Genomic DNA, 72089 nt, shown 5'->3' on the forward strand with positions numbered 1-72089 from the left:
AATTTTGATCTATATACTCCGCTTGCCAGGGGCGTACCCAGAGAGCCTTTCTGGCAGCTGAGGCTGTGGCTAGTGTTCTAGCTGCATATGACATGTTATCTAAGGAGGAATCAGCTAGAAAGAATACCACTCTCGAAAACATGGATGACATGGTATCTAAGGTAGAATCAGCTGGAAGGATACCACTCTCAAAAAAACATGGATGCCCTTCTGGCATCTGATGCTGCGGCTAGTGTCCTAGCTGCATATGGCATGGTATCGAAGTTCGAATCAGTTAGAAAGAATACCACTCTCAAAAAACATGGGTACTCCTGTAAAGGCGTTTCTTTCTTCCTGTGGAAAAAGTTGATATAACTTCCTAGTCCAAATTATTGCCGCTCTGTATACTAGGGCAGATGTGATAGAAGCGCTTGATAGTGAGTGCCAAGGCCTCTGAGCATTTATGCCTGCTAACTCTGCCTTCCTATCTGTAGGGTCCCTAATCATGGCAAGGCCATGTAACAAGGTTGAAGGAGTGAAGGCAGTGACAGGTGATTCTACTGAAGGCACTTTTAGAATTTTAGAAGCACCGATAAACCAACTATAAAGGCTTCCTAGAGGCTGTGGAGCATTGTATGGGTGCCATTGGTTTCTCCCGCTCTGCTTTCAACAGAGTTAGAAATAATCAAGCGCTGGCACAAACCTATCTGGAGTCTTTTCTCCCACTCTGAGTCCTCTGAGAGATCAAGAGTAGCTAGGTTTTTATGCCAATGCAGAAGGAAATCTTCTGCGTTAAATACTATAGACAGTCTGGGTACCAATTGGCAATTTTGTAACCGTGAATTAGCTTTCAGCGCTGCTTAGGCTGGCCAGCACGTACTCTCTTGGTACTACTTGGACTGGTGATTGGCTCACCAGGATCTCAGGCAGAGGTCTTCCACATCACCTACTACCAGAATTGGCCCTCTGCATGCCAATCCGACGCTCTGCCACTGAGCCACAGTCGTTCCCCTGCTTTGGCTGATATTCTGCCCTTTTAGCAATCAGATTACTGTTTGTGGTGCTGGAGGGTGTGATCCCTACGATCCCTGTATGGATGGGGCAGGATAAGGAGGTTGTACTGCCCTTAAGCCATCTGAGAAGGCGTTTTTAATCAGGGCGGAGAGCTCTGCTCTTACAGGAGTAAAACAGGCTGCATCTATGAGGGGGGGGGCGAAGTCACCTTACCGGCAGTCGATGTCTCCGTTGATGCTTCCCGTCCTTGAATAATAATAGGCGAGCCGCCTGAGGACGGAGCATTGCGAGGCAAAAAGGCGAGCCGCCAGCCTCCTTCATTTTCCCCGTTTGTGCAGTGTGGGAGAAGTGGCTATAGCCGCTGTGTTCTCCTGGCTGCTTCCCGCTGCTTCCCGTCCTTGAATAACAATAGGCGAGCCGCCTAAGGACGGAGCACGGCGGGCGAGGCAAAAAGGCGAGCCGCCAACCTCCTTCATTTCCCCCGTTCATGCTGTGTGGGAGGAGCGGCTACCGCCGCTGTTTTCTCCCGGCCGCTTTCTGTTGCGATCTGGCAGTCGCGTCTTTCAGGCGCGGCAGAGCAGCGTGCGTTTTGCAGCAGGCATTTGGCGCGCTTGTTAGCGGTCGAGCCAAGCCGTTTGTACTTGCCTGCGCCGTTCTTGCCGCTTTTGCCTTTCCCTTTTGAGTTTTGGTCCTCAGGTCACCAGAGTGACTGTCCAAGGGTTCATCTAATTGTAGTGGTAAGGCCACTAGCAGGCTAGGGTCTAAATTGGCAGGCGCTATATAGCTGTCCTGATGCCGATCCGCCATTTTATATTTTTATTTTTTGGCGGGAAAAGACCCTTCTGAGGAGAATAGGCAGAAAATTAAGACAGTAAATAGAATTGAGTAGTAGATTAGTTAGGTTAAGTTTAGGTTTGTTAAAATAAGAATATTTTTAGGTCTAATAAGTAAGGTTAAGGTTTCTCTATTATTTCTGTAGCAGAGAGCTGCTAGAAGGCTGCTCTCCCGTTCAAGGCAGGAAATAGAACTGGTCACAAGGGGGCGTTTACCCTCAGAGGTCAGAAAAATTTAAATATTTGGTTCCTGCCTCCCGAGATAAGAGGAAAAGGAAACACCCATAATGAAGATGCCCTTCTCCCTCTGAGCGAGAAGTACTGCCATTCAAACTGCTGTTCCCCAGAATAATAAGAATAACGTCGAGGTTTTTAAATATCTTGCATACTGGCCTTAATGTTAAGCAGGGAGATGGTGAATGATAAAATTCAGTGCCCTTAAGATATCTGGTCATGGTCATCATATGGCTATTGCTGGTGAAGGTACAGACTTACTTGAACTGTTATCAATGTAGGCACATTCAAAATAAGAAACTTTCCCACTGAAGCTTGGAACAATCATGCCAGACTACATTTTCAGCTTACAGGCATTACAAATGGAATAGGAGCAAAACATTTACACATTATTTTATTCTTGCCACTTCAGAGTATGAGATTATGTCAACAGTGTTCAGCCAAAGCAAGGAGAAGGCATTCAAGCTCTTGCATAAAGACTCACAACTACCTGATAAAACTGCTCTATTTACAGAGCCCCATGGCAAAGAGTGGTAAACTGCAGTACTGCAGTCAAAACTCTGCTCACGACCTGAGTTCGATCCTGACGGAAGTCAGTTTCAGGCAGCTGGCTCAAGGTTGACTCAGCCTTCCACCCTTCCGAGGTCGGTAAAATGAGTACCCAGCTTGCTGCTGGGGGTAAAGTGTAGACGTCTGGGGAAGGCAATGGCAAACCACCCCGTAAACACAGTCTGCCTAGTAAACGTTGGAATGTGACATCACCCTGTGGGTCAGGAATGACCTGGTGCTTGCACAGGGGACTACATTTACCTTTATTTACAGTGAATTCTTATGCTAAGCTACTCTTATCTGAGATCATTGATTTCAATAGGATTTCCCTGCATAGGATTGCACTGTTATTCACCCACACATAAAATAAGATGCTATAGGAGCTGCAGGGGAGTCTTTTATACTTCCTGTGTATGATGAGCCTTGGAGCCAGTGTGGTGTAGTGATTAAGAATGGTGGACTCTAATCTGGAGAACCGGGTTCAATTTCCCCTCTTCCACATGAAGCCTGCTGGATGATCTTGGGCCAATTGCAGTTCTCTAAGAACTCTCTCTGTGACTTGACAGCACACACACACGCACACACACACACGTATGATGAGCCTTAGGATGAAGCAAGAAAGTATGTATATGATCTTTTCAACCAGTAACAGTTACAAATGACACTACAATGTTATTGCCAACCATTTCTGCAACCATATACTTCATCAGTGTTTTTCTGCAAATGCATAGTGTGTGGTTCATCTACAACCTACCAAGTAGGGATGGAAGCTAACAAATGAGGACTTGACTCCAATATGCCAGTTCTATCAGTGTGGTGTAGTGGTTAAGAGGGGTGGACTCTAATCTGTGGAACCGGGTTTGATTCCCCACTCCTCCACGTGAGAGGCAGACTGTAATCTGGTGAACTGGCTTGGTTTCCCCACTCCTACGCATGAAGCCTGCTGGGTGACCTTGGACTAGAAACAGTTCTCTGAACTCTCTCAGCCCTACCTACTTCATAGGGTGTCTGTTGGGGGGAGAGGAAGGGAAGGAGATTGTAAGCCAGTTTGATTCTCCTTCAAAGGTAGAGAAAGTCGGCATATAAAAACCAACTCTTCTTCTTCATGAAAGACTCCCAAGAACCTTCTCAGTCTAAGTAGCTGTGGTTGGATCTCTGCGGGTACCCTGGTTTTTGGCTGCTAAAAAGCGAGTCCAAAGTACTCACAAATGTGTGTGCATTGCTCTGGGATTTTGTGCATGAATGCAGGAAAGATACTGATAATTTCTTCTTTTTTCTTCCTCCACCTCTTCTTTTGTAACATCCAGCCTGATGAAGAGCAGTGGAAAACTCAAAAGCTTACATTTTGTTGTGTGCCATTTTGGTAGGTCCAAATGAAAGGTATTGTGTGCTGGTTTTGGATTTGGATTTTGGACCAGCACAGCTCCAAACAATTTTTGAGACTTCTAAAATGGCATTGTCAGAATTAACTGTGTAGAGTGCAAACTATGCAGCATGCAGTTTTGCACATTTTGGTAAACTGAGTAGCATATTTTTGTATATTGAAATATTTATCACACTACTTATGTTTTTAATATTTGAAGCAGTAACTCCTTATCAATGTAAATGCTGCCATTTCTGAATGATTGTTTCTTTCTAATTATTTTTATTGGCTTTAAAATTAGAGCAACCTTTACTGTACTATACTTGAACAATTACAGTAATATGAAATTATGGAGTATGTAATAATTATCATGTATACATAATAACATAAAAATATAGGACACCCGTATAAAGTGGTGGCTATATGGCTCAAGGCATTATTGAGATCTAGTGGGCATTTTAGTATAACCTTATTGGTACCTTACTGTACATGTATGCAGATTTTCAGATCCGCATCAATTACTGTTACCCTTGACCCATGATGTGACTGGACTGTTAAAGATCAGGCACAGCAGTTTGTTTACTGAAGGTTCTACTAATAATAACAGGGTGCTAACACAAGCTATCCGGGAAAGGTCCAGGGTCTTGAAGAATTAGTATGGGATGTATTCTTGTTAGATTCCAATTCATTTATTCATGTAGATGCCAATCTGAAAACGGTACACAAATCTATCTGCTTGCATGTCTGATTTTTATCCTACCCTTCTTTCAAGGGGCTCAGGGCAGTGTACATGGTTCTCCTATACCCATTTTATTCTTACCTTTGAGGCTGGTAATGACTGGTTCAGAGTCATGCAGTGATATTTGTGGTAATGTGAGTTTTTAGAACCCAGATGCTCGGACCACTATACCACATGGAGAGCATGAGCCTGGGGCATGCCCACAGCCATATGCATGATTAACAAAACATACCCAGGTCATCCCACAGTCCTCTCCTTCTTTCCCATGAATTTAATTTTGGAGCCCCCTGCCTCGGTCTGATGAATGGCTAAATGCCTTTGCAGCTCTGACTCACACAGCCTCCAGAAGGGATGGCAAGCATGCTAAAGACGGTGTCAAAGGGGAAAGTGAGAACGTTGCAATAGTTAATGGGGCAAATGACATTGCTGGATCATTCCTGCACATGACACTCTTCCCTTCCTCGTGCCGTCTCTCTCATGCAACTTTACTGCCTGTGTTAATCCCAGCTATTCTATAAAAGCACATAACACCTGTGTGTCGAAGACTTAAAGACGTTTGTAATCTGCTGCAGATCTATTTGGAGAATGTGCTAACTGTCAGTTCCTTGATGAATAGTGGGTTGGTGAGGAAAAAAATGACTGACTGCTTCTATAGCAGAAGCCTTCTTTAATTTCCTCTGGGCTTTTTCCTCTTCAATCAAAGGCAGCTCTGACCTCACACTGTTTTGGGTAGTAGAGTCAAAGATTGAAAACTTAATCCTCTCTTTTTTTCTTTTTTGCAAACTTGACAGCCTCTAGGATCCATTTACCTGCCTAAGATTTTGTAGTACCCACCAATCCTGGCAAGTTAAGTATTTTTAAGACATGAGTGTCTAATGCACCAACAAATAATGACAACCAGCACTTTTTCTAAAAAAAAAAAAAAGTTTTGGCATAAGCACAGTAATACATGCCGACATTGTACGAGCAGTGGTTTCTGTCAATCAGCTGAATTCTCTTTAAGCTTCTGACATATAAGTCACATTGAGAGGGTTATGCATTTCACAAGTGGATTTATATATAAATACTTTCCCTGGCTTTGGTTCAGCACAACAAAAGAATTCAAGCATTAGTCTGTATTTGTATTCCTTTGCTGACGTGTTTTGATATAAACTGCATAGCATCCCAGCTCAAAAGTGCCATAGCGTTTGGGAACAAACTGCCACTTAGACTTCTATTCTTCATAAAATGCCAAAGTTTTTGCTTCCTAGAGAATCGGAGGCCTTATCTTCAAAAGCGTAGTGAGCTTGCTGTCTCAGAAGCAATACAAATCTCTGTGAGACCTTTCTGCTGTTCCTACATCCTCCATTTTCTTTATTACCCCAACCCAGCCACAACATCTACACAGCGAAAGGCTTCAATGGGGAGTTATACCGTACAATCCTAAACAGAACTGTACCCTTGTACGTTCACTGAAGTCAACAGGCTTAGAATACAGTAACTCTGCTTAGGAGTGTACTTAGGCTTACTAGGTCCCTCTTCTTCTTCGGCGGGAGGTTTTTGGATTGGAGGTGGGGGGGTCGCGCGCTCCCAGAAGTGCTGCATTGCAAAGGGCCGGTTTCCACTCAAACTCCCAGTTTGAGTGGTAAAGGCCTGTTGCGATGTGGCACTTCCGGGTGTAAAACGCACTACAAGGGGCCGTTTTCCACTCAAATGGCCCCTTGTGATGTGTTTTACACCCGGAAGTGCCGCATCGTAACAGGCCTTTACCACTCAAACTGGGAGTTTGAGTGGAAACCTGCCCTTTGCAATGCAGCACTTCCGGATGTGAACCGGAAGTGACCTGACCCAGCCTGCACAGTTTGCCCGCCGACCCTCAGCTGGTCAGCAGACAGCCAGGTGGATTGGCGGGGGTTTGCCCGCCACCACCTGGCACTTGGCAACCCTAAGTGTACTGGTAGTTTGTCATATACTGAAAATAAAACATGCAATTAAACATTTAGTTACTAGCTCTAGAACGGAAGAAAATATATTGCATCTTTTCTGATAAAATGATTAGTCCTTCATTAGCTCATTTCTGCATTGTATTCAGGGATTTCCAGTTCTTACAACAGTTACGCTATACTAAAACTGTTTTACAAAGGCCATGAATCTCTCTTTTGCCCCCAGGTTTACAACTAGTAGAATCTACAGCACCCAATGGATCACTTGTGTCTGCTCTCCTTCCTTGCAGGGAAAGTCAGTGCATGGATGGGTTGTCTGCTCAGGGCTTGTGACTACAGCATTTGTGAGTTAACGTAAGCTCACCTTCAGCAAGTGAAAGGACCATAACGACACTCTTTTGGAGCCTTGTTTTTACCCTTATTATCGGATGCATCATGGAAAATGTCTATCTAGTTTAGTGTTCTGGTTTTTCACAGTAACCAAGCAGACACTCCTCAGAAGTCTATTCTCTTTCACCTCACTATGCATAGTTTTCCAAACCTCTGTCGTATCTTCTATAAGGGCAAAACTAGATGTTACAGGGTCCACAGGCATGACCCATGGATGCCAAATTTTGGATGAAGTTATATTATGGTGTCAGCAATACTTCCACGTGCCAGGCTCTGACTCCCCAACAGTCCCCAGGGATCACGAGAGCAGGCCTGGCAACCCGGTAGAGGGTAGGGGGAGAAAACACAAGGAAGATGACCAAAGGGAGGATAACACACATACACAGAACCAGCCCAAGGGGAGCTGGGGGAGTATTACAGCACAGTGTTTTATTCCCTGTCCCCCACATCTCTCTCTCTAGGTCCTGTAGCTACATGGGTGCACCACAAGAAAATCAAGCTCTTATGTTCAATGCTGGGAATAAAGCAGAGAAGCACTTGACTTGCTTTCACTGTGCTTGGTCAGCTGCCAGAACAGTGAGAATGAGAGATGCTGAGGCAGGGTGTAAAACGGTGTGCTTTACTCCCTGCCCCAGCCCCTCCCCAGGTCTCTCTCGTCAGAAGCCAACTGGGAGCAGCCAACAATATCCCCCTTCCACTTCCCTGAAACACATGGCAGGCATCAGGGAAGTGCCAGTGGGTGCGATGTTGCCTGCAGGCTCCATGTTGGGGAGCACTGGGCTAGATGGACACAAAACTGGATTCATACATAACTCATTCATTCCAACATTGTTCTCTTTGGGTGTTTGAAGGGCTGCCACTTAGAGGAGGGCAGGGAGCGGTTCCTGTTGGCTGCAGAGGATAGGACTTGCAAAAATGGGTTTAAATTGCAGGCGGAGAGGTCAGGGCCGGATTAAGGTTTGATGAGGCCCTAAGCTATTGAAGGTAATGGGGCCTTTTATATGTCCAGCTGTCCTTTGTCAACAACAAATTGTTGCTGTTTTTTGTGTTGAATATCTTCTATATGGTAATTTATGGACCTAATAGGTATCTAAAGCCATTTTCACATAACAAAATATGTATTTTATCAAAGTAACTGGCCCTGACCCGGATGGCCCAGGCTAGCCTGATCTCGTCAGATCTCAGAAGCTAAGCAGGGTCAGCCCTGGTTAGTATTTGGATGGGAGACCACTAAAGAATACCAGGGTTGCTGTGCAGAGGAAGGCACTGGCAAACCACCTCTGTTAGTCTCTTGCCATGAAAACCCTAAAAAGGGGTTGCCATAAGTCTGCTGCAACTTGATGGCACTTTACACACACAATTGTTGAACTGAAATACAAGAAGAAGTATATTAATAGTGAAATAATTATTATTTCCTTTAAATTTTTTTGGGGGGCCAAGAGAGTGGGGCCCTAGGCTATAGTTTGTTTAGCTTATACGTAAATCCGGCACTGGGAGAGGTACCAGCTGGATATTAGGAAAATGTTTTTTACAGTAAGAGTTGTTTGGCAGTGGAATCAGCTACCTAGGGAAGTGGTGAGCTCCCCCTCACTGGCAGTCTTTAAGCAGAAGCTGGACAATCACTTGTCAGGGATGCTCTAGGCAAAGCCCGCATTGAGCAGGAAGCTGGACTAGATGGCCTGTATGGCCCCTTCCAAATCTATGATTCTAACACCATGCCAGTTAGCACTATACCATTCTCCTTTCATGAAAGCAGAAAAAGAAATGATACAGCAATGTGGGATAAAGATTAAGGGGAAGCGGTTTTTGAATCCTTCAGATTTGGCGATAGTTACAGCCCCAAAAATGTTATATGCCTATTATGCATATTTTAAGTTCAGTGTTTTTGGCCTATGTTGTTCTAATTGATAGTCAGCCATCATTTGTGTAGTATTTTACAACTGAAAGGGCACAAGGAGAAGGCAAGTGGGTGCTGGTATAAAATGATTAATGGCAAACAGTTAAGGCCACCAACTGCCCTTAATAGCCAAATACATAGGAACAACATGGTACTGAGATGTCTAAAACATGTTCCATATAGCAAATGGGTTGTGTTTATTGAATTATGCATCCTGTGAATTACTGAAGATGAAATGTATTCAGTGGCTTAAACCATCTTTCAGTAGCAGTGATGAAAATAGCCTGGCTTTGTTTAACATCCAGTACTGTAGTTCAGGTCAATGAGTTTAATTATGGGAAAGAAAATAAGTAAATTTTATATGAGTCTGCACTAGGGTTTTTTCCCCCCAGACAAAGCATTGGTTTCAATACAAAGCTAGTGGAGTTAGTGAAAAACCTACTGCCTTGAAAGAAAATCTACTCATTTCCATAAGTGTATACAGTCTTGAGTATGCATGGATTGCTTTCCACCGGGGACATATCGGATTCATTGAAAGTGCATTTGTTCAAAGCATCTTTATCCATGCAGTAAAAATGTATAGGTTAGAAGAATTAAAGAGGCATGATGATGGCTGGCTTGAAGTCTGTGATCTGAGCTATAATTCCTATTAAAATTGATTAAATTGACTTAACTATACGTTCCAACTTCTCAAATAAAACTCACTCATACCTTCCTTATGAAAACAACTACTGATAAAACTGTTGAGGAGGCTTCACGTATGATGTGTTTCATCATAGACTTTTACCTTACAGAGACACAACTCCAGGTTCATTCAGTATCCTTTTCTGTATATTATGTGGCTGATTTGTCTCACGTTGAATTACATATGCCCACATGCATAAGGCCCACTGTGTGTCCACACACTATCTCAGTCCCATGGAAGCTCTAGTGTAGGTTTAGATGTTTGGTGCTGCTACCCTCTGAGTACTGACAATTTAGGGTAGTTGAAGCCAAAGATGTAGCGGGGAAAGCTGAATGTCCAAAATAGTCAATAGCCAAAATGGCAGAGGCAGGTAAAAAAGAAAAGAAATATTGGAGTACTGTGTGTTACTTCTCCCTCTAGAGCAGATAGAAAATGGGATAGAGTACATGCCAGAGTTGTAAATGGAGATACACCTGATGTAAGTGTTGGGCAAGAAGGAAGGGCTAGTCAAAGCTATTTGTTTTCACTTGAATATTTTCAGCCTCCTGATAGAATAAGTACAGTTTAAGCACATAAGCTCTGATGGGAGTGAGTTAGAACACAGAGACAGAGAGATGGATAGACCAATACCATTATTTCCCCCTCTAGCGTGATCTAATGAACAGAACACAGGGTAGGGCTATGCCAAAGAAGGGGCATGTCTATGCGGATAATGTATGTGCCTCATGATATTTAGGGTTGCCTTTAACATCCATTTCAGCTGGGGGGAAATGCTGATACCTGTCCTCTGAATCACTGGTAACATATTACACCAATGATCCAAATAAGGTTTGCAAGGCTGCATGAAGACACTTCCTTTGAGACTGCCCCAAATCTTCAGAACTCCCTTCCCCTAGAGACTCAGTGAAGGCCAAACTATACAGCTCACAGAAGCAGCATGAGATGTTTTCAGTCAGACTGGACTTGGGTGGCAGAGATCAGGTAGAATAATGAGTAGTTACATGACCCTTGGAATGCGGTCAAATAAACAGGAATTCACTCTAGCTCTATGGGACCAAATAAAATGGTTGTACTCGGCTGTACTGTTAAGAAAGGGCCTAGAAACGAGGGCAACAAGAGCTACATTAGCCAAACATGTTCTGGAATATCCATCATTTGCTCCTCTGGAAAAGTCTCATTAAATCTTTCACCCATGTGGCTGCTTTTCAGCCCTTTGAGAACAATGAAATGATGCTCCTACCCCATGACACTGCATGGCACAACCTTAGCACAGAAGGATGTATGAGGCAAATGCATGCCCGGACAGAGAAACATCACACAAAGGCACACTGCCTGCATACAAACATACACACTCTCCATGCTGTTGTAATATACAACCCTCTTTCCGCACTCCCTCAGTCTATCACCACTTTGCTGGATCTACTGATAATAGGTATGTGGAAGTTCCAAATTAATGTTATCAAACCAGGAGAGTTATGGTTGTGCCTAGTCTGCTAAGACGGCTGTGGTTTCTATTGCACAGGGTGGTGGAGATTACTTTTGTTTGACTGTGCAGTAAAGTCCATTTTTTAAAAATAATCTACAGCATACTTTCCCTGCAAATATGTTTTTTTCTTTGCAAATGTATATTTAATGGATGGGTGTTTCCCTTGCATCTCACACTGCACAATAGGAGTCCAGCTAAATTGCTGTTCTAACCGCACCATTTTTTGAATACCCTTTTGGAACAATTCTGGCTTCTACAGATGACTCCATTGTGGAGAAGGTCCCTGAGCGATTCTGAAAGTGCCAGCGTTGATTCTGGTTTGCCCATAAAAACGTATCAGTAACTTTATTATTCCGTTTGTCCTGCTGGCTCACATAGCTACCCACGTCTCCTAAAGTATGTGTACAATACAAAGGCTTGCCAAACGCCTACACTATTTTTATAAGCAAAAAATGTTGATAAGCTGCTAGCTTTAAAACCTTGACCATCTATTTTCCAACGTGTCTCTGAAAGATACAGGAACAGAGCAATTTGCTTTTCTCCTGGTTGAATAAAGACCTGTTTCTTATTTTTCACTACTTTCCCCAAGTAAGCATCTTCACTTCACTCAGCCCTTAAGAATACAGAGGCAAGGATAATTTTTAAATTTATGTTGAGCTGAAATCATTGGGAAAATTAATGGGAAGGCACTGAATTAATAGTGTTGCACTGGCCAATGGGCCATCTATAATTGGACCGTTGACATACTGACAAGTATTTCAGCAACCCAGAACCATGGCTGTGATTTTTTTTCTTAATAACAGACACCACTACCAACATTATAGCTAAATCAAGTATAGGAGTGTTTGCTTCTCTGAGGATCCCAACATTTGTATGCCCAAATGAACATATATGTCCCTTTAGATAGTCACACAAGACTTCCTCATAATGTAGCCTTCCTACACTTAGGGACAGGGAGCTATTTTGCTGCCCCTGTCCTGTGGTTTAATCCTGTCCCTTCTCCTTGCTTCTCTGACTGAATAGCTAATATTTTGTCTCCTTCTTACTACAAGAGTTAACACCACTAGGTGAACAGATACTTTGCAAGCATTTGTCAACAGGAAAAAGAGTCAAGAATTGCCACCTTGAATCCCCGAGACTTCAGACTTAGTGGGAAGACTTTAACCAGAATTCTTCTCCAGCAACCAATCAATGTCGAAGGAACTCAAGAGAGGCCCTGGGATCATCTTTGCCTTGTTTGGCCCTATCCCACTCCTCCAGCCTCCACTCATTCCCTGATATCTTTCCTGCAAGCCTGGCAGTGCATTCCCTGTAAGGCTCAACTGTGAAGCCTCATTCCTTACAGCGCATTCCTGAGCTCTAAGGGCTCTGTCATTAGTGGCCTGAACGCTGGCAGGAAGGCCTGGATGCTGGTTGCAGGGCGCTGCCATAGCAGCGCCACCCCAGGACACCGACAGGGCCTTCCGGCGGCATCCAAACGCCGTCAAAGGCGTTCCTGGGACGTTCCGGCACTGGGCTGGAGGAGGCCACCATTAGGTGGCCTCCACAGCCCTTTCGGGCCGGGAACGCCCCTTTTATTTTTTGGCGAGATGCAGTGGCGTATCTCCCATGCAACCCTATGCCCAAAAACCAGGGCAGGCATTCCGTTCAGGAATGCACTGTCAGTCTTTCAGGATGAGATTTTATCTGTAAGTCCTGCAGTAACATTGCAAAGGGTAATAACCAGGCCCAGTGTCCCTACTGGCTGCCTTCAGGTCTATCCTTTCGTGCTCCAACCTGCTTTTTTCATGCAGCCCATTGTGGAAGCATCTCATCATTCCAAACTCTGTTAAGTCCTCTTTCTGCGTAATTGAAAAATGTTACATTAATAATTCAATAATTGCCAACAGTTCAGGCATGGCCATCTGGTTTCCTTAATAGAAAAATACAATAACCATAGAGAATAGTAGGTGAGAGCTCTGATGCTCTTTAAGTATAGAAAGAAGAAGAAATCATTTGCTGGTGCAGTACCATTTTCCCTGGCTGTTATGAAGCAAAGCAAGATAAAATATGCCCTCTGCAGCTGAAGGAATGGAATAGGGGTCTTTGCAGCAAACATGTCTGGGATACTTTAGACAGCATGTCTGGGATTTGTGGCCATAATAAATATCATAATGGCCAAGTTAACAAGAGCAGAAGTAGGATTTGGAAGAAGGAAGTCCATGCCTGATTCCCAATATGAGTCTATCTTCTCTTGGTTTGTACCAAGTTCCCAAGTCAGAAGTGACCATTGCCAAGCAGACCAATCCCAGCAGGAAAACTCCATCTCCTCATAGCGCATTCTGTTTTGTTATAGGATTTCTAGCAAGCAAAATATTTCATGATGAGAGTCATTTATGCATGGTCGCTTTAACCTCCTTTATTCCCCATTTCAGCCAGGATCAAAGTAAGCCGGGTTGGGGGAAACTGTATGCATTGGCTGGAATGATCCCGGACGAAACTGTGTGCTAATGGAGCCATGAATACAGAAAAGCAGTCTCCCAAGTTCAACTCAAGTCCCACCCTTTTAAATGTTGCTCTGTAATTGGCTTACCTTGTGAGAGAAGATTTCCTTCCGCCCCCCCCCCCAACTGCCGCATAAAAAAGCATTTTAAGAACAAAAAAAACAACGGAGCAATCTGAAAGAAGGAAATCCAAGCCTCATTTTTAAAAAGCCTTTCTTTTGCTCAGAAAGACCTCTGTGTAGCAGGAAGCAGGAAGCACTTGAATCCCTGCCTCCTTACACACTGCTTCAAGTTTGGCTGTGAGAGAAGCCAATCTTCTGTGCTTCCAGTTTGGCTATCTGTATGCTGCCTTGAAGAGGGGTTTGGGAAAAGGTGGGGCGAAGCTCCACCCGAGAAAGTTGTACACTCACTCAGTGATTTCGGAATGAGCCAGGATGAACGGTTTAATTTGGGCCAGAAGAGGAATAGAAAAAGGCGGGTTCATTTTGCGTTGAAACAGGGTTGAGCCGACAAGGAATGAGGTAACATGCATACAGAAAAATTTGATCCTGACTGAAGAGGGAATAAAGGACGTTAAAGTGACCATGCATGAATGACCGAGGAGACCTTTTGTAACATGAATTCATGAAAGTGTATACTCATGGAAAACCAAGATCTTCTTCACGGAAGATTCATATATGAAATTTATGATCTAAGAAAAACAGTTGAAAAGATGTAGCACCACAAAGGGATTTTTTTTTAATTTAAAAAACACTTGAATTGAGAGCAATGCTGTCATTTATTTGAGTTTGGCTGAGGCTGAGCAATAATGTCTGTAGAGTATTTCACTATCATCACTATTGGCTTGGATGATGACAAAGTCTTCATGTTTCTTTAATGCACTATCAAGCATCAATGACTGCAAAATCTTTGTGTTTCCATGGCTTCTTGCAACTATAAAAACACCCGGTAGATTTTTTTTTAAAGCCATTTTACAAGACTATACATTTTTTCCCAAGTCTAAATCAGCAAAGTGTATTCCCTCTCTAATTGGCTTTTGTTGGGAGACGTACTTTTTAGTTGAGAAAGATGTGTTCTTTGATGTCTTCATTGAAAAATCTCTTGTTCGCTTTTTTATTTTTGTTATTTTTAAGAACTAGATATTAAAGGTATGGTAAGGTCTGACTTTGACAGTTCTTTAGGGCCAACCATGGCATTTGAAATATTTTTAATAGAGTTTGTGTTGAGTAAAAAGGGGAATATGATTCTTTAGTAAATGGAATGAAGTCAATAGAAGTAAATCAAAATTGCTAAACAGCATTAAGTTTCCTTAAAATCTAAGGGAATATTCCAATATAAAAATATATGCCTACTGTTGAAATACATTTTGGTTATAGCTTTCACTTCAGACCCCTGTTGTCCAATATGTCTTCATTACAAATCAATTCCAATGGGTTTTCCTTTTCCTTCTGAACAAATTAGTTCTGTTTACATGGTACCACTTTCTTTCCTGAATGGGAAGTGTTTGCTAACCATGTACCACCAAGGGTGATCAGCCTTCCAACTGAATTACCTTCTATCACCTGTGTAAATTAGGGCAGCTGAGCCCTGCCGCTTTACATGCAGGCTTGGAGTACAATCGCACAGGCTTCTGCCCTGGACAATTCACAACTTTGTTGACTGATGCTCTGAACAAGCTATATTATGTAAGGTATAGTACCAGTGCACACGAATGACAGCCAGAATGGATTACTGTCAGTTTCTGTCCATGCTGAGTCTTCACTCCGCCTAAAGCTGGGCCGACATATAGCACCTTTGGGGTTGGATTCTCACCTTATCTTTTTCAGTCTACCCTGAGCTAAACTCACCAGCAGCAAAACAGCCAATGATACTTTCTTCATCGTTCATGAGGTTTTTTTTTTTTTTTCCTGCTTCTTATGTTACTGTTTAAGGCATGGCAGCCATGCCAGTAAAAGTTTGTTTGTATAAAACATTTCTTGGATACTTAACCAGCAAAAGTTCAAATTGATTTTAAAAACTCTTTCAATGCTTAAGGGAAAACTCCAGGTTTGGATTTGTCAAGTATCTAAATCTTTACTTTAATTGTGGAAGAGCTTTTAAAGAACATGTTTTATGTACAGAGTTGGGTGAACACATAACACTGTTAACTTATGTAGCACCTTGGGGCTGAATGCTCACACTACTTTTTTTTTTTTTTTTTTGTAGTAGCTGGAGTTTCAAAGGACCTTCTCCTCTACTGACCTTTTTATAGTTGACTATTGTATTTGACCAAGGATGTGGAATGATTCAAGCTTATTCAATTCCCACTTGAGTTAACAGCATGATGTGCATTGGGTTCTGTGGGATTCTATATTAATGTCTTTCTGAATTCTAATCCCATCACACAAGAAAGACAGACTGGCCTAAAATCCAGCCATACTAAAATCTTAGTGTCTCATTTGTCAAGGACAGTTTTCCAACAGAATTGTCATGAGGAGTTCTCACGTGCTGGTTCTTGCCACACAAACCGAGTTTAGGATTGTACCTCATCAACATTTCAAAAATAGGGATATTATTGTTACACCCTTACTCTATTGGAAGCCATATCCCCTTTACTGTTAGACATGATCAACTTATGCTCTGTTCATTTACTCTGCAATAACCTATCCTTGACTGACTTAAAAGCCATAAGGATAGTTTTTCTTTTGGTTAAAGATATACTAAGAAAAAAGTCTCATGAAATATGTTGACAGCATTTCAGAATATATCTGTGAGTGCCAGATATGAAATTGCTTGATGTCTTTGGACCTAACTACTTAATAGACTGGGAGTTCTGTTAAGGAACAAGCTGAGGTTTTTTTAACCACACAACAGGTGTGTAGGGACCTGATTCAAACTGGGATCACAATGTCAAGCCTACACTCACTTGCACACATGCTTTTCCAACCAGGTGTACATGCAGTTTCTCAGCGGGCATACACTCCCCCAGAGTCATTTTTGGTCAGGAAAACAGCACAGGAGAAAACAAAGCCCTGTCCCTTTGAACCATGGTCCAGACCCAAATTAGGCCTTTGCATACTTGCTAAGTGAGCTTCAAAAACGCTGGGCACATGGGTCCATGGAACTCCTAGCATATCAGGCCATTAGGCTCTTAGTGTTCATGTACATTGAATGACATGTCCATTTAGGGTTGCCAACCTCCAGGTATGCTGGGAAGATTCCTAATGCTGAGCGTGTACCTTTGCCTTGTACTGGTTGATATAAGCCACGCAAGTGAGATTAATCACTACTCTGCAAGATACTGCTTGATGGGCAAGCTGAAGAAGGACAGAAACGTGTGAAAGACTGGCTCCACGTAACCTCCAATCTGGGATTTCTTGTCTTTGCCAATTCCAGTCCGGGACTTCTTGTTACTATTTGGGGAGTTGATGCCTTTTGAACGTTGTACTCAGGCACACCCCGCCTCTCTGAATGAACTTATTGCGCTGACTATTATTTGATTCCTTTTGAATTTGTTATAAGCAATTGTTTTCTGTTTGAATGTGTAATAAGCATGTTATAAGCACCCAAGGATTGAGTAGTTATCAACCTGTTGAAGTGTCTAAAGAAAATTATAATAAAAGTATGTAAAAAGTTAGACATAGTTGCATGTGTATTAGAATTTATTGAGCCCCATGCTGGTTGTGGTTTGCAGTTTCTACTATAGCAGCATAGGTTTTCTGTTTGTTAAAGAACCTCCAGGTAATAGCTGGATATCTCCTGCTATTACAACTGATCTCCAGCTGATAGAGATCAGTTTGCCTCGAGAAAATGGCTGCTTTGGCAATTGGACTCTATGGCATTGAAGTCCCTCCCCTCCCCAAACCCTCCCCTTCTCAGGCTCCACCCCAAAAATCTCCCGCTGGTGGCAAAGAGGGACCTGGCAACCCTATTTCCATTGAGATAAGGCGCATGCACCCAGAGCTTTAACTTCTAGAGGCCACAAGGTAGGAGATGATTCCTGAATAATGACAACACAGGCAACTCACTGTGACATTTTAACAACCCCCCTCAAAAAAAAAACCCAGAAAAAAATAAAGGTAAACTAGGGGCAGGTATTATAAATTGAGATAGTTGGAATATGTGGATTGGATCCTGTATCAGAACCTGGAGCAAACTCATAGCAGTGCTCTGCTTCCTGCTAATATAGGTGGCGTACTAAACTGAGGAACATCGTCCTCAGGATGTGGAACATCTTCTGGCACCACAGTGCATTTAATGGCAACCAATTGTACACAAAACTCCATAATTTGCAAAAGATCTCCCAGTCATTAGTGAGAATTAATGAAGCTCTGCCATAACAAAATCTTACTTTAAGACACAGAGTTTCACTCAAGCGTATGGGATTTTAAAAGTAAATGTGCATCTCGCATAATTGTATGCCACATCATGAAGCACTTATTTTAAAAAAGGCAACACTCACTGATCTGAACAAGTTTCTCTTGATGCAGCTTGAGAAGGCACCACCACATGCTCCGTTGTCACTCTTTGTCTCTCTCATAGCACTTGAATGCCCTGGGGGGAAAAGATGTCTCACTTCGCTTTGCCATTCTCACTCTACCTTTGCAAAATATGCTGCTTTGCCATTTGGGGACTGAAGGAGTTTTGGCAGCACATGACGGGTTTTGCTTTGCATTGATCTTCATGTGACTCATGAAAGGAAGTCACGACAAGAGCCATGGAACCCGACCCTCTTTGGCAGCGCAGTGCATTGTAAAACTTATGCCCAACCCTGCACAATTTTTATCACCATAGCCATCATCTTTTTTATGATGTCTTGGATTTGAAAAGTCCTGAAAGCAGATGTAACTCATGATGACCTGACTTCAATGGGAGAATGAACCAGGTGGCTAATTGTCTCTAAAACAAATATACTGATAATTAGAAGGAGTGGAAAATGGAACAGAAGCCTCACCACCAACCTTAAATAAAGTGAAGCAAATGGGTGAACGAATGAGGTAACTGCATTGTACTTTGGACAAAAAAAGTTAATAAGGGAGCCATACTTCATTGCGTCCATTGCACTGGCCAAAGCATGCCCTCAGGACCTGATTATCGACGACTTTGACACTGGGAATGAGGAAAGGACATGGACGGTTACCAGGTTCCAGTTGGGAATGACTGTGTTTGGAAACTCCATTAGAACAGGTTAATGCTTAGTATCACACCCCTGGAGAGTGGGTATGAAGCCCTTCAGGGAAAATGAGCATTAGCCATGTGGCCTCTGGTGCAGTTTGTCCCTATAACAAAACCAAACAGTGCTGACAGTTTTTGTTCAGGAACAACCTAGGAATGCAACAGCAGGGTTGACAGTTGAGATCAAATTGCCTTGGCAAAGCAGTGGCTTGGAGCTGAGGCAGTTCCTGCCCAGTGTTCCTGGCTGTAGCTACTGTTGTCCATTGCCCATCATCTTTCGCAGACTCTCGGCCCCACAAGGGATTTTCAAAATACATATACATTGTCTTTAGCATTACTTTTTAAAATCACCTGAAAAGCCTGTGATTATTACTTTGTGAATTATATAAACACAATGGCACGACACAGTCCAACTATAATCAAATATTTAGAGCAGAGCTGTAGAATAATATGGATGTGTAGATAAATGTAAAATCAACCACTTGAACAAACATTTGAATGCTCTTTTAAAAGAAAAGAGTAATTCTACCACACATAGACTCTGAATCTTAGAATTTTTGTTTGTCACATTTTTGATCACAGCAACATGTCCCCCCCCCAATTGGGGTTGTAAAAAGGCGACTCCAGATACCAACTAGACTTTTATGACAATCGAGAAGTATATTGCAGTGCTGAAAGGAGAGGCTTCCATTTAAATAAACAACTTAATTTTCATCTTTTCCCTTAGTTTTAGGAGCAGAGATTTTTTTAAAAGGCATATTTATTTCACTTACCTAATTTACAATGAATGGTATCTTGAATTTGATATAATGCTATTGAACCAGGTTGCCATGTATCCTGTACTACCACATGACCTTCATATAGTTAACTCAGAAATGGCAACCAGTGGTGCCATTAGGGCCAAATTTTGTGGCAGATATCCACAGTTCCAGGGCACAGACTCAGCAGGGAAGCCCCAAATACAATCTGTAGTTAGCAAGCCCTGCTAAGCACAGTAAGGTTTACTTCAGAGTAAATATGCACAAAACCATATTACACCATGTGTGTTTAGAGATTACTGGGATGGGATGAGACAAGTTCATTGCATCTTCATTCTGTGCTTTGCATTTGACACAGTGTTGCCAGCCTGGCACTCAAAAATCCCAGAAGCTTTTGGGGGTGGAGCTTGAGGAGGAGGGAGCAATTCAAGAGTTATGATGTCACAGCTCCCCTGCATTGCTCTAGGAATCACTTTGCTCAAGATTATGGAATTTGCTAAAGTGTCACAGGGAGCTGTGATGTTGATCACCTGGAGGTGATCTCATAGCATCTGTGGCATCATTCTGCCATTCTTCTTCTGCTCAGCTGACAAAGTGTGAATAATTAAGGGCAGGGATAGGAATTTGCCCACTCTGGGCAGGCACATGGTAAATCTACTGTGACATCACTATCTAAAGGGCGGGTATAAAACCATTAAGGCCAGACTGTAACGTTACCTAATTGCATTATTGTTGGTGAGCCTTTAAGTACAGAAGTCTAGGATCTTCCTATGGTGCAGGCTTCTCCTTAATCCCTTGGCTAATTCCGGATTGCTCAGAATGTTGAGCAGTCCAGGAAATGAAGGCTACAAAGCCTATGACCACATCAGATGATGTTCTTTGTATTGACAGCGCTTGGCTCAAATATCTGGTGGACCTTAGTAACAATTTAGGATTCTGCTGTTTCATGATTCTTTTCTGTTGATTATACCAAAAGTGGGGTGTGAGAGTAAATTAGCTATCTTTCGGTTTTTCATCTTTTTTAATCGAGATATATTCAGACAATTTCTTTCTTGATTTAGAGAGAGAGTAATTAGGAATAAGTTGAAGACCTTCTTTTATGTGTCCTGTGAGATTTCCAATTAATCAATCAATAATTTATTATGGTCATGGATGAGAAGAATAAAACATACATTAGCAGAGTAATGTATGAATAAATAGGAAGCTTTCCAACCAGTGTTGTCCAAGCCTAACCATGCTGTTCATTGTGATATTCACTTGAAATATATCTTTAGGATGAAATGCAACAGCATTCCACTGAGCTGGCAATAGTGAGAAGAATTTCCATCCGTTCTGCAGCTTGATCACAACTAGAATTTTTGTGATCGTTACAAATTTTTTGATCCAATTTTACCTTCTGGAGATGAAGCCTAATAAAAGAAGAGAGAATAAAGGAGAAATGTTGAGGGAATGACAGAACAATAGCTGCTTTAATAGAAGGGAAAAAACACAAGTCTGCCGAAGCTTTACATTTGCTGAGTTTACTTTGGCAAATAGAGAAAGCATTGGGGAAAATGCTCCTGTCTAGTCTTGCTGCCTATTAAAACAATTGACTGTTTGCTAAGCTTTGTGAATTTTCTTTCTAAGTTATAAATAATTAGCTATGATTTACTAGTCTAGGTGCAGAGGCATAAGTTAAACACTGCTCCTTTGCGTTCTTTTGAAGCCGTTAACCAAGGATTAAAGAGCAGGCAAGAACTCAGGGGTTATTTTTCCTTCGCTAGATCATCTATCATTTTATAGACCCATTACGGGATGCAATTAAAAACTTCAGCCCTTCCCCATCGCCACCATGCAACGGCCACAACATTCACTGCCATTTGTTTGCTTGTGCTTAGCAGCTGCCTCTGAATAGCTGTAGACATTGCTGAGACAAATGTTCTGTTTGTTAATTTAGTGTCCCATCACACAAGATGCTTGATCCAGCAAACGACATAACCCAGCTTTAAGCTGGTCAGGATATATTTTGACATAATGGGACTACTGATGAGTTCAAAATTAAACATATGCTTAAGTACCTTGTTTGGGTTTGGCCCAGCACACATCACCTTGTGGGATCATGGCTATGCAGAAGGTAACATTCGACAGTAAAGCGTACTGAAGTGCCCTCCATCCTCATGCTGTTTTGAATCCTGCCCAGAAAAGTTTGGCTAACTCATTTCCAGCTTCAGTTCTATGTTTTGCCCTCCTGTCAGTTAGTTTGCTGAATACCTGGCATTTAGTAATCATCAGGGTCACATTTTGAATAATCTTTACTTCAATGGGCTTCTCACTGCCTCCATCTTCCTGCTTTCATATTCTAGACTTCTGGGGAAATTTCCTTCCCAGAACGAAAGTTTACATGGAGCAACTAGAGAGTGTGGGTTCCAACAGTCTTACACAGATATTCTTAAAATAGATGTCTCCTAGATAAATAAGATTTTGAATTGTTTTGCATAGTTTTCTGCATAGTTTTTTAAGCTTCTGTGCTCAAACCTGTTCCCCCAATATCTGCAGATATTAAAGAAATCCTAACTGATTCCATTCTGGAGTATTCCCTTGGGGAGACAAGGCAGGTAGCATTTGTAACACAGCACAGGCTCTTCTGTTTGAAGCTCTACAGTGTCATCAGAATTAGTGCTGCTTCTGTGGCCAATTATAAGCAATTGAGATTTGGAAAATTAAAATCTAATGGTCAAAATCAATACATTGACTTATTAGTTTTGTTGCAGACTGGTGGGATGTTTCATTTGTCTGAAAAGAATCTTTATGAAGATGGCAAGAAAGAAGGGTTTTTTTGCATTAAAAAGTTGGAGGTTGTGGCTCAATTGTAGAGGACCTGCTTTGCATGCAGAAGTTCTCAGGTTCAGTCCCTGGCATAACCAGTTAAAGAGATAACAGATGTTAGGAAAGGTCATTTCCTGAGACCCCAGAGAGCCACCACTGGTTAGACAATACTGAGACAGATGGACTAGTCACCTGACACTGTAATGGAGCTTTATATCTTCATTCCTACTAATATATATATATAAATGGAAGATCTGCAAAAATAGCTTTCTTCCTGCCAATTCTTTGTTCCTTACAACTCACCTCTGCAGTAACCTGTTTGGATTGCCCAGGCAACCAGACTGTGGTCTGTGGTTTCCTAGGCAATCCAAAATGGGTGCTGAGATCTTGTGAGGTAACAGCATGAAATCCTGGAAGTTTAAAATTCTTTTGATTTATTTTACCCCTTCTTTTTAAAAGATTTATCTACAAGTTTTAGGGGAATTCCCCTAGATTTGCAGAAACATCTTCCTCTTCTGTACCTGGCCCCATTGTGAAGATTTTTTGAACTGTGCTCTAGGCAAAGTTCAACTAGAGAGATAAAGAAAGAGAGATAGTGCATCTAAATATTCCTCTGGTTTCATGAAATTCCTCTGGTTTCACATATGAAACTGTGTGCTCTGTAGCACATTGGCATATTGTTTCCTTTATGGATATGTAATTTAAACGGACACTAGCACCCCCAAAATCTGCATCTAGTTCTCCATCCGCCATTGCTGATTCCCATCCTCCAGCGTTGCTGGAGTAATGTGTTGCTTAAATGAGACTGAGAGAAAGGGATGCTAAAATGATCATACTGTGTGAAAATCAGAGGAAGGCAGAATTGACAACAGCAGGCAGCATAGATGGAATTCTTAGAATTTCGCAAATTATAGGGGCAGAATATTAATATACATTGGATATAAATATTTGCACATTTCTAACACAAGTAAATAACCTCATCCTTTAAACTGTGATTTCAATAGAAAGCCTGATAATTAATAGACATATAACATGTCAAGAGGAGGGCAACAAAGATGGTGAGGGGTCTGGAGACCAAGTCCTATGAGGAAAGGTTGAAGGAGCTGAAGAGGAGAAGACTGAGCGGGGATATGATAACCATCTTCCAGTACTTGAAGGGCTGTCATATAGAGGATGGTGCCGAGTTGTTTTCTGTTGCCCCAGAAGGTCGGAGCAGAACCAACGGGTTGAAATTAAATCAGAAGAGTTTCCATCTAGACATTAGGAAGAATTTTCTAACAGTGTGGTTCCTCAGTGGAACAGGCTTCCTTGGGAGGTGGTAAGCTCTCCTTCCCTGGAGGTTTTTAAGCAGAGGCTAGATGGCCATCTGTCAGCAATGCTGATTTTATGAACTTGGGCAGTTCATGGGAGGGGGGCATCTTGGCCATCTTCTGGGCACTGTGGGGGGGGTAATTGTGAGTTTCCTGCATTGTCCAGGAGGTTGGACTAGATGACCCTGGTGGTCCCTTCCAACTCTATGATTCTATATATGCAAATATCAGTAAATCAAATGGTTGCACATTTAGGCATAGATTCAGTGATCAAATTGTACTTCTACTTTTGTACAGAGAGTGCATATTTTTTGTGCCAACTGCAGACAGTTGATCAACAATACATACTTCTCCAAATGATCCATGGCCCTCTGGAGCAGCTGCTCAGAGAACATGAGGAACTGCACTAGGGAGGGAAAGGTGATTAAATTCCTCAGGCACACATGGGAATGCTTACACAAGCAGATCTTTGGTTTCAAGCAATTTAATATCAATATTTTCCAATGTATACATATAATGTGTACATATCTTTTTATACATAACTAGGAATACTTGAATACCCCCCAGTTTGGCACATGTTCTGCTTGCCCATCAAGAGCAGGGAGCTGGTTTTGCATCAAGCAGTTCAGCTGTTCCGGAGCAGCTTGAGCCAGTTTAGCATGCCTCTTCTGTGTATTCGAATTGTACAATACGAGGCAGTCAGCAATGTTTCAAGTATGTGTGTATTCTTCCCTACAAGACCCGCATGCCCCTTGACAGTAAATCATTTAAATAAAGAGTGAACAAACAGTTAATCAGCTAATCCTGTCTTTTGCAAAAGTTTTACCATTTGGCGGTACAATTGAAAATAGGAATAACTTCTTATAGGCCATTTATGCAGAGTCGATTCTACTCCGCGCACAATGATGATTTTTTAAATCTGACCTTTAAAATGACTATTCATGGTCCTGATGCAAGAGGATAAAGTCAAACAAATTCCACTGCCGCCCCCCCCCCCCCACTCGCCTGCTCCAGTCGTTTGTATAGCTAAGCCGCAGCTGGGATTCTGTATGCTTCTTTCAGAGAATGCTTCAATGTGGGGTGGAGCAAATACAAAAGGTCGCGTTAAAGGGGCTCTGAAGAAATGTGAAGCAGGTATGCGCCGGCTTCACAGTGACATCTGGAATGACAGTTCAGCATGAAGAAATAAAAAAATTCTGCGGGGCACTTCAGCCTGGAATGCGCTGCTAATTACCAAGTATAAATGGCCATAGTATTATATCAATGATAAATGGGGAGGCCCACTGATAACAATTATGAGAACCACTATGAACAAAGAGAAGTAAATGACAAACCCCCAAGAAAGGAGATACTTTACCAAACCAGTACTATAAAATGCTTTGTATTTTCTTTTTCTTTTTTTGTTGCTCTCACTCAGATAAATGAACAAACAAACAAACAAATAAATGAACTTTTATTTATATCCTGTCCTCCTCTGGAGAAACCAGGCTCAGGAGAGCTAACATCATATAAAATACATGGATTGCAATAGTTTATAAATACATTTCGGTTAAACAATATAAAAATTAAAACTGAATTTCAAACCCACCCTGATGGCACTCAATTTCTCCAAATTAGGGTGGATGTTATTTGAGGTGGCCGACCATCCGTGTCCCTTCACCAATGTCTCACAATCCTGAGGGGGTGGGGATGCAGATGGAAAGGACATAACAACAAGGAAAATCACACAAGGAAGAGTTTTTTTTAAGGGCCCAGGGAAGGAAGGGGGGAAAGGGGGGAAAGGGAAAATAACAAAAAAAAAAAAAAAAGGAGGGATATTAAGGGGAAGGAGGCCAGCTAGCTTTTTGTACATGATGATGAAGGGAAATGCAGATTTCCACTAGCAATAAAAATTTGTGTTTGCTCTATGTAGTGCTTCTTGGGTGTGTTTTTTAAATCTCAAAACATGTCAGAGAATCTATCCTGATGGTGGTATTGTTTGAGGAAAGCCAGATTAAGCAGACATGCCCGTAGTCTTCACTTGGAGGCATATGTGGAATTAACATTTTCAATCTCAGCTGGCAGCCCACTCGGGAGCTGGGGGCATAACATATAAATCCTTTGGCTCTCAACATTTTTTCTGGTAGTCCTCTGTAGATAAAAGCTGTGCATTTTGTAAGAATTGGCATTCACATTTTGATATATGAACAATAATGAATGGAAACCTTTCACTAAAAATACAAAAACATGAAATTATGTAATGCTCAAAAAAGACCCACAACAGAATCTTGAAATAGACCTGCCAGACATGGCAACAATCTAAACACAGGAGTGAGATAATTAATTAATGTGTCTGGATTAATATTCAGGCCAACTTAGTTATAGGAACTGAATTTTGCAAAGATACTTACCATGATGGATTTTCAGTGATCGGGCTCAGATGTGACAACACAATAGATAGTTCAGCAAATTTTCAAGGGCTGTGGTTTAGTCCCACATAAAATAGACCTGCCTACCACCTTAAATTCACCCGGTGTTCCCTGTTGCTGGTCTCTCAGGGAAGTTGGTTTGGCCTCCTAAGATCAAAGGCCTTTTCTGTGATAGCACAACATGCCAGAGGAGGCACATACAGCACCTTCTCTGGTTAGGTTCAGGAAATGATATCAAACAGTCTTATTTCAGTGAGCAACTGCTTGGGTTTTTGTTGGCTTTAAATCTCATTATTGATGCATCATTTGCTGACCAGTCATACTGATCATTATATTATTGGCTGTGCTGCTGATTTTGTAAATCCCTGAAGATTTCAGGGTTAGGGTGATATTTACTGATCTAGAAGAGCGACGTTTGATGTAAGCAGCACTGTAGAGAGAAAAATGAGCCAGCGATTCTGGGAGCAAACAAAAGTAACCCTACATACAAGCAGGGGGTGTGTTCAATCCAAGATACACACATACTATGAATGGCCAAAGGAGTGATATCTATATCTCAAAATGGGTCCTGGGGCGGTATGAGGTAACTGGCAAAGGAAGCTTTACCAGGGACAAAGAACTTTGATTGTTCTTTCGGGGTCCAGAAAGAAGAGGGGAGAGGTTTAATGTCTCGCAGGAACCAAAATAATGCCTGTGTGATTGCTTTATTAATTGCCTGGTATAGACATTAGAATGTGAGGGAATGTCTTAGGGGTTTCTCAGGATGGGTGTGAGTGGTTTGCTCAATCTCCATTGAATGTCTGACTGGCTTCAGGCGCATCTGATATACAGGCGAACAGCTGTGTGACTCTCCTGAATAACCTGGATTGTCCACAGTTGATGAGATTTAAAGTTCTCAATGTTTGCCAGGTGGCTGCCAGGAGCACTTAATTTAATATGCGAGGGAAGCTTAGACATTCCCATTGTTTCAGTCATTCACACCCTGGGCCTTGGAGAAAATGTAAAGTGACCAACTCCTCTTCCAACTCCAAGGTATCACACAACCACAAAGATGGCTTCCAGGTTCCCCTGAAAGAGATGGGTCAGTGGAGCAGTGCCCTGCTGTTGTGCTAGCTTTGGTCCTATATGCACTTATGCCACCCCAGGTAGCTGGAGCAGTCTGGCCACTAACACAAGATGTAGTTGCTTTGATGACACTACCCATAGTTTCCTGTGAGATGGTGTACACTCTGCTTTATGCATAGGGAAGATAGTCTCTTAACAGAGAAAAAAAGAAAAGAAAACCAATTTTTTTTGTGTCTCCCCCAAAACAGACTGATTTTACCCAACCTGTGCATTCTCAAATCATAACCCTAAAATTTGGCAAGATATTTTCAGCTATGAATTAGTGTGCTACATTTCTTTTTAATATAACAGCAAGATGCTTTAATAGGGATTGAAAAGATGGTGGCCATTTTAAAAATAATGCCGTCCCAATCATGTATGAAGAGGATGAAATCTGATTTTAACAGCAACAAAAACAATCCTGGGGCAGCTAGAAGGGAGATGCTGAACCTTCCTTTTCCCCCACAGTTTACTTCCCTACAGCTTCTGTCCATGAACTCCTTCCATAAGTCCTGATAATAGAAGGACCTTTGGATGGGTGAAAATGCTCAGGTAGAAGGTTTATGGGGAGATAAGCATGGAGGGTTCAGTGCTCCTTAACCATTTTGCTGTGCATTCTTTTGCTGGTTTCACATGTAAGCTGATCTAACACCTAAGAGCATAATCTAAATTTCTTGAGCTATTGAGGGGAGGGTGTGTGTAAACAAACAGATGCAATTTTGTCCCTGTACTGACATAAGTTTGTGATGATGGAGAAATGTAACGTGTGTACATTTTTATTACACTCAAAATATCCAAGATAACAGGATTTATTCATAGAATGGCAGTCATTGAATTTGGTTTTCTGATACCATTTTCTTCCCACATAAGCCCATAAAAAGTAAGATGGGTGAAACATAAAAAATGCTTAAAGCTGTTGCTGATGTATATCTGCATAGAAAGAAAAGATAGATTGCAAAATGTTTATGCTTTTTTCATTTTTTGCAGTATTAATAAGGGAACTCTGTGATTACCAATCAAAAAGGACTCAGGAGTTTTGCTTGTAAAGTGCCCCATTATAAAGATTTATATGTATATCAGGGGAGTAATACGGAGCATTGATGTTTTAAGGAGCTCAGTTTGAAATCTCTTTATTCAATGAAAGCCCATGAGAGTGAAATATATTTTTTCCTCTGGTACCAGTGTGAGCATCATTGCTTGTTTATGATGTGAGCTGTAGGAAAAAAGTTTTCCCCAATATGCAGATATCTCCCGATATATTTCAGAAATAAAAACAAAGATAGGCTTTCTGCACTTTACTAAAATGCATCATAACACAGCATTAGGGAGCCCAAATGCTCAGTGTACATATTAAGAGGAATATAGGGACCTACGCATGGACCATTTGCATTCCAACCAGGGATTTTGAGTCCTGTGTTCATAGATTAGTTCTTGTGGCCCTTGAAAAGTGATTCTTGAAAACTGGGGAACTTCCATAGTAGCTTCTAATACCATGCCAATAACTGAAATCTGGATAAAAATTCATGCAAACCTTAGTGTCCACATTAAAGCATTTGAGGACACCATGGATGGAATGTGACTGCTCAAAGCTTCTTGCTGCTTTGTGGCTAAAAAATCATCATCATCATCATCATGGGATGTGCACTTCCTTAGCAGGAGGTGCAAGGATGCATACCTGTACCAGTAAAAGACCTCTTTGAGGTTCGAGGAATGGTTTGGAGAGAGATAGAGATACTAAACACAATACAGTGTGGGCAAAAACACACGGTCACTTTAGCCTCCTTTATTCCCTGTTTCAGCCAGGATTCAGCCAGGATCGAACGCGTGTGTTTCGCTGAACATACGTTTGATCCTGGCTGAATCCTGGTTGAAACAGGGAATAAAGGAGGCTAAAGCGACCATGCGTTTTCGCCCTGTGTAGGCCAGTCATGTTCGCTGCTGCATACTGTAAAAATGGCAATGCGGGCTTTGCCTACGAGGGACATACCTGTTGATCTGTGAATCTAAGATGCAGAATGTGCTCTAATGGTACCATTTGCACTTAAACCAGAATCCCACCTGTACTGTGATTAGGACAGAGTGAACATATATGAATCAGGATGCCCTCGTAGTTAAGTGAACTCTCTGGTTGTCTTGAGGAACACAGCTCTATGAGGGTTCATATAGTGTCAGGCTATAAGTGTGTTCTTACTGTATGAGTTAGCACATTGTACCAGACCAGATCTTTTGCTGTAGATGGCAATTACTCTAGCAGGAGTACTACATATATAAATTGTATATCCCATTAACTCTCAGACATGTAATCTAAAGCACAGTGTTGCAGATTTCAAATATTCTCAAGTGTGGCAAAGGATAGGGTTGCCACCTAATGATAAAAACTCCAACATACCTCAGTTGCTCCTGTGTTTTAAACAGTAGCTTGATGTGCAAGGAACAGCTGGTTAGGCTTTTCATGGTGAAGATAAGCAATATCTCTTACTGCTGCCTTTAGCTCCAGTTGCTGTTGAAGGCACAGGAGCAGAATACTGTACTAAACAGATATAGATATTTTGTTTGTTTATTTATTTTTAATGCATGCATTTTCCACCTTTCAGTAAAAGGCTTTCAAGGTGGCTCCAACAATAAACTCAACAGTTTACAAACAATTCAGTGAATAATGAAATGATGACAGCAGCAATAAAAAGCAACTCCTATCTGCTCACAGCACAGGACAACACCTACGTACAACCAACCAGCAAAGCTTAACCAGCTTCTCCCTCTACAGTACCAGAGAGACAGGTCTTTCATAATGCCCCACAAAGAGGCCATGCCTAGAGTTCTGCAGTCTGTGACAGTATAGTGGCCTCTCATGTGGTTACATGGAGCTCCTAGCCAATCAGGAATTGATTTGTTCCTAAACTTTATATCCCACTTTTCTGCCCTCATCAGGGCCCCTGTCAATGCCCCCACTGAGCTGACCCTGGACTCCAACTTGGAAGCCTCTCAGGAGATTGAGGAACCAGAAACATGGCCTGGAGAAGGAAACTTTGCCAGACCCCTGAAGGGCAGATGCCCCTGGCCCATCTGCTCCAGAACTGAGGAACATACAGTAAGAGATCCTCCAGAACTTGCCCCTGAGGAGCCTGCAGAAGGAGCTTCTCTTCCAGAATGTCTCCCTGCCCCTCAGGTAGGGTTGCCAACCTCCAGGTGGTGTGGAGAAACAAAGGTATCAAGCTCACAATAGTAATGCAAAAAGTAATGCAAAAAGTGCTCTATTATTTACAAATGCAAGCGTCAAAACTATCATGAACATATACAAACATAACACAATGACAATGTGTAGCTGAAAGCTACCCGAAGAAGACAAATGTTTGCAAAAGTAAATACAATGACTTGTTTGACAACTTTCTTCTTTTAACAGAAAGCAATAATGGAGCCTAGAATCGGGGGAGGCACGCCTCTGCTGGAGCATTTGCTGGATGATTTAAACGTTTTCGCCGTCCGAGGACAGCTTCATCAGCCAGTAGCCTCAAACAGTTGCTCCTTCAAATCCTTTCTAAATAATTTTTCAATAACAATCTTTCTCTTCCATACACCTTTCTGGATGCCTGAGTGAAGCTGAGTGAAAATGGCCACTTTGGCAATTGGACTCTATGGAATTGAAGTCCCTCCCCTCCCCAAACCCCACCCTCCTCAGGCTCCACTCCAAAAACCTCCCACCGGTGGTGAAGAGGGACCTGGCAACCCTACTCCCAGGTGTGGCGGGAATCTTTGGTGCCCCCCACCTTCTAGTCCGTTGTGTTTGGTCCTTCCTGCCTGCTTCACTTACCAAAAAGCAACCCAGAAAGATTTGGCTAGAAAAAGGACCTTGCATACAGGGAAGCATTCTTCCACAGTCATTCTCAAACAGCATTCAAGCAATATAAGTAGTAAACAGTTTTATTGAACTTACAAAAAGAATATGAAGCAAAGGAGAAAACAATATTTAACATATATGACAGTATTTAACAAATATATTGACAGACAACAGAAACAGAGGCCCCTGGGTCACTTCCAGAGATAGAGACAGAGATGGCAACCATTCAAAGGGTCTGTGGTCTCTCAGTGGAAGGACAAAGAACTGGGGTTTTGGGTTGTTCTTTATAGAGAGGAGAGGGGGTCCCAATGACCCCTCTCTGTCACATTCTTAGGAAATGAGTTTTCTGCAAATCATGACTAAATTGTTTAGAAATATCTTGTTCCATAATAATTCTTTTCACTGTCTGTTTTGATATCTGATTGTGCTTGTCCTTCAGTCAGTGTTCCCATGTTCTGAAAACAACTTTTCCCTTAGTGGACAAGTGATTTGCTGTCTGTTTTTATAACCTTGCCTAAATTTTGGGGCATCTGATGTGCTTTGGGTGGTTAATTGCTGGCGATGCAATTACTTATGACCCTTTTAGGTCAGAGTCCTGCTTGGAGCTGATGTCAGCTAATAGCTGCTTTCTGAAAGTCAGGTCTATAGGTGATAATGTATGTGTCAATTTCAACCCAAACTCTTTTAATATAGTTTACTAATATTTTTAATATAAACTAATGATCAATACTGAAAATTCTCGCGACACCAGGCCCTAGTGCAATTAAGTACCCATTCGAGACTCGGTCCCTGAGTCCACCAGAATCAGCCTTCGTCCAGCAAGAGCAGCAGATGCAGAGGGTTCATGCTGAGCTAACTCAGCAAACATGCAGCACCAGGCTGGCAGCCTGTACTCCACCTCCTGGGCCAGATCATAATAATCTTTTGCAGGATTCTGGCCTAGTTAACCCTGGCTAGATGAGTCCCAGGTGCTTCTTCCAGAGCAGGTGGAGCTGCTGTCCTGTCAGCCTACTTAAGCTGAGAGAGGAGGCTTGCTGAACCAACAGGTCCAATAGACATAAGCCTGTATCCCTGGTCCAGCTCCTTGCCTGAAGCTCCTGTTGACACACAAGCCTCCCCATCCAAGTCTGAGGGCTCTATCATTTGAGGAGAACTGACTGGCCATGTAAATAAATTTTATTTGTGGCTAGTATGCCAGATAAAACTTGTAAAAATTGACTAGCCCTGCTTGCAGAATACAGGACAGCCACCAAGGCAGCTAACAGATTATAAATGTATGCAAGAAAATCATATCTTGAAAACCATTGAACCCACACATCATTAAAACAAAGTCAAGCTAAAATACACATACAAGAACATTGCCTGAAGCGTGCATCCAAGTCATATGTTTTTAATGCATTTTATTCTATGTGTTACATTTTTTAAAGCATGTAGCATGCTAAAAATGTAACATAGGATGCAGACATGAGCCAGTTAAAAGATTTACCACCTGAAGGTCATAGAACCAATGTCATAGGAAGACATTGGTTAAAGAAAGAGCAGGGGGCTATGTATCCAGGGGGGTTTCTGTGATTTACACGTTCACACTGCCACAAGTCACTTATTCATGAACTTCTGGTGTTGGAGATGGGCTTAAATGACTTTTCACACACATGCTGAGCCAGGAAATTACTGACTTTGGGGAGTGATCCTAAACAGGTCGACTCAGGATCTTATTCAGGCCTATTCCGTGGGGCTTCCTCCCAGGAAAGTGTTCTTAGGTTTGCGCTGTTAGGATACTACAACTAAGAAAAGAGTTACCCCTGCTAATGAAGGCATAAGTAATGCTGTTCAAGCTTCCTAGCACAATTGCCTCTTTGGTTTGCTGTAGGAATGTACGAGGCTTGCTTTTCTCTGCTACCTCAAAGAAAAGAAGGAAACAGCTTCTCTTATGCCTCAGTTGCTTCAGTATTAAAAAAGAAGAAGAAGCCAGGCTTGGGGAGAGTTCAAATCTGGCTTGTGAGATAGAAAATGGAGGAATGTGTGTGTGTGTTTGGATGCAGATCATCAAAGATACTTTATTCAGATATTCCCTTCTTCGCATCGTCAGCCATTATTAGGTAATGGCTTAGGAGGTCTTAATCTATGGCACCACTGAGAATTAGTCCAATCATGCATATTCATGTCTCCTTTAGTATGTTTCTGAGCTAACAATATGTTAAATGTACTTATCGTTAAATTGTCAGATACAAATCTACCGTATTGTCCTTAAAGTCAGTGCTTGATGTTTCATCACCGGGGGGGGGGGGGGAGGAATTGGCCCTTCTTCCTTTTATTTGCTGGAAACGTATCTGCTGGCCAGATTGTGTTCTTCGGTGCATGATGTGCAGCAAATCCACATGTGCAGAAATGGTGGGGCTTCTTCTTTCTTTTTTTTTACAAACAACAAAATATTTTGCAGCCACAATGAGACTCCAGCCACGTGTGGCAATAAAAAGTCTTAAAAGCAGACAGTTTAAATCTTGTGTTTATCATAACATTTTCAGATACGTGTGACCAGCTTCCTAAGTTCACGAAAGACATACATTACACATTCAAACATTTTCAGAGCAACTGCCTGTGCTTTAATCTCTCGTTGCAAAGGTTATGTCTAACAAGGGGAGGGGTAGAAGGGAAGGCTGTCTTAGCTCCTCAAGAAGCAAGCCGGAATATCAACATTTCCTAATTCAAAATGATAGTGTTGTCTTAGATTTTTTTTAATCTATTTTTTATTGATATAAAAATTCACAATCTTAAAAAGAGCTATCTTGCTAAGATAAGTAGGAAAGTACAACCCAGCTTTTCTACTTTCATGAAAAGCAAACAGGTAACAGACTTCACTGGATGCTCATGACAGGGCGCTGCGACTTGCCCTTGCTGTTTTTAACTTGGAAAAAATATTTGTCATTTTCACTGATGTGCATTGTTGTTGTTTGTTTGACTTTTATAGGCTAAATCTCATGTTTTGAAAAGAACACCACTATGGCTACATTTAAAAAAATATATATTAAATTGTAAATCTACTGGAGAAAAATTTCCAAAGCAGAGAGTTGAACAAAAAAAAAAAAAACCATTATGGAATTTGATCTCTAGATCCTTTCACCTAACCTCGTCACCATCTCTACAGTGAATCAGATAAGGCATTCTGTCCCTATGCCCAAATAACTCCTGGATTGTACCAAGGTCCCACAAAAATTCCAGGGCCATTTAAATGAGACATAAATGTCTGCATTGTAGAAGAAGATGAAGAAGAGTTGGGGTTTTTTGGCCAACTTTCTCTACCACGTAAGGAATAGGGTAGCCAGGTCCCTCTTCGCCACCGGCGGGAGGTTTTTGGGGCAGAGCCTAAGGAGGACGGGGTTTAGGGAGGGGAGGGACTTCAGTGCCATAGAGTCCAATTGCCAAAGTGGCCATTTTCTCCAGGTGAACTGATCTCTAGCGGCTGGAGATCAGCTGAAATAGCAGGAGATCTCCAGCTACTACCTGGAGGTTCAGTACAGGAATCCAGCCATAAATGATGCCAAATATATTCTGGCTAAACCTTTACAGTATGTGGTAATGTAACCACCAACACCATATATTGCCAACAAACAAGTGTATTTTTTCTTATTTACAGGATATTTCAACAGGTAAGTTCACAATTAATTCCTTTAACAAGTAAGTATTGAAGCAAAGTTCACTTAAAAATGTCCTTTTAAGGTGTATTTCTTTCTTTGCAGCACAGCAGGCTATTGAAGGAGAAAACGATCGTTTCGGAGCACAAAGCCCAATTCTTCCTCAGTTCTTCCTATACAACACAATAAATAAATCTTTTTCATAGTCTCAAGCTTCTTATCATCCATTCTATGTTAAGTAATAATTTACTACAATTAAAAATCCTATGATTTTTAATTGTAGTAAATTATTACTTAACATAGAATGGATGATAAGAAGCTTGAGACTATGAAAAAGATTTATTTATTGTGTTGTATAGGAAGAACTGAGGAAGAATTGGGCTTTGTGCTCCGAAACGATCGTTTTCTCCTTCAATAGCCTGCTGTGCTGCAAAGAAAGAAATACACCTTAAAAGGACATTTTTAAGTGAACTTTGCTTCAATACTTGTTAAAGGAATTGTGAACTTACCTGTTGAAATATCCTGTAAATAAGAAAAAATACACTTGTTTGTTGGCAATATATGGTGTTGGTGGTTACATTACCACATACTGTAAAGGTTTAGCCAGAATATATTTGGCATCATTTATGGCTGGATTCCTGTACTGAATTTCTCATCTTTTGGTAATTGTACAGAGGTGTCTGATTTTTCCTTCACTACCTGGAGGTTGGCAACCCTAGTAAGGAAGAATCAAACTGGCTTACAATCACCTTTCCTTCCCCTTCCCACCACAGACAACCTACCCTGTGAGGTAGTATACCAGTGATCTATGATCTTACTACTAGAATTACAGCCCCAACACACAGAAGCCTTAAGCTTTTAGTAGCATATAGGTGAATGATGAGGCTAATTTTCCCATGACAAACTTGAACTTTCCTGCTTCCTTCCTTCTGCTGCAGCTCATTGAGCTCCACAAAATGCTGCTCCTGGAGGATAGAGGACCCCGAGGACTGGCATCAGTGGGTCTGCAACAGGCAGGAGAAATCAGTGGAAATGGCCAATGTATGTCTGGCTTTAGCCTATTGTCTACTAATTTCTTGAGCTTTCTTGACTCTCGCTATCCTCTTCCCTGCCCCTTCACGTAAGATATCAGAAATAAAAGATGCTTTAGTTTGAAAACTGATTGAATACTTCCTGTTTACTTTAATGGCTGAATGCTTTCTGGTTCTGCAGGAATGATACAAATGCTTCCCCCATGATAACTGGAAAAGAAGTTTCCTAAGTGTTACAGCATCCAATAAATTAAAGAAAAACAAAATCAATTATATTTGTTGCCATTCTTTTTCATTTTATAACAAAAGAAAATAAATGTTTTGCCCATCCCCAGTTTTATATTTGCACTGTGTTCTGTGCACGCCAGTCCTAAGTATACATATAAATGTACAGAAAAGTCTGTACAATATCTTGCAACATTATACACACACTGTGTTAGCTCACCTGTAATCTGTCCTTCATTTTAGAGGCATCTTGTCGATTCCGAGTTACTTAAATATCTGTTTTAGAACGAAATCACCAAGAAAGCATTTTATCGTTACACAATCTTTTTTCCAACCACCACAGTTTAAAATTATCATTCCTGTCCATCATCAATAAAGCCATTTCCCTCTCATTTTAAGTGTTGTGGGAAATCAGTGGATAATTACAAGAAGATGCTTATTAATATATTAATATACAGTAATTACTGTAATGCATATGAATGAAAACGAAGGGCAGCCCTTGTAGATTTCTGCATATTTCTACTTGTTTGTTTTTATTGGCTAGGCTTTCCATTAATAATCTCTCAATTGTGTGCATTTGGTTTGCTGTTATTCCCACCAATATATATACTCCTCTACAAAGGTGTCTTCTATATTTTGCAGTAGATCTTAATACTCCCCACTTGGGGTCTGCCTCCTTCAGTCAGAAAACATGCCTGGGAACAAAAGTACCTGGGAATGCAAACAGTTCCTGAATTATTATATCTATTACTGTTTATCAGTAATAGCGACAACAAAAAGAAGCATGAAACTCTTCAATTTATGCAGAGCACTGCAGCTCTAACATAAATAATAATAAAATGTAAAAAACTGTAAAACTACTTATCCAATACTCATTTAATCCTAATAAAGGCTTGATTTGGGCCTTGCTTCTGACAGAGGATATGAGGTGCCTTATTTATCCCCCTCCCCAAAAAACATTTTGGTTTTAGGAAATTAAATGTGTAATAAAAAATTACAGTCTCCGAATATTGGGCTTTGACTAGTCCCCTGCTGCCCTTTATATTATGTTTCAGTAAAATACAGTACATCTTGCTGTTTTATTTCATTGTTTGTGGCCCATGGAAAATCCTATTGTCCAGCTGCCCAGAGTAAATGAACAACAAATCAGAATCACCGATAAAGTAGCGACTGATTAAGCCTGATTGGTTTGGGGTTTTTTCCCCTTTTTGCTTCGTTGGAGTATTTTTTTTTCTTTGTTTTGTTTGCAAGTGCTGTTAGAAGTGTGACTTTGTCTACTCGTTGTTTTTGTTGAATTTTTACAGCTTGCGATAACCTTAAACGGGCAATGAACTGACTTGACAAAGGGCCATTTAATTCCAAATTGTTTACTGACCAGAAAGCTTTTTCTGTTGCTCTATATTACACATAAATATCCAAGATGCTATTTTAATTTCCCCCCTTTGAGTTGATCTTTTGAATCTCTTTCTTTGATTTTTAGTTAATCTAAATAAAGGAGTTAATCTTTCACAGGACTAATGCAGTACTTCAATGGGTGATTATAGGATGTGATGACACTGGGTAATTATATGACAGAGCAGGTGCTCCGGCAGGCTCCGTTGGCATAACCCATGTCCTCTGCAGCCATATCCTCTATGACTCCAGATTGTCCCACTAGACAAGGGGATGGGCAACCTGTTTAGCTGCAGCACTCTGGATCACAAGACATTTCCAGTGTAGCCCTCTGTGCTCATCTGCATATTTTAGTTACATGTAATTAACAATCTGCATGCCATTTTCATAAACGGGGAGGAATAGAAGCTATAGTTGATGGATATGTTTCAGGGCCATAATACATGTATTGTACCGAAGTCCTGAAATATGGAAAACTTTAATACATCCTTTTAAAATCGGGAGGCATAGTCTATTACTGAGCGGCTATTTTGGTGGCAATAGCAAAGACTGTGACAGTTTTTGTGACTTCTAAAGCACTGAGCTTTTCCTGAGGGGCTGGAGAGAAGCTACTGGAAAACCAAATACTGACTGGCCCACAAAATATTTAGCTGGACCGTTATATTGTACTTTATTGCATATCCATCAAGCACACAGTGATGTTTGTCATCAATCTCAGTAGGGTGCCAATATTGCATTAGAATAAAACGATCGATCCTAGTTCTGTATGTTGCTTTGTCATGGCAGAAGTGGATAATAATAATAGTTGTTGTTGTTTTTATTATTGTAATCTGAGTCAATATGGACTGAAATGCTGTGCTGTATTGTACAACCATCTAGGACACTGTGGTCACTGACTATACTCAGAGCTCAGCAGGATGGAATCATCCTTATCATAACTGGCCTTGTTCTGCTTGACTATATCTTTTCAATCATATCTGATTGTCAACATGGCCTGAGATTTAAATCCTTAAATTCACATAACACAGATCTTTGTACAAACCTGAGAAAATCTGAAATCTTAAAAAAATATATTGGAGGGTTAAAAAACTGAAAATAATAGAAGTAGAAACTGTAGTTTTAAGAAATGAATGTTCTCTGAGATCTCAGCAGCCATTGTGGGGGTTGCTAGGCAACCACAACAATATTCACAGCCTTCAAGCCTTGGCTTTTGTCAGGGAAAATTTTCCAAGGCTGTTTTGGCCTCCCAGTCCACCTTCTCTCCCAACTTCCATGGAAGGAGGATTTACTGGGGCCAGGCCCAGCAGCCACCACCTGGCACCTCATTACAATGTGACAGCAGCCTCCGCATAACTCACCTGGACAACTCTCTACCATGCCAATTTGCATGATTCACCCAGGTTCAGCAGAGGCTACCAGATAACTTGATGCCACATAAGTCACCCGGGTGCAGCAGCAACCATCACACAACTCACCTGAGCAACTTGCTACCATGTGATTTTTACAACTTGGCCAGACTTCTGCTAGGGTGAGGATACCAGAGGAAGGAAAGTAGGAAAAGCTGAGACATAATGTTTGGAGTAGCAAACTAGGACCTGGGAGACCAGATTCAAATCCTCACTTTGCCATGGAAGTGTGCTGGGTGACCTTGGGCCAGTCACTTTCTCTCTCAGCCTAACCTACCTCACAGGGTCATTGTGGGGATAAAATGGAGGAAAGGAGAGTTATATAAGTTGCTTTGGGTCCCCGTTGGGGAGAATGGTGGTGCATAAATGAAGTAAATAGATAATAAAGCTGAGGGGGCAGATAAAATGTAGGTTGGTTAGTGAGTGGGAAGGAGAGAAGGAAGCAGGGAAGGGGACAGGATATGGGGGCTAACAGCAGATGAGAAAGAGGAAATAGTGTGGGCTAGAGATACAGGGGGAAATGAGATGCCTCATATGTCCTGTGGGTTTCCTGCTTGTACATTATTCATTCTAATCACAGCTCCATAATCATGAGCCTTAGATTTATTTTAAAAATTCTAACCATTTCTACATATCAAAATCCCACAGGCCACATAAAAAGCTGCAGAAATATGTGTGGCCTGAAGGGCAAATGTTCATAGACCTTGTGTGCAAATGTTGCAAACAGAAAGTCACCTTAGTAATACAAATACATCCCAGATAGCCCTAACAAATGCCAAAGCTCGTGGTAACAGTTCGAACAGATGGAAGAAGCACCCATGCTGAGTAGGATTCACAGTCCACAAAAGAAATAAAACCACACAAAAATGTTAGGCTTTTCTTTCAATCTTGGGTGAGTGTTAGGGCTTGAACAGGGAATGAGTCATTTTGTTGAAATAGAAGTAAATATTATCCCCAAGTATACATGAACGTGTGAATTAATATAGAGATCTCTTTACTGACCATCCCTTCTCTTATACTTTTCTCCTCGGTTTCAGCGAGGGGTTAGGCTGCCTGTTATCAAAGCAAGGTGGAAAGATCAGTTACTCTCCATCATTGGCCGTTGTTGAATAGCAAAGGTTGTCAAGGAGGCCTTGGCTTCCCAGCATCAGAAGAAGGATGTGCCGGCTACTGCCTCTCTGCACAACAGGAATTAAAATTTCATGTTGAAGTAAAAGTGAAAGTAAGTGAATCTGACACATCAACAGATGCCACTGAAGCCAACCACAAGGGTCCTTTGATGGTGAGAATATTTTTACAATTAATGAATGTTTGCCATTGTCTCCAAGACTGGCATGTGGTTGTCAGCAACAGATGCAAGATACTGGTATATTGACAAGAATAAGAAATATTCTTAACAGCCCTCATTTTATTAACTTCCTTGGCTTCACATGCTCTCTCTGGGCTCCTTTCTTCTACATGGAGGAGCAGCTTGTCCAGCTTTAGCATTTCTCAGTAGATATTGGTAAAATAATTATAACATTGCCTCTATATCAGTGCATTGTTGAGCGCAAATTGGTAGGTGCTTGATTACTTTGCCTCGGCTTTCCATGTTCTCCCTGAATTTATTCAGCTGGCATTTAGCTTGCCCATAGATGACAGGAAAATGTCACTTCCTATAGGTTGTTGCCGCACGAACAGTTGCTTCAGCTTTCTTTGTGGCAAGGTTGGTCTGCCTGAGACTTGCTATGAAGAGACACCAAGAAGGCTTCAAATGCTAATGTAGCATGATACAAAGTTGTGATCGAGGATTCTTTGGCCCAGCTTTGCCTGGGCCTTTAGAGAGCATTTTGTTGGGATGCTCAAGCACCTGCCAGTTCAGCTGACTTCCCGGTCGCCAGTGGTGATCTGGTAGCCAATTAATCATCAGGCTGTTCAGCTGTTCACAGTCAGTCTGTATTTATTTGCAGAAACAGGCTACTTGAAGCCAACAGAAGCTGATTCCCAACTGATGAGGGAGTTGGCTTCTGACCTGCTGGGGAAATTTTGCTGTGTACCTAGCAAATCTCTTTGGGGGGGGGGGGTCAGGAGCCAGCTTCCAGCTGATCATCTATAGGCCAGGTTCTTCTTATCTCCCATCCTGGAAACTTAGTTCCCTCCCAGAATCACTGAGATACAAAAAAAATATAAAAGTGGAGATGATCAGAAGCCCAGCAGATTTTCTTTCACCTCTTCCCCCCCCCCCAGCTGTTGGCTTGGGCTGCAGAGAGAATGAGGAAACCAGCTCATTCCTATGTCCCTTTTTCAGTGCAGAGATGGAAAGCATTGCAACTGTCCCTGCCTGGAAGGCAAGGAGGAGAAATGAGCTCTTTCTATCCTCCCTTTTGCAATGCATAGATCAAAAACATTGTTTTTGTACCTGTCCTGTTTGGATTGAAGGAAAGTGAGCTCCCTTTTTGCAGTTTCACTGTGTAGTTATTTTGCTGAGAGGGCAGGGTGGATAAGAAGTCAACTCCCAGTTCATCTCCTGTCAGGTATGAGTCAACTTCTGACAGACTGGAAGCTGCAAATTTATTTATATCAAGCAATTCAAACAGCTGCCAATCTGAAGATATCCCTGATCAGTTCGCAGTCTAATTGGGAGTGTTGAGCAAGGAAAATCCATCTGCTGAACAGGCTGACTGAGAAATTTATTTATGTTACAGTTGAAACCAGAGATATTATCAAGCAAAAATGTGCAAGGACAATTCCTGTAGCCAAAAGAAATGAAAAGCCTTGATGGATGACTAAAGAAACGCTTAAAATTGACAAAGATAGTAAAAAGTAAAAGGCAACAAAAACAGAATGAAAAGTCTAAACGTAGCATTCCAGTGACTCACACGTAAAGACAAAGAGAACTATTATAATAATGAGTGTAAAGAAATAGAAGAGATCAACAAAAAAGGAAGAACAAGCTCTCTTTCACCGCATCCAAGAAATCCAAAGGAAACTTAAAGCACATTTAGGCATGCTGATAGTTCAACATGGAAATAGATTAACTGAACAGTACAAAATAAAGAAAAGGTGAGAACAATACAGTGAAATGGGGAAAGTGCCTGGGAAATCTCACATGATTAAATTTGACTTCAAAAGAGGGAACTTCTCTAAAATGAGAAACCTGGTAAAAGGGTAGTTGAAAGGAGCAAGAAGGTTAAATCTCTGGAAAAGGCTTGGGGTTACTCAAGTCCTCAATACTTGAGGCTCAGTTAGATTGTATACCTCAGGTCAAGAAAGGTAGTATGAAGTCTAAGAGGTCACCACCATGACTAACGGATAAGGTGAGGGAAACTATTAGAGAGAGAAAAGCTTCCTTCAGAAACTGGAAGGCTTGACCAAATGAGGCAAACAAAAGCAAACACAAACTTGTACAGAGGAAATGCAAGCAAACAATTTCAGATACAAAAAAGATTTTGAGGGATATATTGCTAAACACATCAAGGCAAACAATAAGAAATTATTTAAGTACAATAGGAGCAGAAAACCAGTTAGGGGAGCAGTGGGACCATTGGATGACAATGGGAGTAAAGGAACACTAAGGGGCATTTTTCACGGTAGATTTTGCTTCTGTTTTGCCACGGACTAAAAAAACACACAATTTAAATGTTTTTTTCATGGCCGCGATTTATCCCCGTCAATTATCTGTAGTTTTGGTTTTTCATGGGAACAAAGTACGCTGTATTTGACAATGGTTTGGTCTGTCCCTTTTGCAGGAGGCCTCCCCTTCCAACAGGCTCATTGTTTATGCCTGCCCCCAGCTCTGCCCCAACTCCGCCCAGCAGATTACCTCGTGCGGTTCACCAGCCCCAGTGCAAAAAACAAGCACCAGTCCCTCTGGCCTCCTCCATTTTTCTTCCACCCTCGCTCTGTTCTGCTTTTGGAACAGTCAGATTCCAAATTGGGGGGGGGGGGGCAAGGCAGCGATTTCCTCAAAGCCTCCCTCTATTTTCTATAGGTGTGGAACCCATTGCCCTTTAATGATAGATAGGATTGGGGGGGGGCAGGGAATCCATGTGCCCAGAGAAGTGTTTAGATGAAAGTGGGAATGGGGGGGGAGAGGAAAGAAGGCCCCTGGATTGCGAGCTGGCCATGATCCAGCCACATTGCATCGTGAGAGACAGGAGGGCTCCTACCTTGCACGCCAGCCCCGATCCAGCCAGTGTGCATGGCAGGGGGGGGGAGGAAAGAAGGCCCCTGGATTGCGCGCTGGCCATGATCCGGCCACAGTCCATCAAGAGAGAGGAGAGGGATAAGAGCAGGCTGGCCACCCCTCTTCAGAAGAGTGATGGGAGGGAGTTTCGCCTTGGGTTTTCCATTCTCAGGGTGCACATTTTTCCCATCCGATTTCTCAAAAATCCCCCCTCCCCTCTGGGGAAGAGGGGCCAACAGCCCCTTCCCTTGAACATCCCCCCCACGGGTCCAGCTGCCCTAGACTGAGCTGCCACCACCACCACCCCCAGCGCGTGAGGAGCACATGGCGTGGCCCCGCCGGTCTCCCCCTGGAGCCGTCCGTCCGACATCCCCCTGGGCTTGGAGGTGTAGGCCCAGCTCTAAGGCCCATCCCGGGCGAGGGGCTGGGAAGGCGTGCGGGGACGGAGGGAGAGAAGTGCCAGGATTCTAGGCAGGCAGGCAGGCAGCCAAAGGGGCGGTATTCTTGTCCAAGCGCAGAACTCCCCTAGCCAATCACCATTCTTGGGGGAGGAGAAAGGAGACATCCCGGGGAGCGAAGCAAACATTTTTTCATGGGCATCCGCGCAACAAAACACACTTCCACAGGAAAGATCGTCTCAAAAGTGGTTTGGATTGCCTCTCTTTTAACCCGGCTTATTTTGCTCGGGGGGGGGAACACGGATCTGCAGTGAATAACCAAAATTTGACTCCGACGCAAATCAGCGTCGAAACAGCAGCAAATCTCCGTGAAGAATACCCCTAAGGGAGGATAAAGCGACTGCTGAGAAACTTAATGAATTCTTCTCATCTGTCTTCACTGCTGAAGATATAGGGCAGATACCTTTTCCTGAACCAAAGTTTTGGGGAGAATGATATCTTCAGAGAACATTACAATTTCCACTATCAGGTCTCTTTGAATGAAAACCCTTTTAGAAGGAATTGCTAGTGAATTGTTAAATTGTTATTGGGAAAAATGTTCATGCAACAGGATGCTTCATTTACCTTAAAACAAAAAAAACAAAAATAAAATAAAAAAGGATGCTGCATTTACCTTGACTAAGAGAGGTCCTGGTTCACAGTCTGTGGTTATATGAAGTTGTTGTCTCTCAGAGTTTGTTTCCTGGTGAGTTTGATGACAACAAGGGCAGTACCCGCCTGACCCTGACCCTTCTTTTGGCTTCAGCTTTTTTCTTGGAGATGGGCCCGAAATTCCTTTTCAGAGCCTCCTGTGGCCGGCAGAAAAGAGCTGGTCTTCTGAGCACTGAGATGAAGCAGCAGAGATAAAGCCCATCAAAACTTGATGGCAACAGTCTGACTGAAATCAATGGCTGAAGTCAAGAATTAACTGTGTCTTGGCTGTAAGAGGTATTCTGGGAGACCCTTATTATATAGAAGAAGATGAAGACGAAGAGTTGGTTTTTATATGCTAACTTTCTCTACCACTTAAGGAAGAATCAAACCAGCTTACAATCACCTTCCCCTCCCCTCCCCACAACAGACACCCTGTGAGGTAGGTGGGACTGAGAGAGTGTGACTTGCTCAAGGTCACCCAGCTGGCTTCATATGGAGGAGTGGGGAATCAAACCAGGTTCTCCAGATCAGAGTCCCCTGCTCCAAACCACCACTCTTAACCACTACACCACGCTGGCTCTCAAGTAAATGGGAGATTGTAAGCATGGGAAGGTGTTGCCCATGTCCATCATTTTCCAGAGTGCAGACATTGATGCAGGACCTCTTTCAAGTGGAGCAGGTGTAAATTACTGCTGTACCTTATTGCTCATTGCAATATACACCCCTCCATACTGCCGCACTGTCTTTATTCATGAAGCTGTGGCTGAAGCCTTTCCAGTTGACTGGGAAACTATGTTAAATGTTTGCATTGCAGAAATTCACTCTGAGGCCATAAATGGATTTAGGGCAAACTGAGCTCTATAAACAAAATGAAAAAAGGGAGGCATTTCAACAGAAATATGTAAAAAGATACGGGATAAAAATGCTTCAGAGAAGCAGTCTGCTTAGTTGTAAAATGAGTTTAAATTAGGCTTTTAAAAGGATTGCTAAATCTTGACACATATATGAGCGGCTTATTATCATGCAATTGTGCAGTAGTTGCTTGATCTTGTTACTGATGTGCCACATATGAATAAGTGATTAATTACCACAAAGGCTAAAGCAGAGCAGAGTGAGAGTACTGTAGCTCACCCTGAAAGAGGGGCTTAAACACGTTTATTGCCCTTTAAGTGCATTTCATTAAGGCCAATTAAGGACTTTCATGTCTTATTAGAAAAATGAAGTAGATTTATGAGGTTTTCATAGGCAGTAAATGCTGGGGCTAGCAGATACAAAACGTACAGAAATGTACTTAGGAGCGAAGGAAATACGTAAAGATGCAGCCTGAAACTAGTTAGTTGTGCCGAGAGACTTGATGCAAAGATAAAGATAGCATAGGAGGAGCTGGAGAATTCTATTTAGTCTCCTTGAGCCCTTTGGTGAACTTTATACTATTAGGTGATGTTGCTAGGCTGTGATTCAGTCTATATTTACTTGGGAATAAGCCTGATTTATCACATGGGAACTTGCTTCTGAGTAGCTAAAACACTTCAGATTGCACTTTAGGTCATGGTGGTCTGAATTTCTATTTTTCCCCTTTGTTTTTTCTTTAAGATACACTGTACAAAGCAAAGATACAAACACCTGTGTTGGTATTTAAGGGTCTGTGTTAATTGTGCTGCTTTATTAATCAATGAATCAGAAATAAAGCAGGAGAACATTATTAGGTCACTTTCAGTCCCATCCATAGCAGAGTGACCCCCCCCCTTCTAAGTTCATTGATGGGCACAAAAACATGCTTAGGAAGGCACTGTCAGTGTCCCAAGGAACCAGCATAGCCGCTAGCAGCTTTGGGTCACAGTAGCTAGAGACTCTGGTGGCACTTACATCCTTCCAGTTCTTTGGGTTTTACATTCCTGCTCTACTTATTGTAAATGGAGGAGGAAGAGGACGGGTTGGTTTTTTATATTCCGATTTTATCTACCTTTTTTAAGGAGAATCTAACCAGCTTACAATCTCCTTCCTCTCCTGACAACAGACACCTTGTGAGGTAGGTGAGGCTGAAAGAGCTCTAAGAGATCTGTGACTAGCCCAAGGTCACCCAGCTGGCTTCATGTGTGGGAGTGGGGAAACCAACCCGGTTCACCAGATTTCAGTCCGCTGCTCATGTGGAGGAGTGGGGAATCAAACCCAGTTCTCCAGATGAGAGTCTTCCACTCTTAACCACTACACCACACTGGTTTGTGCAGATATTGCCTTGCCAATATCTAGAATTGCCTAGCAGATATATAGAATGATATACAGTAGTTACCTACAGAAACCCAGTTACAAAAACAGGGGTAAAAAGCCCTTGCCAACATGGATAAAAGCCAGGAACACTTACAGCCCTTTCCTGAGAATGAGACTGAAAGTCTATAGGAGGCGGCATGACCTGGCCGCCAGCGTAAATGTGTGTAATCATGTGATTACACGCATTCACTCTGGCGGCGAGGCCAGTCCCGGCAGCGGCCAATCACTGCTTAACTGTGCCTCCCCCCTTCACCGGCGCGGCCTTTCCGTGGCACCGGCAACGGCATGGATAGGCCACGGCGGCGCAGGGGGGTGGGCTGGGGGCGGGGCGGGGGGATGAGCCACTGGTTAGGCAGCTCCCTATCCCCTTTTGGCCACTTGTGCCGGTGGCTGGAACAGCGTTGCTATTTAGCCGGCGCAGCCTTGCTGTTTTCAATGGGGTGAAAAGCCCCAGTTAAACAACAAAAACGGCGTTGTTGTTGTTGTTGTTGTTGTTGTTTAACGGCGTTGGGGAAACGGCTTAGGAAGAGGCACCGCTGCGCCTCTTCCCCGCCATCCCCGTACGCCTCAGCTCAGGAATGGGCTGTTAGTAAAAGGTTCTGCATCCTTTGACATCAGTGGCCACTGGGCAATCAGTTTCAATATAATATTATGATCCCTATTGTGTCATGATGACCTGAAAGCCATTGAAACAAGAAGCTTGATGCTTCGTAAACAAACAGATCCAGACATCAATATGTCTGATTCCCCCTATACATACAGCAAAACAATCTGTCCTTCTCTGTCTCTTGCCAATCTAATCAAATCCAGGGAGGGACTAGCCCTTAATTATCTAAGGACCTTTTGGAATACTGAATTGGATCAAGGAACTGAGGTACAGGGTTGCCAGGTCCCTCTTTGCAACCGGTGGGAGGTTTTTGAAGCAGAGCCTGAGGAGGGAGGGGTTTGGGGAGGGGAGGGATTTCAATGCCATAGAGTCCAATGGCCAAAGCTGCCATTTTCTCCAGGTGAACTGATCTCTATCGGCTAGAGATCAGTTGTAATAGCAGGAGATCTCCAGCTAGAACCTGGAAGTTGGCAACCCTACTGATGTATCACAACCACTACTCTACCCTGTGATGGGTGCTTTGATGCATGTTGGGGGAATGAAAGGATGCCTGGAGGTTGGCACCCCTACCCACACTAGTTGGAAGTGTTAATGATGTAGATCAGGGGTGGGGAATGTCAGGCCCGGGGGCCATATGTGTGTGTGTGTAAAGTGCCGTCAAGTCACAGCCGACTTATGGCGACCCCTTTTGGGGTTTTCATGGCAAGAGACTAACAGAGGTGGTTTGCCAGTGCCTTCCTCTGCACAGCAACCCTGGTATTCCTTGGTGGTCTCCCATCCAAATACTAACCAGGGCTGACCCTGCTTAGCTTCTGAGATCTGACGAGATCAGGCTAGCCTCGGCCATCCAGGTCAGGCCGGGGGCCATATAAGGCCCGTGAAATCATTTGGTCTGGCCCTTCATGGGTCCTGGCAGATCTCTAGCTCAGAAGAATGCTGCCTTGCCTGAATCTCTTGGGCCCAACTGGGGACAGCAGAGCTCAAAAGTGAGTCACTCTACGTGGCAGACACTCGGAGCCGCCTCCGGTTGTGCCTCTTGGCTAAATGTTTGACCAAATATAGCAGGCTAATTTTTAAGTTGATAATTTTGTGTGGCCCGCGAATGATGTTATAAATATCCAAATGGCCCTTGGCAGAAAAAAGGTTCCCCACCCCTGATGTAGATTAATAAAAATCTTGTTTAACCAAAGTAGTGGTGTTTCATGCCTTCATTACTGGGTACAGGGACAATAGATGAAAAAAACAGTTTACAGGAACCATAAGTATACATAGGATGATACATGCTTTTGCTATACCAGAACACTTGCATATATCATAACTGTAATTCCAAAGCTAAATAAACTTATTTGAAAGTATTATAACTGTTGATCTTTCCAACACAAACTCACAAGAGTCTAAAATTTAAAAATAAAACCAGGCTTCCCTTCTGAAAAAAATTCCCTATATTTTAGCACAAGAAAAATAAGAAGGCCAACAACCTAATCTAATTAGAATAAAAACACAACTTTATTCCCACAACTCCATGTTATGCCACAGTGCTTATGTTCATGCAATTGAGTTTTGTCCATAGAATTAGTTTGATTTATCTATATATTTTATGAAAATCTCCTTCAGAGGTTGTAGAGAATAAAGCGTTATCATCAGGGAGACTGGCTGCTTCACAGCCATTCATACCAGTTAGGTCCAAAATGTACAGAGCCGAGGCAGTTTTTTTACATATTATATGAGTTTATAAATTTTTTAATATGTGCATTATTTACTCAATGGACTGACAATTGGGGGGGGATGTGGATTTAGAAATGTTTTTAAAATGCACATTATTTACCCCACAGACCAAGCTAGTCCAGTCTATCATTTATAGTTTTAACCACCTAATTAAAATCTTATAAAATCTCTCTCCAAAATGTTTACCTTACATCTGCAGCAACTTTTCCCATTTTTTTAATTTTAGCACCTTTATTTTATTTGACTTTTTTCCAAAGTTAAAAAGTAAAATCCCAAATGTCAAACCACATTTAAACTGGATAACGATGGGTAGCCGTGTTAGTCTATCTGTAGCAGTAAAGAAGAGCAAGAGTCCAGCAGCACCTTAAAGACTAACAAAATTTCTGGAAGGGCATGAGCCTTTTTAGAAGAAGAAGAAGAAGAAGAAGAAGAAGAAGAAGAAGAAGAAGAAGAAGAAGAAGAAGAAGAAGAAGAAGAAGAAGAAGAAGAAGAAGAAGAAGAAGAAGAAGAAGAAGAAGAAGAAGAAGAAGTGAGCTGTGACTCACGAAAGCTCATACCCTGCCAGAAATTTTGTTAGTCCTTAAGGTGCTACTGGACTCTTGCTCTTTTCCACATTAAAGCTGTCCTCGTTGGAAAAGCTGATCAGCCACTTGCTTTTGTATCTTTTTTCAGTTTGCTGATATAATTTGAAAATTCACCTTTTTTTTTGTTCAATATACTGAAAAAATCTACCCAACGGATTTTATGCGCAGAAGCTCATACTTTATTTTGAGCAACTTTCTCATAAGGTTTTTTGCCAACTTATTTTAAAATACGTTTCTGCAAGAGAAATCAACTTAATGGCACAGTAGTATGTTTTTCAATTTTAAAAAATGTACAGCCACCCTTTCTCAAAACTTTAAAAGTAAGAACATGGGGACAGCTAGCGGTGCGAAATCGCACTAGTGATCTCGAACTTTCTGTTTCACATACTGACCAATCAGATGTGCCTAGAAGAACTACAAGCAGGGCCCAATGGCCAAAGTCTCTTCTGCTGTTGCTTCCCAGCACTTAGAATTGCTGCTTCTGGCCCGCTTCTGCCTGCAGGACCCCAGAGAGCAGTTGCAGCACACAGCTCGAATATCAGCATCATGCCTGGAATTACTTGCACCAACCTATGTATCGCCCCTGGGCAGCGGATTGCTGTGAAAGGAGACATTCCGGCAGGAGCCAAGAGGTAAACTGAGCCTTGGAGGAGATTCATCTGTGCTGAAAACTTGTAGCAGTTTTATACTATGTTCATTGTCATGATGGTTTCCCCCAAAGAATTGTGGGGATTCTGATAAGCCCCTCCTCATTGAGTTACAATTTTCAAGATTCCCTTGGGATGACTGTTAGACTCGTTTAAGAGCTGGACTCGAGACAGATCAAGGTCTTTTGAACATAAATTACGCCGAGGCTCGGAAGATGTAACACGTTATATTATATTTCCCTTTTCCCTTCTTTTTCCTTTCTGTATCCCTCTTATATACAAAATAAAAAAAATCTTTTGCTTTTAAAAAAAGAAAAGAATTGCTGCTTCTGAACATGGAGGTTCCATTTAGTCATCATGGCTAACAGAAATGGGAAGAGCCAAGAATTTGTCTAATTTTCCTTTAAAGCCAACTAAACTGGTGGCTGCAATCAATTAAATCAGGCAACCCATTTAAATTTAATAAACAGACAGTTAAAAACAATTTCCTATCATCATAATAGCATGGACACCTGGCTCAGAAGCTCCAACAAAGATTTCTCACCAAATGTCCATTCAAATAAAATTGCCTCACATGTTCAGTGGAAGGTTAGCAAAGATGGGACTCTGTACATATTCTTGGGTACATGGGTGGTCTTAGCCAATGGACAGCAAGGAGAGCTACCCTGGGTCCCATGCTGGGTGGGGCCCCACTACCCATGGCTCCCTAAATGAGCAGAGAAAAGAAGAGCAGCCTGCTGCTGCTCAGGCTCACCCCATCTAGGACTCGGGCAGCTGGCTTCCAGAAACAGCTCCTGCCTACCTCACATGAGGCAAGGGCTTGGCCCTGATTGGGGAGGGTGAGGTGGCAGGGATTCTGTAGCCGCAACATGTACCACCCCTGTGTCAGCCCATTCAATGAACATGTGTCAGCCCATTCAATGACATAGGAGATACAGCTGAGAAAGCTTAGGAGTGTACTGAGTGTGTGTGAGCCACCCAAGTGGAGGGCATAGTTAGAAGAGGTGGCTGAAAGGAATCCAACTGCTATATGGGTTCCTAAGCGGATATATTTTTCAGGCATCAGAACACAAATGGCTTTGATGAAGCACCTTGAATTGATCCCAGAAGCAAATAGGTAACCTGTGCAGATTGCTCCCTGCTCACTTTGCACAAGCTGAAACTTCCAAGTAGTCTTTAAAGTCAGCTCCATGGACAGGTAAGTGGAGTCATGAACAGAAGATAGCTGAAGCTGAAGAAGAAGAAGAGTTTGTTTTTATATACCTACTTTCGTTACCACTTAAGGAAGAATCAAACCAGCTTACAATCACCTTCCCTTCCCCTGGGGCTGAGAGCTGTAAGAGAGCTGTGACTAGATAAGGTCACCCAGCTGGCTTCATGTGGAGGAGTGGGGAATCAAACCTGGTTATCCAGATCAGAGGCTACAGCTCTTAACCACTATATAACTCTGGCTTTGAAAAAGAAAGGCACTCCTAGCAATCACTGCAGCCTGTTATTCCAAAAGATAGCTTGGGTTCGGGACCACCTCAGCTGTTACTGGTATATTTTAACACAACCATGGATTCTGTGTGTAGCACAGAATCAGCCAATTTTTTTTCCCTTTTAGGAACCAGATATCAAAAGTACATTGCATTCTGTTGGAGTGGTTTTCTAAACACCTCATGACACAAAAAGAACACCTAGAATACATTTGCTCAAGCATAGTAAAGGCATTTACTGATGTAAAACATAATGAGCTTCTGCCCTTAGTGATTTATGCCATGCACTGAAGAAGTTATAAAATGAATATACTGCAAGCCATGCTTAACAAACACGACCGAGATCCAGGTCAGGGTTAAGCGCCTTCAAATCCCATTAATTTCAATAAGTCATAAAAGCACATAACTCTGTACTGGGCGCAGGCCTAAAACTCCAGCCCTGAACATTTGTAGAAATAAATTGTATTTATTTCTTCCAAGTAAACCTAGTTAGGATTGGTCTGCAAATCTTTTAGTTCTACATACAAACACCCACAAATACTTCTTCCTATAATATCAAGGCTCTTTCTCTGTTCATCGCAACAGGAGTTATCTTGGACCTCTGGTGTTTCTTAGAATGGTTCAGATTATAAAGATGCTGGAGTCTTGGCTACTTCTTTTTATTCCTCAAGGTACAAGGACCACTACTGTCAGCAACACTGCTGTCAACTGCCATTTTGTCAACCTCCTAATTATATATATATATATATATATATATATATATATATATATATATATATATATATAATTTTTCAATAATTGCTATACATCTCATTTGACAATACATCCTATATACCAATCTTTGAATCGATAAAAATTAAAGAATTATTAGGTATATGTCTTCAGTATTAAATAGAATTAGTTATAATTGACTTCCCCACCGACTTCCTCCATCCCTGCAAATATCTGGTATCTCCTTTGTATTAATATTTTCTAATCCTTATAAGTCATTATTTTAATATTATACTTTCCCCTTATTTAATACATTTCGATAAGCAATAATAATATAATATTAATAATAAAGAGAGAGAAAAGAATAAGATCATTTAAAAAATGGAAACAGAGACATAACAAAACACATTAACATTATTTTCTCCAGTCACGCATCTCTGACATATAAAATGGATTAGATCTTTAAAAACTTTATGTACCCCCAAATAAAAAATTAAGTTGATATCATTTTTCCTCTACCCCCCCCCCCATTTCCCATATTAAGAGTCAAATTAGTATTCTTCCGGCTTTCTTAACCCTTCTTTTTAAACTTTTTCTTCTGTCTGGAGTTTCTGTTGCCATCTGCATGCATTCTTGAAGTGGTCTCCTGTCTGTGACAATCTTTACCCATTGCTCCTTGGGCTGTTGATTCTTCCTCTTGTATTCCTGTGGTATGGTCTGACAGCTCATTGTTTCTTGTCAAAAAGTTTTTGATATCTTCCAACGAATTGATGGCATGTTTAACATGTTTATAGGTGAAGGTAAGTCCTTGTGGTAGCAACCAGCTGTATTTTATTCCCTTATTTCTCAGTGTCTCAGCAAAATCTTTATAGATGGCTCTCTTTTCAATCAGGTGATGAGGAATGTCTTTGAGAATTATTAACGGTGTATCATCTACACTTAGATGATTCTCCAAATGAAGTTTCATAATGATATTTTTCATCCTGATGTAAAAGAAGGAGACCAAGATCTATCTAGCTTTTGTTTTCTGTACTCGAGTTAACAAGGGGATTCTGTATATCTTGTTTATTGCATAATTTAATTCTTGTTCATGTAAATGAAATATATCAGCAAGCAATCTTATGATAGTCTCTCTGGTGCCCCCTAGTCTTTCAGACAAATTACGTATACGCAGGTTAGATTCTCTCTGTTGCAGGTCCAAAACAGCTAGTTGGTCCTTCACTCGCTCTCCCTGGAGTCGTATTGCTTCAATTTGTTGTGCTTGAGATTTCATGTCCATTTTAACTCCTTTCAATTCTTCAGTGTTGTTTTTAACTGAAAGTTCCATCTTATTCATGCCATTTTTCATTACTGTAATTTGATCTTTTATTTCCTTGATCTCATTTATTATGCCATCAAATTTTTGAGTAATAATTAAAGTCATTTGTATAGCTGATTGTTCTTGTTGCATGGAAACCTGTTCAAACTTCTTCTTTAATAATTCAGTTTGCGTGGCCAACATTTCCTGTATCTTTTGATGATTACTTTCCATGATTGGCTGTGGCTTTTGTATTTTCCAGACTTAAGTTAAATATAAGCAGGCAGCTTAGTGCAAAAAAGCTACCAAGTTGTTAGAAGGCTCTGGCTTGGCTTTGAAACTTGTTCCAGGAAGTATACAGGGAAATGTGAGGCAGTGGGCTTTCCGTCGCTCCCACTCTATGATTAAAGAAGGTAGGATTTATTTTGCTGCTCACTGAGTGGGGCACATCCGGCCCAGCAGCCCACTATGGTTTCCTGTCTTCCTAGAGAAGCTGCTTCCTGAATAAACATGTGGCTGGAGGACTCTCCTAAGGTAAAGGACTGGAGAATCGAAAGGTAGGGATTTCTCCCCCCCCCCTTCTATGCCGCAGCTGCCGATTGGTAGCTATTTATGCCACTCAATTCTTTCCAATTGTTTTGTTTGCCTGCTAATTCAGTTTTTAGTTTAATTAAATATTCTTTTTAGTTGGAGGGTCACTTAGACTCCTGGGTGGAGGGGTGCAGAGTCTTTAGCCGATTTTAAAAGATTCCAGTCATTTAGAATCAAATTAGTTGACGAAAGGAGTTCATGTAACTTACTCGGATGTTGGAAATCGGGGTTCTCTGTTATTAGCTTGTTCAATGTTCGGTAAAAGATAAAGGAGATCGCAGCCTATTTCCATGAGACGTTCATGGCGGTGGAATTTCTCCTCGGCCGGCGGGACTTCAACCGACCCTCCTCCACATCAAGCAGCTCTTGTGGGAGGGGGGTGGGAGTCAAACCGCTCTTCTTCGGCAGCAGGGGGTTGCCTGCATTCCGATCCACTATTTAGGATCGGAGTCGGGGCTTTTAAGGGGGGGGCGGTTCAGAATGCCTCTTGGTTCCCTCGAGAGATCTCGGGGGACATGGCGCTGGGATCAGCTCTCTACCGTAAGTCCCATTTTGTCAACTTCCTGAGAAGAATCCATCATTACTCCCAGTGATTCCTTTCTGTGCTGTCAAGAGCTCCGGTTAAGAATAGCTGCCCATTCCTGACCTTTCGGCGGCTGGGGACAGCATGGACGAGGTGCCAGGGCAGTGCCTCCAAAGCCATTTCCCAGCCGCCGAAATGCTTTTTTTTTTTTAAATGGGGCATTTTGCCCCATTGATTTCAGTGAGGCTGCACCTGCAAAAAAGCAGGCACAGCAATGCCGTTCTCCCTGCAGCCATGCTGGGCCAAAAGGGGACAGGAAGCTGCTATTGGCAGCTCAGCCCCATCACGCAAAATCACAAAATCACAAATCACAAAATCACAGAAGGTTGGAAGAGACCACAAGGGCCATCCAGTCCAACCCCCTGCCATGCAGGATCCCACAATCAAAGCACTCCTGACAGATGGCCATCCAATCTCTGCTTAAAGACCTCCAAAGATGGGGACTCCACCCCCCCACCCCCCCGAGGCAGTGCATTCCACCGTCGAACCACCCTCACCATCAGAAAGTTCTTCCTAATGTTTAGGTGGAATCGCTTTTCTCTTAGTTTAAATCCATTACTCCGTGTCCTAGTCTCTGAAGCAACAGAGAACAAGCTAGTTCCCTCATTAACATGGCATCTCTTCAAATATTTAAACATGGCTATCATGCCACCCCTTAACCTTCTCTTCTCCAGACAAAACAAACCCAATTCCTTAAGTCTCTCCTCATGGTGCATAGATTCCAGACCCTTGACCATTCTGGTCGCTCTCCTCTGGACACGCTCCAACTTGTCAACATCCTTCTTAAATTGTGGAGCCCAAAACTGGACACAGTATTCCAAGTGAGGTCTGACCAATGCAGAATACTCCCCAGGAATGCCCCCCCCCCCCGGGACGCCGGCACAGGGCTTTGCACCGGTGGGACGCCGGCGGAAGGCCCAGCTGGTGCCCGTGGGTGGCGCTGCCATGGCAGCACCAGGAGAGCAGTGTCTGGGCCTCCCCACCAGCGTTGGCACCACTCTGCATAGCGTAAGTGGCACAGGTGCCAGCGCAGAGGGCCCCAATGCTGGCGCAGCCCCTTTTTTGCCTCCGAAGGACTTTCGTCTTGGAGGTAAAAAATGGGCTGTTAGTTTAAAATTCAGGAGTCTAAGTGAATCTGACAAGGGTTAAGCCTTTAAACATACAGGGACCTCTAATAGATTCGGATCAGTTCTTGAAGATGGAAAGACAACCAAACTATGAGACAGGACAATGTCTTCTATGACTGCCAATCTTTGAGGCTTCTGAAACTAGCAATTGTGTGTACATTACAAACTGTTCAATAAAGGAGGTTGCTTGTATATCTGATGTTGTATATCCTGGAATCGTTGGGTACAATGACAGTAGTCTTCCACTTTAAACTTAGATGGTAATTATTGGCAGGTTAAGACATATGCTAAATCAAAGAAAAATAGCATTTATTGTACACTTTTTAAATTAAGTGTAATGTCTTTTGGATTGTGCAGTTATCCCAACATGTTCCAGTGGGTAATGAAACTAGAACATTGACTTGCAATGGACTCTGTCTTGTTATTCTCTGCATAACATAATTGTATTTGGCCAGGTCTTCCTGGAGCATCCAAACGGACTAGGGAACATTCTCAGGTGGTTACAGAGTTCTGGATTGTCAGTGAAGCCATCAAAATGTAAATTGCATAACCCTCAGGCTCTGTATTTAGAGTGTATTATTTCCTAACAGAGAATAGCAAAAGGCCAATGAAAACTAAGTAGAAGTAGAACATGCCTGGCCAAGTCCAACAAATGTAATACAAAGTACAATGTTTTCAGAAGTCGACAAACATTACAGACGATTAATACTCAAATTTGTACAGAGCATGGTTCAGTTTAATTATTCAAGATGGGGAAGAGAATAGTATGGAGTAAAAATGTAACCACCAGAGCAAGATACCACTTGAAGATGCTTGAAAGCAGGAAAGAACTGATGGGAACATGACTTGGACACCAAGCAGCTGTGGGGGGCGGGGGGAGAGGCTGGAATGCTCGGGGTCTACCTGTGTGGTGAGAGATTTATCCAAAATAAGCACAGCTACAGTTCCTTAGTGGTTTCTGTATTTATTTATTTTTTCAAAATAAGAGAGTCTGCTCAACATTTCATAAACCTTGCACAAGTTCTCTGAAAAATGACCAGGTCTAATAAGCCCTCAAATTGATCATGGGTGTTTTTTGGATGGACAAGACATTGTATGAAGGTAAGTGAATTTTATTCAATTAATTAAACAGGTTGACAAACATTTTATGTGAGATACCTTGTATGGGGCTCACATTAGCTGATTTAAAGAGGGAAAGTTCATTTAGGGCATACAGTGTCTACATCTCTAATGGCACATTCCCGAAAGAGACCTGTTCTGTGTAATGAAGGGTAATTCAAAAGGCTAACTGGGACTTGAAGAGCATGCTATCCAACAGAAGACCAATCCTAAACCCAGCTCCAAAACAGCTACACAGTCTGCTGCAGTGCCGGGGCAGATGCCAGGGAAGGGATCAGCCACAAACCTAACAGACATACAATCCAGAGCTTGGCATCTGGGTTCTTCAGCTGCCAATCTTGCCTCATGAGCAGCCACAATGATTGGCTGTTATGCAGAAAACAGCAGAGAAAGAGCCTAAAGATGTCCATGTGCCACATTGCCAGCAACGGGAGCAGGCAGTGCCAAGTCAACATTGCAGTTTCGTCCATGTGCCAACGTGCTTTGGAACCATTTTTACATTTTCAAAAGTCACAGAATTCCAGCATAAAGCAAGGCAAGCTTAAACATTTAGAACTAAACCCCATTTTGGTTTTGATCTTTCTTTCGTCCTAATTTTTTTTTAAATTGTCTGACTCATTTAGTGGTACTTTGTTAATTTATATGATATAGAAGTAAGCATCATAAGATGTTTGATGAAAACTTCAGGTTGTTCCTAATGTCGGATGGCCGCAGCATCTTTGTGCATACAATTTCAAATTGACAAAGAAGGACCTTCAGTAACTTGATATAAAGCTGGAAAGATCCCCGAGCTCAGAGGCAAAGCTCATGCTTTACCTGGCATCTCCAGGTAAAGGATTTCAGGCACCAGGTGTTGTGAAAAATCTTTCTCTGCCTGAGACCCTGACAGTCAGAACAGACAATTCTGTGCTGGACAGTCCAATGGTCTGACTTGGTGTACAAAAGTTTTACATGTTCATATATCTTGCTATACATGTTGCTGTCTATAGCACAACGAATAGCTTGTAGAAATTTGCGAAGCAAATTGGCTAGCTCCATTCCTGCTGGGTGATAGAGTCACACCATTAGCTAGAGATGCTTTAGCTACCAGTGTTGAGAGACAGGTCTGGCATCTTCTATATTCAAAGCCTGGACTCTACCACTAAACTTGGTTTCTAAGCAAAAGATGGGCAGTTCAGCTGATCAAAACAACAGGGCTCCTCCACAGTAATCACTATTGAAGAATTAGCCGGCATTGCTGCCCCACTTTCAAGTAAAGTTTTCCTGAGGGGGTTAGTTTCCCCCCCCTTAACTACTTTCTTTCATTTTTGTAATAAAATCAAATGATATTTTGTATGTTGTTCAGTTCAGAGTTTCAGTGTTTGCCTAGCCCCAGAATATTCCGTCCAATTCTCTTATTCACACTTGCTCACAAGTATTTATTCCTTTTATTTAAAGCTTTGATCTCTGCTTGTCAGAATTTGGCAATGCATTCAAGGGAGTTCTGTTTTACTGGATGGGTTTCTATCAGTTCCCCATTTGGATACCTCATGAAACTGGAAGTTGTTTAATGTAAATATCTAAATGCTTTGCTTGCAAGACATTCCTAAAAATTCGAGACATTTTGATCACTTCATAAATGCCCCTTGAGCAATTTTTCATGCTATTTTGCTTGCATTGTCTGTCTGTGTGACAGTGTTTTGTTTGCATATGTGAGAGGCAGAATCCTAGAGAAGACTTAACTTTTCTGGATATTTAAATTTTTTGCACATAGAGCATATTGAGTAGGACAAATATTGCAAACTCTGGGTTATATTTGAAAACAGGGATCTGTGGGGGTGTCTGTATGGTCATGACTTTTATATTGGTTTTAGATATATTCTGACACATTCTGTATATGCTGCCCTGGGTCCCTTTTTAGGGGAAAAGTAGTACATGTATATAAATGTTTTAAATAAATATTTTTGTGAAGTTTACTTGTTTGGCATCAAGAGCTGGTAGCACAGAAGCAAAGAATGTGAACTGGGCTCCAAGAAGTCCCCTCAGCCATAAACTCCCTGGTTTTCTTTTCACTATTCTTCAACCTCTGCTATCCATTCATGATATGGAGATAATGGGTTGGAATCAATTATTCTCTTCTGCTAAGTATGGAGTCCCTCCAACAAAAGGAGTCTTCCTCAGCTGGATGGAGTGATCCTCTGATGCTTGAAGATCCTTTCTTCAAAGAAAGACTCCTCACTTAGTAGGACGGCATTCATGGATCCAACTCAGTGATACTAAATGGGGAAACTAATACAAAGACCTTCTCATGATGCTCTTCCAAAGGACACAGGGGACTCTGTATAATTGAGGAGCATGTGTTTTCCTCTAAAGATAGTATATGTGTTGCTATACATAGCATACCATGATTACCAGGGAAGTGAAGACATAACAATACATGCTATTGGAGATCCATTATCCGATTCCCTCAGGGTGGGGTGTGAGTAATACAGATAAGAGCCTATGTGATGGCAAAGAGAGAATTAACACCCCCAATGCCATTTATAGGTGTGTGTTTTAGTGCATGTAATCCTTCCCTTCCTCCAAGGAGCTCTGGGGAGGCTTATGTGTCTCCCCTTCTCCATTTTACCCTCAAAAGGACCCTATGACGTAGCTTAGGTTGAGAGAGTGTGAGTGTACCAAGGTCATGCAGTAAGCTTCATGGCACAGTGGGGATTTGAGCCTGGATTTCCTAGATCTTAGTCCAACACATTAACTATTACACCAGACTAGCCCCAACTCAAATATGGACCCATGGGCTGTTTTAAACTCAGCAGATTAAAAGGCAGGCACAGTACATATACCTGTCTTTTTGTTTCCTTTCTTGTTCTTAAAGCAGTTGGAGTGACATGTCTGATCAGGGAACTGCTGCAAGGTGGGAGAATTAACCCCACCCTTTCCAGTCTGCCCAATCCACGACCCCCTCTACAAGGGTTGCCAACTGCCAGGTAGTAGCAGGAGATCTCCTGCTAATTCAACTGATCTCCAGCCGATAGAGATCAGATCACCTGGAGAAAAATGGCTGCTTTGGCAATTGAACTCTTTGGCACTGAAGCCCCTCCCCAAACCCCACCCTCCTCAGGCTCCACCCAAAAAATCTCCTGCTGGTGGCAAACAGGGACCTGGCAACCCTACCCTCTACATACAGTGAGATTTGATTTTTGCTGTTAAACGACACAGCAAGAAATCCAGTCAAGATTCTCCACTGTCACATGTCGTTTGGTCCTAATTGAGTAAAGTATTTTTTACTAAATGTCTCAGTGAGGCTATCAGTTTGCAGAGCCACAGCAACAATGCTGTAGTATCTTGTTTCTTCAATATTCTGTACCTCCATGCAGTTTTTAAGATATTGTCTCCAGTGATTCAATGTGCAAAATACTTCCTTTCAGAAGGCATACAAGTCCTTCAAACACAAAGAGAAGCAAAGAAGCCAGGACCTGAAAGATATCATGGCAGGGACCCAGGAAACGTGAGTGAGAAGAATGCCCCCTCCCCATCTTGTGGGCTTCCATTCCACCCATTTCAGACGCTGGCTAAAAGGAGCTAGCTCCAAACCCAAACATTGTTATAGTTGCCTCTGTGGTCACACTAGCAAATTCTTGGTTTCATAAAGGGAACCCCAAAGATTTAGCCCTGGAGACAACCACTGTAGCCCCTCAGCTCCAGTAACGATGTATGTACATACTTCAAGAGAAGGGGATTTAAATATATCAGATATTGCCTATTGACTTATCATACATTAGAGTCTCAGCATTAAGAGAGTCATGGGAATCTACCATTTTCATAGCTCCCTGTCCTGGTATTTCTTCTTGGATAGTAGAGCCCTTAGGGATACTGGAATATGAATAAAGATATGGTTTTTTTAAAAAAATTCTGATTTTTTTTGTTCTGTTTCTAAAAATAATGCCATTTGCAAAAAAAAGCGGCAAACAGAAGGTTTGGTTTATAACACAAACAAAATTGTTACATTCTGAATGGGTTGTAAGTACCTGATTCTTTGCCTTTTTACTCATCCCTGCTAAAATAAAAAAAATGGGAAAAATCCGCAAATCCATTTGCTAACCAGCTGCACCTCTGTACTGAACAGATAACAACCTGTGCAAGCCAGGCTTTGCAGTGAATCGGTGCTGATAGGCCTGAATCTCATAGCTTTTTTTTAAATGCTAATGACAAGAAACATTTCCGAAGCCAAAACGCTCTTGTAGATCTGTCTACTTCTATTATGACTGATATTTGCTTGTAAGTACATAGAACACTTGTTCACTGTGCCTTATCTGCTGTGGTGCAGCATGCTGACCTACATACCATTCAGCACAATATGATGCACAAACATCTTCTATATAATTTTTCATTTTCGACTTAAAAACAGTAAAGGCAAAATAGGATTGCTGCAAACCTAACAAAGAGATGGCATTATTTCCAAATAAAAATGTGCATTTTTTCCCAAAGAATTTGTTTGTCTAGCAGCATGAAGTTCATCCATCGCAATGCTTTTTTTTTAAAGGGGGTGTTGAATTGCGATTAGGAAGGAAGGGACTTAGGAAGAAGAACAAACCACGGCTTTTCTACTTATGGAAAATAATTAAGCTTAACTTATTTCTTGTCACAATTAAAAGTTCATCCTTCTTTTTTTTTTGAACTATGCTTTCTTTTTTTTGCAGTGTCACTAAATGCTGCTGATACAAGAATGCTGAAATAAAGGTGATAATGACAATAAAGAATGAAGGCTAGAAAAGGGAGCGGAAAGTCTAGTGTATACCTGCCATTGTCAAACACAGGATACCACAGCAGGCAGTGTTTGCTGAGATGCAAATCAATACATCACATGATCCTAACCTTTAGAACAAGTGAAATCAGAAATATGTCAGGATCACCGAAAATAAACAGAGGTCCATACAAACTGCTTTTGTTTGGTAATCAACTGGACAGGCCAGCCCTATGTTCTGTATACACCAGCGGCTGCTGCACAACGGCTATGCTAGGGTCATGTTAACACAGTATAGTTACAATAATAGAAAGTAGAACAATTCCAGCACAAGTAGACATATCACTGCTACTACTACTACTATTGACAAAAATGGTACTAAAAAGGGAGATCTTAGCAAAGTGGAGGTGTCCACGCTTTGAAGTGTGAACCTCTTCTGTTTCTTACCCTTAAGGACCCACAGTGTGCAGATGACTCGACACCATATTTATAGCATCTCTCCCCCTTCCCTTGAAATATAAGGAAACTATTCACTGATGCAGCAGCCTTCTCTCCCTCCTTCACTGGGAGATCTATAAATGCTGTGCTTCTCATAGCCTTTATGACTACACAGTGGATTCTGTTTGGGTTGTATATAACAGGGGTTGTGGCCTCAATATGGGACACATTGCTGTAGCATATTAAAGGAGGGAGAGAGGGGTGCTGCATTAATGAATAGTTTCCCTGTATTTCAAGGGAAGGGGAGTGACGCTATAAACATGGTGTTGAGTAACCTGCACCACTGTGAATAGCAGTGCCCAGACACGGCAATTATTACCTGGAAAACATTGCAGTAGAGAGAAGGAAAGCATTGAAATTAACCTCCCCCACACCATGGCCTTGATCCAATCTCTCTGATCCAGTTGCTGGTATTGGGAAATCATATCAATGATCCTCCCACACAGTGTGTCTTTTTGCCCTAAATGCCAACTGCTCTTATAGGTCTAGAAGGCAATGAATCAAAAACACCAAACTATTTATTAGACATCTTGGCCACAATATGTAGAGACAATAGTATACATATACATATGTGTGCGGTTTCTAAATTGTGATCTATAGGAAAGAGCCCTTTATGCACATGAACATCATTAAATCTCAGCTCCTTTTTTGGTTAGGTATCTATTAAAGTGCACAGGCAAGATGAGTTTCAGTTGAAGTCATGTTACTTGAAGGACTGCCTCCTCCCATATTGCCCAAGATGCCAGTTAAGTTCCTTTTCTCAAGTTCTGCTCTCTCTGGCCTTTTGTGCAAAGAAAGTTTGTGTTGGATTTGCCACTCTCTAGATGCATAGTATTTCCTTTCAAATTCTCAAAACACTATGCACAGGGGCTTTTCCCCCCAAAGAAATTCTAGGAGTACCTTGTGATCAATTAGGCATCCACAGCGAAAATTTGGAGCTTTTGAGTACCTCCCCCTGAAAACACTGCTTTGTAATTGGCTGTTTTTTTAAAATACATCACCAGCCCCTGCCAGCCCCACAGCAGGATTCTTTCATTTTAACTGAACTGAGTGGCCATGATAATTTCCATTTCATTGTTCCATCAATAATCTTGCACACACAAATGGGGGAAAAGGTTTTCATGCCTATAAAAGGACCGTATAAGGGTAGGGTGGGAAATCAGTCCGGCTCTGTTCGATCCCCGATGTCTGAAAGCACTCAGTGTAAAACTGACCAAGACAATGGGGGGGGGGGGAATCAGCCCGGCTCTGTTCGATCCCTGATGTCTGAAAACTCTCACTGTGAAACTGACCAAGAGGACACTTATGAGGGGAGGGCGGGAAATCAGAGAATGGGCATGGGGAGACCAACACAAAGCAAAACTGTGCACAGGACTGGCTTTATTTTGGGATCGAGGCAGACTTTAAATTCGTGGCAAAGCAGCATCCTGAAAATGCAGGGAAAACACAGGGTGGGAGAAAAGTGACCTCTGAAGGTTGGAAAAAGCATGCATAATTCCAAAGCCCCAAAGCAGCGGTGTCCAGTGGTGATTGCGACACAAACTACCCATGCATAAAAGGCCTCTCTCTCTCTGCTAACCTCCTCAGAGGCAAAGTGGGTGGCAAATCAGACACAGGGCTTTTTTTCATTGGTGGAGCTTCACCTTTGGAATGCCCTCGCCACTTTGAGGCTTACCTGGCACATACCTTACTCTGACTTAGGCAGCATGCTAAAAAATTCCTCAGGCTTTTAAATAAAAGGTTCCTTCTTCTTTTTTTAACTGTTTTATGGTTTGCTCCTAGCATACATATCTTTTTTATCAATATAATTGTAGACTACTCTGTTTCATGTTCTTTTATGCCCTGGCTGCCTTCCCTCCCAGGAAGGGCCATCTTTCTTTCCATCTCCCAGTGATGTTTCAATATATTTTTTTCCTTTTACAGCTCACCCATAATCTTCTAGTTCTTTCCATTCCAATATGGTATAGGTGACGCATGTGGGAATTTTGTTTGTTTTGCATATTATATCCATTCTGAGTTAGGCCTTTATATAAAATTGGCCATCTTTCTTCTCATCTTCCAGTGATGTTTCAATTTTGTTTTCCTTTTACAGCTCCGTAGGTTGAGATAAATTCAAACTCCTTAAATACCACACTAATTTTCTTTAAATCACAACTTAACACTATTACTTCCATCGACTTTTCTTGGTCCACTGTTGTCTCACCCATAATCTTCTAGTTCCTTCCATTCCAATATGGTATAGGTGACAGCATGTGGGAATTGAACTAAGAGCTAAGCACTCTGGATGCTGAATAGAAATGAGTGACCAATTAATAATTATTTTCCGCTTGGTAATGACAGTCTTGGTGCAAGTGGAAATGGTCTGGACTACTTTATACAAAATGCTTTGTTTGTTTGTTTGTTTTGAAACTATATTTTGAAGGCTAGTCCCACAGTTTAATGATAGATTTTACTTCAGTGTTGCTATAATGACATACTGTATTTCCACTTGTATTAGCTGTACACTGTTAATGGCAATACAGAATTTACACCTACATACAGCGCTATAGGTTGAGCATTTTAATGGTGTGTGTGTATACCATTTCCAAAAGAAGCATGCCATTAGCACTGTTTTCTGGAATTACAGTGCATAACAATCTAATGTTGGATAAGAATAATGTGAATCGATTTAACAATATAAAAAGTTCACCCTTCTATAAGGAGTCTGTATCATAAAAAGATTTTTTCCCCTTAAGACCTGCATATCGTTTTCTGGGTACCAATACATTCATGCTTATACTCTCAAGAATAAGCCAGGTGAGGCTTCATAATAATGCTACATGGTCTGTGAGATTTGTCAAAAGACAGTGTCTGAAGCCAAGACATTTTGGCAATTTGTGGGTGAAGAAAAAAAAATTGTCCAGCAGCAATGGGAAGAACAATTGCCACTGCCTCTAGAACTACACAGGCAACAATAGCAGACCTCAGTATAGGTATAGTGGTATGGTGGCTGGAGTACTAGGACTTAGAAGACCTGGTTTCAAATCCTCACTCAACCATGAAGCTATCTGGGTGACCTCAGGACAGTAACTCTCAGCCCAACCAACCTCCACATCATGTTGTGAGTATAAAATGGAGGTGAGGCAGAACTGTGTATGCCACCCCAAGCTCCTTGAAAGAAGAGTAGGATTAAAAAGTACTAGATAAATAGTGGCATAGTTGAAAGGATAAGTGTATTGCGAACCATTTCCTGCTCCTGTTTTGAGCCATAAACATTGCTGAAGAAAATTTCTGGTTTAGCCCTAAACATAATGGTGGTGGAAACAGCCAACTTATTGTGACCCCATAAGGTTTTCAAGGCAAGAGATGTTCAAAGGTTAGTTTGCCATTGCCTGCCTCTGCATAGCAACTCTGGACTTCCTTGGTGGCCTCCCATCCAAATACTAACTGGGGCTGACCTTGGTTCTGCTATCTGATGAGATCAGGCTAGCCTGGACCATCTAGGTCAGGGCTCTTAATGTAATACTACAGAAAAAATATGAGTGTTGCGGGGGGATCAGTATATCTAACACAGATTCATGGGCCCTTACATCTACTTTATGAATACCTGCATGTTATATAGAGTCAAACAGGACTTACCCGAATCTATAAGTTATTGTGGCTAAAACCCAAAAAGCACAAGTCACCTTATTGTGAAAAGGAGTTTCTGTTTTGATTAGGCATCTGATTTTAATAATATAAACCTACACATAAAGTTCAATACAATGCCATAGTTTAATAAAAGAAAAACAATAACCAGGTACCACTAAAAATATAAGTGCCTTTGAACCTAGCACTTTTTGTACTAGTCTTTTTTAAGCCTAGTGTAATGAAAATACTCCCAAGTGAAAAATATTAATGCTGAAATGGAAATTTTAAAATATAGATTTACAATACATCTTACAACACAGCGTACAACTTTCCTAATATACCTTTTTTGGGGGAAAGTACGTTGATCCCTTTTCAATTTGAAAGGTAGGCAGTAGAGCTCATTCAATGTAGCTTTGATGATGGGAGACCACCAAGGAAGTCCAGTGTTGCTATGCAGAGGCAGGGAATCCATCTCATGTTGGGTCTTCCTCTTTTTCGGATGTCTTCAACTTTTCCTAGCATTATTGTCTTTTCTAGTGGCTTGTGTCTTCTGATAATGTGACCAAAGTACTATAGCCTCAGTTAGTCGTTTTAGTCTCTAGGGACAGTTCAGACTTGACTTGATCTAGGACCCACTGATTTCTCTTTTTGGTGGTCCACGGTATCCGTAAAACACTCCTCCAACACCACATTTCAAAAGAGTTTACTTTGTTCCTGTCAGCTTTCTTCATTATCCAACTTTCACACCCATATGTAGAAGAAGAAGAGTTGGTTTTTATATGCCTATTTTCTCTACCTTTTAAGGAGAATCAAACCAGCTTATAATCTCCTTCCCTTCCTCTCCCCACAACAAACACCTTGTGAGGTGGGTGAGGATTAGAGTCCACCGCTCATGTGGAGGAGTGGGGAATCCATTATCCAACTCAGTTCTCGAGATTAGAGTCTACCGCTTCTAACCACTATGCCACTATGGCATGAATCAACTTGATCTGGGTTGCCAGTGACACATCCTTCGCTTAAGAATCTTTGCCAGCTCCCTCATGGCTGCCCTTGACAGTCTCAATCTCTTTCTGATTTCTTGGTTGCAGTCTCCCTTTTGGTTGATGATGGAGCCAAGGAATAGAAAGTCTTGAACAGTACAGTGATGATACTCAAACCCTGAGTGTTCACAGTGCAAGCCTGTACATAATTATACCTGTACAAGACCGCTGACTTCAGTGAACTTAGAAGGATGCAATTCTTCTTAGGACTGCACTGTCCATCTGCTTATAAGTCAATCAAACTAAATTAAATCCAATTACTTTGGCTTAGCTATGCAGTTGAGAAGACCATGGATCTATTGGAAGAAAGCCAGATCTAAGCCAAGTGCATAGCCCAATGCCTCAGGGTGGTCAGGAACAATCGCAGTAGGGGTCAATAGTAAGCAGAGTTTGATAGGGCAATGCTGAAATTTCTTTATTCTGATTTTCAGAAATGTTATTGGTTATCTATACAATGTGGTCTGGATGGGTAAAATAATGGGCATTTAGCAAACCTAGCAGTGGCCTTGCTGGGGAGGACTTTAGAAGGTAATTTATTTACTTCATTAGTACCCTAACCCCACCTTTCTCTCCAAGGGCAACACAAAGCCTTTTACCTCATTCTCCTCTCCTCAGTTTATCCCCACAACAACCCTGTGAGGTAGATTAGCCTGAGAGCATGCGACTGGTCCAAGGTACCCAGAAGCTTCCATGGCAGTGGCCATTCACACATGGGTCTCCCAGATCCTAGCCACTATACTACACTGGCTCTAATTTTAGTATACGCATATACACTAAATCCTACTTACACCATTGTTCTTGAAGGAGGGAAGGGTTTGCTGGGCTTCCTCTATTCTGGAGCAAATTGCCTATTCTACAAGGGAGTTTACAAGGCCTGGTTTTTTGAGCCATGTCCAAGGTGGCAAGGCCCTGACCCACGACCACAAGTCCAATTAGAAATTCTTTGAGTTCTACTGGTTTAAAAAAAATGTGCACTTTACAAATCCTACCATTTAACTGCCTGCTACTGAGTGAATGGGTGTTTAACTTCAGTTACAGAGACTTTTTATCATCAGTGCAGCATAAACTTTATATCAACTTATTAAACAAGAATTCTTGTTCCATAAAAGTTCATAGGATGTATACAACCAAGCAGCTGGCGCCAATGAAAATGCGTATTCAGTTTCTGGACAAAACTGTCAGAAGTACTGATGGGATTCTTTTATATCTACTGCAACATCACTGATGCTACAGACATTTTTTCTTTATTTGGTAGTCTTTTATTTCTATGTGAGTTTCAGAGCTGGTTACTGAGGGGGGGGAAGGTTTATGAAGAAAATGGATACATCAAAGCAAAGTCATATACATTTTTTTTTAGACACAGGTTTATATTTTTGAAGGAACAAAAGAATACACAGTGACTCTGGCTTGTCACTTTGTGAAGTAACTTCTTTCTTATTTTAGAAGGGCCCCTTTGATACAGGCTCTCTAAATGCACTTTGACTTCTAAATGTAAATGCATTTTCTTTAAGGTTTCACATACCTTAAGGATAAAACACAACCCATTAGAGCAAACCAGGTTCTGGAAAACCCAGATTAAGTGTGGGAGTACAGTGCTTTATCCTTAAGGTGTGTGAAACATTTTTTAAAAAATATCTGCTTGCCTTTAGAAGCCAAAATGCTTTTTTGTTTTTAAAAAGTCTCTATGAAAGGACCCAATGAGGTGCCTTCCACCTAGTGGGAGTGGCAAATAACTGTTCAGAGCTTCTTTACAATTTGAATTGAAGGGGGAGTTTGAACTGGACTGTGGTCTTGGAGCTAGCTGTGATAAGTTGCTCCTTTTAGGAACCTGATACAGGAATAGTAGCTATGCTGCCTGCATAGAAGAGAGTGTTCACCTCTTCTATGCTCTGTTTATGTCTTTCTAAACAAAGAATGGTTATAAAGATATCATAAGTCTTTACTGCTCTTTTTTGTATTAAACCTGTAGTGCTGCTCCCACAATTTCTCACCTTTTCAAAAAGAGTAGCAATAACATTAAAACTTTGCTTCTTGACCTATCCTTAGAGAGAGGCTGAACAATTACTTTGAATCATCTGTCTGAGATGCTTTTGAAGAAAATTGAACAATAAAATACAAAATTGATACAAGCATAAGAGAGCTTCTTTCTTTAGCAATAGCCTGAGTTTTATAAGCCTGGGTCTTTTTTAAGCTCAGTAATTTGATCTGAAACATCCATATTTTCAATGTGATCTTTTTTTCCCTAAGGATTTTCTTCTTATCTGGAAAATCTCCAAATGCCAGGAAGAAAAAAACATTTCTTCTGTCATCTTCCTTTGCACTCCTTTCACATATCTTTACAGTATTTTATATACTTCTCCCGACAGAAAGGATTAATGACCGGGCACTGTTACTTAACTGATTCATTTCTATAGTTCTGCTCAACTTTGCCAACAAACCCCCCTTTTAAACAGCATGCCCTGAGTCTTGTTTCAGGCATTTTACAAAAGCACCCCCAAGAAGGTATTTGCAATTTCATTTTGAGAAAGGAAGGTAGAGAGTTTTGCTGCAGAAACTGACTGGCCCTGCTTTTACGGAGATGCAGATATTGCATGGAGAGATGACTATTGTTTTGTGACAAGGCCACAACACAAAACATTAAACAGTTCTCTGTTTCTGCATTGGAACTGTCAGTGATAGTCAAAGCCTCCATGTATCCTATTTCCAGTGGGCAAAAAAGTATACAGATGTATAGTTTGCATTTATGTACTGCAGGGACTCGCTTGAATCTCGTTAAAAAATGTCACTCAAGACATCTGGTCAGCTGTCCTAATCCATATTGGGGGTTTTAGACTACTGTTATGCCCCCAATATGCTTTGAACATTGGCAATATGCTTTCTCAGCAGTAGCAGCAGTGTGTCCCCTTTGGTTTCACAGCTCATCCCCAGTGCTGGTTTTTATAGTGTCACGTACCGAGCAAAATGAAAAACCACATACTGTATCTTGTGTGTCTGGCTAATGATACTGGTAGAACAAACCTTGTGTGATTAGGAACAGGGATGGATTGGCTTTGGGTCTAGTTCATCTTACGGACTGCAAAAGAATCAGCTGTCACTTGTGCCATGCAGCAGATGGACAGTTTGCATCCGATTGACAGTCCGGCGCCAAAGCCTTTAGAAGCTTTGGCAGCCCACTTGCCATCAGGCAGCAGCCTTTGATGTCCTGCAGATGGTTGCCTCGGCCATCTTGCATTTGTGTTGTGTGGCGCTGTTGTGCCTCCGCTCAGAACACAGGAATTTTGCCGGTTCTGTTTCAGTGCCTTTGGAATTGCCGCAGCACAACTGTATTGGAGGGGAAAACATACTGAGGAACTACCGTGTTGAATCCCTTGTTCGTTGGTCTGAGCTTCTTGAAATAAACAGATGCATGACCCAGTTGTATTTTTGGAGCAATTGCTTGTTGCTATTGACATTCGAAATCCTAATATTCCTTGTCACAACCCTCCACTCTCCTGAACGATAAAAGCTATGCTGCATTTTACACTCTCCCCATCTAGAACCTTGACAAATCTGCTTTTCCCTCTTCTCCATGAACCGTAACAGTATACTTTCTGAATATTCACCCAATCCAGTTTCTGTGAGATTTCAGCTCACCAAGGCAGCTCTCCCTCAGTATGGTTCAAGCCCATCCTAGCTAACGACACAGAACAAAAGAATTTTATTCATGGTGGTCAGACTAATCTTACTCCATGAATAGCCTAGAGTAATCTGTCAGCAGTGCAAAGCCATGGCTGGAGGCCTTCCAGCATTGCTCTTTCACATTTTGGTAGGGACATTTAGGAATTCTGGCTGGCTCTATTAGGAGAGAGTGGCGTCAGTGTGCTGCAGAAAGGGTCGTTGTTGTCTCTACTAGGTAGGATCAGTCCCAAATTTTTTGCCTGCGCCTTGCCATTGAATTCCACAAAAAATATGCCTGATAAGGCTTAGAAATCGAGCCTAGCAGAAAGAAAGAAAGAAAGAAAGAAAGAAAGAAAGAAAGAAAGAAAGAAAGAAAGAAAGAAAGAAAGAAAGAAAGAAGGAAGGAAGGAAGGAAGGAAGGAAGGAAGGAAGGAAGGAAGGAAGGAAGGAAGGAAGGAAGGAAGGAAGGAAGGAAGGAAGGAAGGAAGGAAGGAAAGAAAGAAAGAAAGAAAGGAAGGAAGGAAGGAAGGAAGGAAGGAAGGATTCAATCATGTGTGGGGGAGTTTTCCCCAGCACTCTAAGGTAACGGCAAATATTTGGTGGAAAAATATATGTATAAATTGTCAATTAATGCACACTGCTTACAGCCAGCAAACAAGAAAAAAATTAAACAGTTAATTAGGGGCTTTTTGAATCATTGTTATATATACGATGCATCATTTGCAGGTGCTACAATGGTGAAAGATAACCATTATAATTACCAGTATTCAAAGATTCATATTTTTCCCCATGTAATTGATTTAGGATTATCAGTTTTCTTGTAGTTATACAAAAGGCCTGTCAAGGTGTTTCACACGTGTTTGGCTCATGCGTGTTCCAAAAACAAGTCAAAGTGTTGTTATATTTTCCCAAGCGTAGTTAAAGGTACTCTGGAAAAGAGGCCAAGTTTTACCTGGGTTCTTATCTTGATTAAATTACATTACATCTTTTTTTAAAAAAAAAAATTCTCTTGTTCTTTCTTTATCATAATCTCTGTCTCTTTGTCTCTCTTTTCTCCTTTGTTAAAATACATCTGTGTTTGTTGACTGCCCCAGATTATATCTAAGTGAGGAGTGGGAGTACTTGCACCTGGTACAGTATATGTAGCTTAACAATACATATCATTACATTATTTACAGCTCATTTTGTGTTATTCAATAGTAAACTGCACATTAACCCTTTGAGAGCCTGCACAAAACTATTCAAGCTCCCGACAAAGAGATCAGTTTCTCTCTCTTACCGCCTGGGGGGTGGGGGAGAGGAAGACAGAACATCTATAGCTGGGTTCATAAACAGGGCAACATGTTCATTACAACCAGGATCGCTACCTGAGCCTGGCTAATTCCTCTCCCAGGAAATCTGTTTCATAATGATATTCTTTACCACGCCACACTTGTACTTCTGCTGATAACACAGGTTACAAAAGGGACTTGGCACCAGAGTCAATTAATGTACTGGCTCTTTAACCTCTTTTATTGGAGTACGTTTGGCACCATGGGGACCGACTGTTATGCTGCTGCCGTAGCAGGACCCAAGTGATGCAATTTCATGCAGCCTCAGCCTTGTCTTTAGTTCACAGAAATAACACATCATGATCTGGCCTCATTAGGCACTGACTCAGCGGCCTCACTTCCGCACGACAATAGTGCTAGATAGATAAGAGTGCCATATATATATATATATATATATATATATATATATATATATATATATATATATATATATATATATATATATATATATATATATATATATATCTCTCTCTCTTGTCACAGGCCCTGCTTACCAAATTGGATATGCTATTGGTTTCAGGTCTGAAGCACACCTCTCAACATGCTACTTTATTGTAACAGAGGCTGGAGGGTGTTCCGGTGGGTACCCAAGATGGAACGGAGT

This window comes from Euleptes europaea, chromosome 11 (genome assembly GCF_029931775.1).
Source record: "Euleptes europaea isolate rEulEur1 chromosome 11, rEulEur1.hap1, whole genome shotgun sequence".
NCBI classification, from domain to species: Eukaryota; Metazoa; Chordata; class Lepidosauria; order Squamata; family Sphaerodactylidae; genus Euleptes; species Euleptes europaea.